Raw genomic sequence first — 55,983 nt, forward strand, 5'->3', positions numbered from 1 at the left:
AAAAGGCCATGTTTGTGGAAAAAAAGCTGTATTCGTGTTCAAAAAAAGCCGTGTTCGTGTTCAAAAAAGCCATGCTTGTGTTAAAAAAAAGCCATGTTTGTGTTTAAAAAAAGCTGTGTTCGTGTTGAAAAAAGCCATGTTTGTGTTTAAAAAAGCCGTGTTCGTGTTCAAAAAAGCCATGCTTGTGTTCAAAAAAAGCCGTGTTCGTGTTCAAAAAAGCCATGTTTGTGTTAAAATAAAGCCGTGTTTGTGTTAAAAAAAGCCATGTTTGTGTTTAAAAAAAGCCGTGTTCGTGTTCAAAAAAGCCATGTTTGTGTTAACAAAAAAGCCATGTTTGTGTTTTAAAAAAGCCGTGTTTGTGTTCAAAAAAGCCATGTTTGTGTTCAAAAAAGAAGTGTTCGTGTTCAAAAAAGCCATGTTTGTGTTAAAAAAGCCTTGTTTGTGTTAAAAAAAAAGCAGTGTTCCTGTTCAAAAAAGCCGTGTTTCTGTTTAAAAAAGCCGTGTTCGAGTTTAAAAAAAGCCATGTTTGTGTTTAAAAAAGCCGTGTTCATGCTCAAAAAAGCCATGCTTGTGTTTAAAAAAAAGCCCTGTTCTTGTTCAAAAAAGACATGTTTGTGTTAAAAGAAAGCCGTGTTTGTGTTTAAAAAAAGCCATGTTTGTGTTTAAAAAAGGCCGTGTTCGTGTTCAAAAAAGCCATGTTTGTGTTAAAAAAAAAAGCCAGATTTGTGTTCAAAAAAAGCCGTGTTCATGTTCAAAAAAGCCATATTTGTGTTAAAAAAAAAGCCGTGTTCGTGTTGAAAAAAGCCATGTTTGTGTTTAAAAAAGCCGTGTTCGTGTTCAAAAAAGCCATGCTTGTGTTCAAAAAAAGCCGTGTTCGTGTTCAAAAAAGCCATGTTTGTGTTAAAATAAAGCCGTGTTTGTGTTAAAAAAAAGCCATGTTTGTGTTTAAAAAAAGCCGTGTTCGTGTTCAAAAAAGCCATGTTTGTGTTAACAAAAAAGCCGTGTTTGTGTTTTAAAAAAGCCGTGTTTGTGTTCAAAAAAGCCATGTTTGTGTTAAAAGAAAGCCGTGTTTGTGTTTAAAAAAAAAAGCCATGTTTGTGTTAAAAAAAAGCCGTGTTCATGTTCAAAAAAGCCATGTTTGTGTTTAAAAAAAGCCATGTTTGTGTTTTAAAAAAGCCATGTTTGCGTTCAAAAAAGCCATGTTTGCGTTCAAAAAAGCCATGTTTGTGTTAAAAAAAAAGTGTTCATGTTCAAAAAGCTGTGTTTGTGTTCAACAAAGCCGTTTTCGTGTTCAACAAAGTGGTATTTGTGCTAAAAAAAAAAGCCGTGTTTGTGTTAAAAAAAAGCCGTGTTTGTGCTAAAAAAAAAAGCTGTGCTCGACCCCGTGTTCAAAAAGCCATGTTTGTTTTTTTTTAAAAAGCCATGTTCATGTTCATAAAAGCCTTGTTTGTGTTAAAAAAAAAAGACGTGTTCGTGTTCAAAAAAGCCGTGTTCGTGTTCAAAAAAGCCATGTTTGTGTTTAAAAAAGCCATGTTTGTGTTTTAAAAAAGCCATGTTTGTGTTCAAAAAAGCCATGTTTGTGTTAAAAAAGTGTTCGTGTTCAAAAAAGCCATGTTTGTGTTAAAAAAGCCATGTTTGTGTTTAAAAAAAAGACATGTTTGTGTTGAAAAAAAGCTGTGTTTGTGTTAAAAAAAGACGTGTTCGTGTTCAAAAAAGCCGTGTTCCTGTTTAAAAAAGCCGTGTTCGAGTTTAAAAAAGCCACGTTTGTGTTTAAAAAAAGCCGTGTTCATGTTCAAAAAAGCCATGCTTGTGTTTAAAAAAAGCCCTGTTCTTGTTCAAAAAAGACATGTTTGTGTTAAAAGAAAGCCGTGTTTGTGTTAAAAAAAATCATGTTCGTGTTCAAAAAAGCCATGTTAGTGTTAAAAAAAGCAGTGTTCGTGTTCAAAAAAGCCAAGTTTGTGTTAAAAGAAAGCCGTGTTCGTGTTATAAAAGCCGTGTTCGTGGTATTAAAAAAGCCGTGTTTGTGTTAAAAAAAAAAGCTATTTGTGTTTAAAAAAAGCCGTGTTCGTGTTCAAAAAAGCCATGTTTGTGTTTAAAAAAAAGCCATGTTTGTGTTTAAAAAAGGCCGTGTTCGTGTTCAAAAAAGCCATGTTTGTGTTAAAAAAAAGCCAGATTTGTGTTCAAAAAAAGCCGTGTTCATGTTGAAAAAAGCCATATTTGTGTTAAAAAAAAAAAGTCGTGTTTGTGTTCAAAAAAGCCATGTTTGTGTTAAAAGAAAGCCATGTTCGTGTTCAAAAAAGCCATGTTTGTGTTAAAAAAAGCCATGTTTGTGTTTAAAAAAAGCCGTGTTCATGTTGAAAAAAGCCATGCTTGTGTTTAAAAAAAGCCCTGTTCTTGTTCAAAAAAGACATGTTTGTGTGAAAAAGAAAGCCGTGTTTGTGTTAAAAAAAATCATGTTTGTGTTTAAAGAAAGCCATGTTCGTGTTCAAAAAAGCCATGTTAGTGTTAAAAAAGCAGTGTTTGTGTTAAAAGAAAGCCGTGTTCGTGTTATAAAAAACAGAACATTGGAAGAACATTGGAAAGATTCCTTGGTGGATTTCATTGTTGTTCTTGAGGAAATCCTGGAAGAGAGAAAAGCACAATTAGGAAGTTTAAAATCTTGAAACAGAACTGTATATTTTGAATATTTAGTGCTTTTCATGTTGCGAAAACCTCTCAAAGAGTCATTGGTCTTGAAGAAATGAGACTACGACTTGTATACCTGCAGAGCTTGTAGAACACGTTACCCCACGCAGCATTCAAGTATCTACTGTACTTCAATTAAAGTAGGATACAGTATTTACCGGTGTATAAACGGCACTTTTTATTTTCCAAAAAAGATAAGAGTTAGAGGTGCGGTTAATACACGGGTTTAAAAAAATAATTGTCTTAAAATCGATCAATGCTCAATTTCAATGATATTCCTAAAGGCCCGGTCACACCTTGACGTTTTAGCCAACGTATGCCGATTTTTGAATTTTTTTTCTAAAACGCTGGCACACGTTGAATACGTTATGGGTAAGTTTTGATAACATTGAGAGCACGCTGAAAAACACTGCCATACGTCGTTGTACGTTGGCTTTAAACGTTGTACTTTTCGGTTGTCCTCAAATTTTTTCATGCTTGAAATTTCACGACATATGCCGGCGTATGACTCACACGTTCCGCTACGCTGGCCACAAGTTGTATGCACGGTCTGCGATCGTTGACAGACGTCAACACATGCTACTTGTAAGGTAATCATAAGTGGAGACACGCCGAGGTAATGTTTAGCGTACCCGAAACTTATTTCTAACCTATGATTAACGTGTTGTTGGCACGTTACGCGATCGTTGCCACACATCGACAGACATTACTTTTAAGTTACTCATAGGCTGAAAGACGTCGGTATAATGGATCGTCCTTGCGTCAGCGTCCACGGCCACGGCCAGGACACTTATTTGCAGCATTCTTCAAACTTTTCTTCGGCATGACGAGGATGTTCACACTTCGATGTCGAGCTTGGCTATGATTCCAATTGTCCATCGGCAGAGTCTATTTAAAATAGTCGAGTTTGAGCGTTTTAACACGTTCAGAAGAAACGCTTCAAATTTCCAAACCCCAGCGTCAAAAAACAAAGGCGAGTGACAGCAATTTAAATCGTTCATTGTAAACAATGAAAATAGCTGAGTGGTACCGTTTAAAAGTCGTTGAGTGTAAAAAAATCCAATTGTTGAGCGCAAGCGTCTACTTTCAATCGTGGAGATGCAGCCATTTAAATCGTTGAGTGGCAGCCTATGAACCTACTCGTGGACACGCGGACGCAAGGACGATCCATCATAACCCACACCCTCCCCCTCACACTCACCTACTACTGCCAACATGAACAAACTACTACTAATACTAATACTAATACTGATACTGATACTGATACTGATACTGTTACTGCTGACATGGACATCGACTGAAAAAGGACTCGAAAACACTGTTGGGTTCCCCTTTTATGAGCAGCATTTTTATATACCAATTCCAAAAACCGCTGGGAACACGTCTTCATATGGCAGTTGTAAGTTTGAAACACGTTCTTTTATTTTTTTGTCGACCGGAAGACGTCATTTGAATACGTCTACATACGTCGATGTTGGTTGGGACTACGTACAGAATTGGTTCAAAGCACGTCAAACATAAGTTAGAAATAAGTTTCGCGTAAAAAAGACATTACCGCGACGTGTTTCGACTTATGAGTAGCTTATAAGTAGCGTTTGTGGACGTGTGTAAGCGTCCACATATCGTGTGTAAAACTTATCCCCATCGCATGCGGAACGTGTGTCATACGCCGAGTACGTCGTAAAATTTTTAACATGTTCAAAATTTCTTGACGTACTCTACTTACTACGACGTATGATAGCGTATTTAGCGTTCTACTCACGTATACCAAACTTACCCATACCGTATTCGACGTGCCCCAACGTTTTAGACACACTTTTTGTTACGTCAGCATACGCTGGCAAGATCGCCAAGGTGTGACCGCGATGTTGACCCTTCCATTTCTACGGCAGTTATGATTCGAATCGTTGTGCGTCAGCCTTTTAATAGGCTACGCCACGACATCGTCGGCGATGCGTGCAACGCGCTATGCCTAAGTTAGACAATCGTTGGGCATCGGTTGTGTAGGCCGACAACAGGTTCAGCATTCGTTGGTATAAGTTATCTATAACACAACGAAACGTTCTGTGTTGTTACCAATGCGTTATACATAAGACCAAGTCGCTATGAATACGTCCGAATCTTTAAAAAAAAACATCAAAACTTCAACGTAAGCCAGCGTTTTACATAAATTTTAACACGTTGCCATCGCTGGCTAAAACGTCAAGGTGTGACCGGGCCTTAAGGGAGAAAGACCTAATTACTGCCGATTTTTATGCCCAACAGTGTTGTATAAAACTAAACTGACTGTTGGTGTTGTTTAATTTTTTTGAGGGTCCGGTTTTCAATGTTATGTTCGACAACTGTCTTCATCCTGTATCTGACGTGACAGTCACAGAATCGTCCAATCCATTAAAACTGCAAACATGAGAAACTTGCCTTTTCCAACCTTGTGCAAAACGCCTCAAACTTTCCAAATATTTCCACTTCAGAGATTTCTAATGCATTCTCTCCATCCGGTTTCTGAAAACATTGAACTGCATCTTTGTAGACCTTGAAGAGATGTGTGCACACCTGTGCACGTCAACATAACTTGAATTTATACTCCAGACAAAACATGAAGCTTTTTCTCCCCAATCAAGACAAATGACATCACAGAAGTGTTTTTTTTTAAACTGTCAATAAAAAACAATACCTGCATCTTTTGGGTGAGTAATGGTACACTTTGTTCCCACACACCAATGGATCCACTGTCTGTGATATAAGCTTTGCTTGCGGTGACCATTTGGTTTGTAACCTGAAAAAAGTCTGTGATTATGAACTTACAACTTCGGCAAATATTCATATAAAATGATTCATTTGTCCTGTGCAAACAACAAAAATTATCTCACACAATGCGGATTAATTACAGGAGACTTCTTCTTTGCATAATCACTGGATAAACTGATATTTGAGAAACTTAAATACAGTACAGTAAGTCCTCGCTAACCGGAAGTTCGCATATCGTAGTTTCGATTTTTCGTAATTTAGTTTTAATGACCAATTTTTAATTATCGCAAACATTTTATGACTATCGTAATGTCATTGCAAGGAAAAACGCAAAAAAAAGTTTCAAACTGCCTGCAAAAAACAACAATCACACAGGATGCGCATAAACACACTTTCATTTTACTGCGCATGTACTGTATGCTGTACTGTACATATTCTCTTCACGCTCGCCTGCATACCTTCCTGTATGAATCCCAAGCGACCAGCAAGTCTTTTGCCGAGCACACCTCGTTTCAAGCGACAACGAAAGGCTGTCACATTGAAGGTGAAATTGGATATAATTAAAAGACATGAACGAGGTGAAGGGACAAACAAAATCGGCCGCGCGCAGCAATCGCTGCATCGACTGTACATTCGATCGTTCAAAGTTCGACAAAGACAAAGAAAATATCACAGATTGCGACCAGTTCGAGTGCAACGACACTAACGAGAATGAGAGATGGTGCCATGCACAACATGGAGCGTTTATTATGTGTGTGGATAGAAGATCAAACTAAACGTCGCATGCCTTTATCTCTTGCTGTGATACAAGAAAAAGCGAGTCGTTTGTTAGGGCATTGACCCACGATTACATGATCAATTACTTCTCCAATCATGTTGAGAAGTACTCCAAGGAGAACAACATTGACAACAAATCTTTGCTGCTTGTAGACAATGCTCCTGCCCATCCTCAGCAAATGGAAGACTGGTGTGAAAACGTGCAGGTAGTATTTTTACCACCAAATACTACCTCACTTTTACAGCCTATGGATCAGGGAGTTATTGCTGCTTTTAAAGCCTATTATGTTAAGCATATACCATGCTGCAGCTTATCAAAAAAAATGATAAGGACAAGCTATCAATCAAGGAGTTTTGGCGAACATACAACATAAAAATGGCTTTGGAAAACATTGAGGATTCATGGGCGGAGGCGAGTGCCTCCACAATGAACGCTGTGTGAAAGAAAGTGTGGCCCGAGTGTGTCCACAATTTCACGGGGTTTGCTGATGTTCCGTTGATTACAAGTCAAATTGTAGACCTGGCGCAGGAGGTTGGTTTGAAGAAGTTGACGAAGAGGACGTGGATGACTTACTGGAGTCTCATGCAGAACCCTTAAGCAATGAAGATCTTATGGAGTTGGAACAGCAGTGGGCTCTTGAGGAAGAAGAAGATGCTGTGACACCTTCATCCGAGCATCTCACCATGAAAAACCTCAGCCAAATCCTCAGCTCGTTTGAAAGTGCCACAGAATTTGTTATCGAGCAAGATCCAAATCTTGAAAGGAGCACTGATTTTAGCTGTGTTGTTTATGATGCCCTTTGTTGCTACAAGGAACGTTATGCAGCAAAGAAAAAGAAAGCCATCCAGCCCACTCTCCATGCATTTTTCAAGCCAAAAGATGCAGCACCAACTCCATCCACCATCCACCATCCAGGATGCTCCTTCAACCAGCTGCCAAGAGACCGTTCCTGCTGGTGAAGAAAGTGACAGCACAGTGTCAAGTGAAGAGGGGGACGATTCTGCCACTCCGCAAGTATGACTTGTCCACCGCAATCAACTCCGTTCCTCCAGCATCGGGGTAAGTCTCCACGACTCGAGGAGTGTGTTTTGTTTATTTGTGTATATGTCCAAAAAATTCCGAGCCAAAAACACATCCCCCCTTTAACACATTGGTTTCTATGGGAAAATATGTTTTGTTTAACACAGTTTCGCTTATCATAAGGTTTTCCAGGAACGCAACCCTTGCGAAAAGCGAGGACTTACTGTATAATGAAATAGTTTAAGAAAGCAAACATCAGAGTGAATAACATTCAAAATGAGGTGTCTTGTTTGTTTGGTTGAAATGAACAGTGTCCTCCTATTCAATGGCTTTGACTGTCTCTATTAGCTTTTTATATATATATATATATATATATATATATATATATATATATATATATATATATATATATATATATATATATATATATATATATATATATATATATATATATATATATATATATATATATATATATATATATATATATATATATATATATATATATATATATATATGAGCCTGGTGTTGGCGCAGTGGTTTGGGCAGCAGCTTGGGATCCAAGAGGTCCTGAGTTCAAGCCCCGTTGAGCCACTGAATTAATACACCAGGGGGTTGACTCAGCCTGTCATCCTTCCGAGGTCGGCGAATTGAGTACCAGTATACTGGGCCGGTGAATGCCCCGGTTAAAAAATAGGTGTACCATATCCCTGTGACGTAAGAGGCGACCAGGGTTGCGTCAGGAAGGACATCCGGTGTAAAAAACATGTGCCAAATCACTATGCGGATCATACGGATGATCCGCTGTGGCGACCCCGAACGGGAGCAGCCGAAAGAAGAAGAAGATATATATATATATATATATATATATATATATATATATATATATATATATATATATATATATATATATATATATATATATATATATATATATATATATATATATATACATACACACACACACACACACACACACACACACACACACACACACACAATGATGAGCCAAAACATTATGACCACCTGCATAATATGCTTCTGGTCCTCCTTGTGCCGCCAAAACAGTGCTGAGGCATGCTGAGTCTGAAAACATTATGACCACCTTCTTCTACTGCCGAGGCATGGACTCTACAAGACCCCTGAAGGTGTCCTGTGGTGTCTGGCACCAAAACATACGCAGCAGATTCTTCAAGTCCTGTAAGTTGCGAGGTGGAGCCGCCATGGATCGGACTTGTCAGTCCAGCACATCCCACAGATGCTCAATCGGATTGAGATCTGGAGAATTTGGAGGCCAGGGCAACACCGTGAACACCATTCCCGAACAATGTGTACAGTGTGGCAAGACGCATTATCCTGCTGAAAGAGGCCACTGCCATCAGGGATGACCATTGCCATGAAGGGTGTACCTGGTCTGCAACGATGTTTAAGTCGGTGACACGTGTCAAATTGACGTTGACATGAATGGCCGAACCCAGGGATTCCCAGCAGAACATTGCCCAGAGCATCACACTCCCTCCACCGGCTTGTCATCTTCCCACAGTGCATCCTGATGCCATCTCTTCCCCAGGTAAACGGCACACACGTACACGGCCATCCACGTGATCTAAAAGAAAACGGGACTCATCGGACCAGGCGACCTTCTTCCACTGCTCCAAGGTCCAGTTCCGACGCTCGTGTGCCCATTGTAGGAGCTTTTGACGGTGGACAGGGGTCATCATGGGCACTCTGACCGGTCTGCGGCAACACAGCCCCATACGCAGCAGGGTGCGATGTGACTTGTGCCACAGTCCACCTTCTGTCGGTTCGGACCAGACGGGATAGCCTTCATTGCCCTCGTGCATTGATGAGCCTTGGGCACCCAACACCCTGTCGCCGGTTTGTGGTTTGTCCCTCCTCGGCCCACCTGAGCACCTGACCACATGCAGAACTTTCATCTGCAGCTTTATTGAGTACTGCTCTCCCCTCTAACCTGGCTCCTGTAAAAAACATCATCCTCAGCTTGATGCCAGAAAAACTTCGACCTTCAAGATTATTGGAACGTCCTGCGATGAAGCTGAGTCGATGGGCCTATCACTTCACCCACGCAGACAGGTCGGTGGTTTGTCTTCTACCGTCTCCTTTATATTTCTTGTATGCCTTGTCAAATCTCGTATGAGAGCTAACAGACAATGCACAGGACAAGAGGGGCGTGGGAAGGACAAAACAGTGGGGAACAGAGACATGAACATCTGATGGACATCCTTTCATCTGATGAACAGAACAGAGACATCCTTTCTGGTCTTGCACCCTCTGATATTTCCATGCATTGTCCTCCCTCCCACCCCACCCCACCCCCTCCCTCCCAGGTTTCTGACAGGAACAAGGAAATTTGTCTGCAGAACAAAGGAGTATGGCTCTCCCAGGTGGGATGGCACCCTTGCTTCACATGTCTCTCCTGGATTCTGCAGTATCTCAAGCTCTGAACATTTTTGGCATCTTTCATGATGAGACAGTCGTGCAAGCCCTGTTCTGACGTCACAGACAGTTTGGTAGATTCTGGTTTCTTTTTTTCTTCATCAGAGTGAGGCCAATAATGGAAAAGTAAGATAGAACTGACATCGAGACAAACATAAAGGAAATGATCAAGCAAGAAAAGAGGAGAGTGAGGAGTGAAAGAAACACTGAAATTACCAAGTAAGATGGTTGGGTTCGGGAAGGGAAGTGGTGGAAATGAAGATGATGGGCCTGAAATGGGGATGACAACAGATGGTTCTGGTTGACCTCTGGTCTTGCTCCCGATACTCTCTCAGCCTGCCCATCCTCTGAAGTTATTCATTCCCTTGCTTGTTGGGTCTTTCCAGGTGGCCCACTGCACCTGTTGCTTCATGTCAGTTTGTTGCCTTTTCCCCCATTTTTTTTTTTTTTACAGTGATTTAGGGCTGGTGTTGGAGAGCTTGTACATAAATCACATGCTGGACAAAAACAAGAGTAAGAAACCAAGGAAACTACTGTATCTGATCATTTAAAACATCCACACAGTTTATCACATTTCAACCAGGTACCCCTGCATCCATCAGGAGCCACGCGTACAATGGGAATGTGAAACAGACCAACCAAAAGTATTCAATTAATTTGTGTCAAAAAGTTTTCATGCAAGGATATGTTGCACAGGACAATTTGAGAAAATTTTACAATCGGTGCTGTTTTGCTGTTTGAGCAAATAAAACAATGGCAACCACCGACGGCAAGAACAATGCACTTGTTTCCCCACTGTCCAACTATCAGTACATTGATGATGTTCAACCAGCAGGTGCACCTGCTGGTTGAACATCATCAACAGGGCACGGCTCTGATGCTGAGGAACAGCTTCCACCGGCAAGTTATAGCAAAGGAAGCAGACATACCTTCATTAATAAGGTGGAAATCCTTTCGGATGACTTGTAGTACCGAGAAAAGTCATGTATCGCCTTTATTTGATTGACGAGGTTCTGGATCTCTTTTGTTATGGCCACCTGCAGAAACATACAGTGAGACATTGAAGCATAATTCACATTGAATAACTTCCCTCAAGTATATCAAGGTGTTGAAAACCAGAGAGTTGGTGTCAAAGCCACCCAATGCTCACCTGTTTGTACATTTATCGTTTTTAAAAGACGAGTCCAATAATATTTTTAATAAAGCATTGCAGTGAAGTCTGATCCAAATTATTTTAAAGCAATATATGTATTTGTATGTTGTTATCAGTAAAAAATAGTGTGGTAGATAAAAACATTAGAAAGGAAATAACTTGCACCAAAAACTTTAACATTTTCATGCTCACGCTGACGCTCACGCTCACGCTCAGGCTGGGGGTATTGCTATAGCTCTCTGTTCTTCGAACAGGCGAGCTAAAAAAGTAATATGTAGTGTTTTGACTTCACAAATATTGAGTCTCTGAAAAAGGTGCACCAACAAAATTTATTTCATTTGGACTTCATTGCATCCCTCGTACACATATTAAATGAATGGCAAGCGTCTAGTATAAACAGGCGAGCATTGGGTGGCTTTGACACCATCTTAGGTTGAAATAAAAAAAAAATTCAATCATTTGTTAATTTCAACTTCACGACACCAATAGTATACCCCAAAGGAACCTCCATGCCAAATATCAGCATCCCAGTACACATATTAAATGAATGGCAAGCTTCTAAATAACTTGCACCAAAAACTTTAACATTGATGTGCTACAAAAAAGTTAAGTTCAAAACAGGTCAAAAATTTCAAACATTTGAAATTATTTTTTATTTCAACTTCACCACATCAATAATATACCCCAAAGGAACCTCCATGCCAAATATCAGCATCCTAGTACACATTAAATGAATGGCAAGCTTCTAAATAACTTGCACCAAAAACTTTAACATTTTCACACTCAAGCTGACGCTCACGCTCACGTTCATGCCGGGGGTATCGCTATAGCTCTCTGTTCTTCGAACAGGCAAGCTAAAGATTGTGATCATAATTGGATTAAAAAACTAGAAGGGCACTCGGTGGGGCCCATTCCTCCGCCACGCAATGCCTGATCCATGAGAACATCTCGGGCCCAACACATTTTTGAAATATCGTGCCGTACATCGTTTTAGCCCCAACTCTCAATGCTGAGAAAAAATGAGTTAAAAATTAAATAATTCTCGAAAAAAGATCTGGATTTGGATCTTCACAAAAATCGAATCAGTTAGTCCTTGTCACACATCCAACATGTCCACCAAGTTTCGTCCGAATCCATCCATAACGTTTTGAGATGTTGTGCTCGATATCATTTTTGGCCAAATCTCTCAATGTTGAAGAATTAGTTAAATAATTCTCGTATCCGGATCCAGATTCGGATCTTCACCAAAATTAAACCTTGCTGTCCTTGGCCGGTCAACTACACACACACAAAATTTCAGAACGATTGCTTGAAAACTGTGACCAAAAATTATGTGACAAGCAAACGCTACGAACGTCAAACGCGACAGACCAACATACTTGGGTGGAAAAAATACAAAATTCGCTGAGTTATAACAACTTCGACTGACCAATAAACTTGAAAAATCTTCGTTATTTTATGTTTGACCTCCAAATGTTATTTCACAACTGATTCAATATGCCTCAAGTGTTGTTACGAGAATGGATGCTGCGGGTTGAGGTGTGAAGTCGTTGATTCGTTGAATCACAATTTAGATGTTTCGTGTAGTTATATTTGTAAAATCCCATTTTCGATCTGCCAACGTACACTCGTGTTCAGAACCTTTGTCTGCACTCCATCCTTTGTGTTTTTCAATTTAAAATGTGATTATTCCTCATTTATTTTGTTGATTAATACCACGATCCCCTTTCTCCTGACTGGCCTCAGCACTCACGCCTCTCGAGCCAGATGGAGTATGCGTTCTCTTGAAATCGGGCCAATCAACAGTGCACTCGAGCCACGTGACCAATGAGCATTCCTGATGACGTCAAGACAGGAAAGGTTTTGAACTGGGTTTTTGGGTGAGAGTCGGTCGTCGAACCGGAAATCCCGAAAGCGAGGTCCACATCAGAGCTGTTGAGCCGGGAATCTCGAGAGCGAGGTCTGCGTTCGGGCAGTTGAGGCAGGAATCCTGAGAGTGATGTCCGTGGCAGAGCAGTTGTGCCAAGACCTTGACAGGGTCAGAAGTGTGTGAAGGTTATCTCATTCTCTTTACAGAACTCCAAAGCGGGACTCCATACCGGAGCATCGCTGGGGGTTATTTAGGCCACCCCAGCGAAAGGAGGAACCGGTCCCATGATCTTCAGGACACCAGTGGCAAGTTCTCCCAGACTGGCCGGAGATCCAGATCACAGCATAGTCTGCGTGGGGAAATAGCTGTCTGCTTTCCCCACAGTATCTCCGCAAAAGTGCACCACTTGGCTCGAGCACACCGAAACCACCCCGTTATCCCCCCACGAGGACACAACCCCCCCTCTTCCCCACATCGTCTCACCCTTTTCTCCTTCTGTGTGTCTTGACTACCTCTCAATTGAGTCCGTGTCAATTACGGTGGAGTATAAGGTCGGTGAAACCAAAATCGTTGTCGGTGATACACGTGATTTATTTTCTGATGGAGATAGCTTCTTATTGTTCTTCTTCACATTCATATTTGTTGTGACCTCTTCCACCGAAGTTGGAAGCCGGTTACGTTGCACCGCTGTTTGTCTGTCTGTCTGTCTATGAGCAGGATAACTCAAAAAGTTATGCAAGGATTCGGCCAAAACTTTTTGGACATGTTGGGTGTGTGACAACAACTAATTGTTCAATTTTTGTGAAGATCCGATCCGGCCATTCAGTGGGACACAAAGCAGTTCTCACTTCGCAAGACGGGAGAGTTAACTCCATCATCACGAGGTTCGAGTTCGGTTAGGATTGGCTGGGTGCGAGTTGCAGTATCTTACTTATAGGTATTATACAAGTGACCAGAGAATATTGATTCTTTCATGATTATAAATCATTGGCATGACAAATGATGACGAAGAAAACTTACAGGATCGCTGCTGTAAAGAGGTTGACAGACTCTTTCGAGTGTTGATAAATGTGCTACGTTGTCTTTTGCCTCATTCGCAGCATCTGTGATCTTGCCGTCCATTTCTCTCCATTTCTGGGAAATATAAAGCACATATCCTGGTTTAACAATCGATGAAATGACATCAATTAAAGAGTTAATAGCAGCGTAATCATCACTGCGCTGTTGCTGAGCAAACAACTCCATTCATCTCTCCCCGAGACAAGATATCTGTGTAATTAATCAATTAACAAAGTCGTGGCTGCATATTGTCGTGTCCGGGTGGTTTAACCTATTCGGACGGATAGCTGAACGATTTCCCTTGGAAGCTTGCAGCCCAGATTCTCAGAGATGATGGCGCACGCAGGAAGGATAGGACGGCAAGGACGGAGCAGACGGAAGCAAAGCACAATGGGGTTTATGGTGAACCCATGACAAATAGACAGACGAAAGCAATTTCAATAAATATGGGCTTTAATGAAAATAAATCAAATATTTACAATGGCAATCACATGCTGGGAGAAATTATCCTTAAACCACACCGAATTAACACAGCACCACCCCCGTGTGGTGACGCGTCACACTTCAGCTCACAGTTTCCCTACCTAATTTACATCGAGATGTCTCCTACACGTCCACAGACCAAGCAACTCTATACATTCCTAACTTTCCTTTGAAATTCCTCCATCTAACCCACAAACATAACAATATGAACATTCTGGATATTAAAAGTGGCTGGATAATCTCAGCTCATCAGCATTGATGACATTTAAGATCAATATTGGTGAGAGTTGGAAAGCTACGGCGTTGCTTACAGAGAAACAGAATAATTCTGGACAACAGAGTTGCAGAATTTCAAACACTGGTCACTTTTACAGATACCTTGATGAGCTTGGAGCGTGCTGCAAGGAGGACGTTCAAAACGGTGCGGCAATCCGTCCCTTCAACTTGCTGTATAATCGAGTTCAACTTCACCGACATGAACCTCCAATACTCCAGCTCCGTCAACGGGCCAGAGTTATCTGCTTCCTTCCGGACATGTTCGCTCTCCGTCAACACCTGTGAAGCAAGATAGAATATCTGATCTCATATTTATGAAGTTAAATAGATTTTTCCACATTATGGAAGACAACAAGCCTCATGAGTACCTTCAATGCATCATCAACATAGATAGAATCACAAAATAATGGCAAAAAGTTAATCAGGGAAAGTTTTTTTTTAACATCACCGGTGTCGATGTGTTCTATTATCATCATCGGTAATATTATCAAAATCATTGTTAAAATAGGGATTTATTTCAAAAAAAAAATCTCATCAAAGCATCTGCCTGACCTGATATATCTGTTGATGCCAAATCAACAAGATGCCTTCGAATTCAGGCAGCAACTGAGGATCATGAGCAGCAGCCGTAATATCATCGAATGATTGAAATCGGTTCAGGTCTATTGCGCTTGGCCTTTGCAATTCCGGAACACCTTCAATGCTTCGGACAGCGCCTGGAAAAGTAAATGTGGGTCGGTCAAAGCCAGAGCAGTTTCCTGGCCAAGGAATCAGGACACCGGTGCTTCGTTTTCAAAATCAAAGGAAAATACTATCAAACTTTTACAGTCATTGCGGAAGGGTGGAAATGTACAAATATAAACTCTTCAAATATGTGGTGGTTTCCAAAAGCTTCGAGGAGAGAAATCATGCCCAGCTTTCGGACTTCGCTCAGCCGGTAATGGTGGTTGAAAGTGGTTGTTGTTTCCTCTGCCACTGAAGGTGGATGGAGAGACAGACGTCTCTGTCTGTCTGTGAGCAGGATGTCTCAAAAAGTTACGGACAAATTTGTACGAAACTTGGTGGACAGGCTTTGGCATGTGCCGAGGACAAATTGATATGATTTTGGTGAAGATTACACATCCAGACAGTTGAATTTTTAAAGTGATTCTTCACAAATTGAGAGATAGGCCGCCAGAAAACTATATAAAGCACGATATTTCAAAAATTGTGGACGGGTCACGAGAAAACTTGGTGGATGAGTTAGATCGGTGAAAATAACAAGTCAATTAGATTTTGGTTAAAGTCCGGGTGCAGATTTGGCCTTTCGGTGCGACGCGAAACATAAACTGTTCAGCCTGGCGGAGAGAGAGGTACGAGCTCATTCCAGTTCAGCCATGTTTACATCTCTTTATGAGTCCACGCTTTGAATGGACCATATTGCACATTCCCAATGTTCACAGGACCCACCTGACTAACCTGCACATTTCACACCCCCAGGGCTCCCTCGGTTTCCCCCGAGACTCCACCACCACCTGTGGCATTTCGTGTGCTGGAAAAGCCTCCAGCACTCATCTGGTTGAGCCCACTGTATTGGAAGCCACTCTTCATGCTGTCAAAGCCATCAAGACATCGTCACTGTGTCAAAGTTTATCATTCACCACTGTTGCCCGATCGGTCACTTCTCCGACATGCCATCACTCCCGATGTCAACCTCCTCTCAGCACTTTTATAACATGCACAACTTGTGCACTATTAAATCCTTCCATCCCATTTGCATTTACCTCTCTCCCCCCCCCCAATCCCATTCCCCCCTTGTCATTTAGTTCCACTGCTGGCCCACAGCATAGTATCACCAATTATCAATGTGTATGTTAGGTAATGTATTGGGACAGTGTGAGGTTAATGCTTATACACCTAAAATCAGATATCGTCATGGGAATGGCTTCAAGAGTAAAATGGGAATTGTTTATAATAGTCATTTCTGAGTACAGGTATCCCCCGCTTAACTAAGGGGCAACACACCTTTGTAACCCTTTGTTTTGCGAACTTTCGTTATGTTGTTGCTCATTTTCCATTATTTGTGATTGGAAAATTACACTTCATTTCATAACCATAATGTTTCGATCTAAAATAATGTTTCACCTGACCAGGGAACAGGTAGTGCAGGTTTACATGGTACCTGGAAGCAAGTCACCGATCTGACTTTGAAACTCAAAGTAACCAATATCGCAATTCTTGGCAAACAGGGACGACCAATTGGTCTCAAATTGAAAAGGGCAGATTGTTTTTTTGAACGCAACACAATTAACCTTTTTAAAGTCCATGAAATAATTTGAATTGATCCATTAACTTCAACTTTTCCCCGTCATTGGGGAGACGGGTCCTTTTGCTAGTTATTAATAAATGTCAAAGCTGCTGAACGATCTTGTTTCTGTCATTTTCAACACTCAATGCACATCTTACCTGCTGTGGAGATCAAAATGGGAAGCAAAATCCATGCTCATCACTGGGATGGATGAACCAATTAAGTTGTCATTATCTTCCATATTATAACGCACCGTGCAAAGCATTGTAATTCTTAATTTATTATGACATCATTTGCACTCTGTTCTGTTTCTCCAAACCAAATTACAAATTTATAATTTGTTCGACGATGTATGGTGAGCACCATTGTTTGCAACACCAAACTTTCAACACCAAAACACTGTTGGTACGATGCAATTTTTCAAGTCTTACCAAATATTTGAATAAAGTGACTAAGTGTGTCCTCTCTCATGTAAGTGGGTGACAAATGCTGTCTGCCATGTTCGTTTTCTGCAAATGAATGTGGTGTTTGTGGAGAGTCTCCTCCGGTAGTGCGTCGATGAATTCGATTTCCTCCAGTTGTTCCTCCACTGAACTCCATCGTGTTCCTCCACATCTCAGAATGTGTATTATGCCATTATTAAAAATGAACCTCACTCACAAAGTTCCACAATAAGTCCACGAGCTAGGCTCAGATGAAGTTTTAACTGGAACCGCTGTTCTATGGATGCAAACCTCAAATGCAGAGCACCAGAATAAGTCTCCCATCCATCGATCCATCCATCTATCAGGACCACACTCTGTGTGGAGTGTTGGTGCTACCAAAGCAGTCTTCTCAACTATTGGACACAATCCTGGACGGGTCACCACTCCGACACAGGGTTCCAGCATGCTGGGGTACCACTCATTTTTGTCGACCTCGGAAGGATGACAGGCAGAGTCAACCCCACCTGGTATTAATTCAACAGCCGAGTGGGATTATGAACTCAGGATCCGAGGATCCCCAGACCACCACCCTATCCATTAAGCCAACACCACGCACACAAAAAGTCTACAGTCAGATGATATTCTGCTGATGTTTAAGAGGTATTAAAAAAAACATAACATACCATCCAAAAACGAAATGAAGCTCAATATGCTATCTTTGAAAGTCTTTTTCGTTTTCTCTCCAGATTTGGAGTTGTTGAGTTCACCCCATTTGTCACTGACGTCCATGGCAGGGTAGTAGATGTTTGAAATTTTCATTCTTGCTCCTCGTAACACATCTTTGGTGCAATCGATTTCACCGAAATACATTTCCTGTTGGGGTTAGGTGCATTGTTAAACTTACTGATGGTTTACCGTCACTCCCTAGCATTACACCAAACAGCACAATAAGTGTGGGAAAGTGGGGAAAGCTTTTTCACTTGGAGGTTGTGGGTTACGATGTGTTAATAAAGGTGGAAAGTCTGATTTAATGTGATTTCATTCCAGGCTATCAGGCAACAACAGGTGAAAATTTGGGAAGAGGATGTCTACTTTCCATAGGAACTGCACAACCACCAGTTTTCAACTCATGACGTCCAGCGGTTTGGAAGTGAACAGAAGACAAATAAACAAACAAACAGACACTTCTCAAATTATACAGAGTGTGATGAATTAAATTAATGATAAAGATTGTTAAGTTTTGTTCGTGGAGTGAATCTTGACCATTTTTAAATGATTACCTCACGTACATTCTTGACGGACAAAGCAATGTCATTTGTGCGTCTCATGAAATATAGGACTAGACCGGCGGTGCAGTCTTTTGCTGGGTCGGCCAAAAAGAGGCGCAACATTTTCTCTTGTTTGAAAACAACTGAGAATTGACTTGCGCTTTCTGAAAACACAAACAACAGTCAAAGCATTTCAAAGCACCCAAGCTATTGTCTGCAGGAATTTTCAGCTTGGCCTTCTCGACTCGAGTTATACCAGAGGTGCAACAATTGTACGTTTCCAGGATATGATTGCCATGATGGTCCATCTGGCACTATTGTTTCAAAACAGCAAACAGAGTAAAACAAGACAACAACAAAAAAAATTTTTTAAAGAAAAATGTAAAAATATAGAGGGATGAAATCTCAAAAAAAAAAACAATAAAAAAGATAGGAATGACACCACGTCACGATTCCACAAGTCGAGCATCACGACATCTTTGAGCATCACTTGAGTTGAGCATCATGAGCCGTCTATCTGGACATGTATTGAGCATTTTATATCGTCGGGTCCCCCACTTTGGTCTCCAAACTCTCTGTTTATGGCATTTAAGGACACCGACTCTCATGGATCACACTGACTTCCTCCACTCACACAGTCAGTGTCGCTCTTAAGGGATCCTCCCATCTCTTCCTATCAAAGCTGGAGTCCCCCAAAGGGAGTGTTTTTGGCCCAGTCTTGCTCCTCATCTTTATCAATTATATCTTTCTGATTTCATGGAAAATCCTGCACATATATCTTTGCTCATGATTGCACCCTCTGCTGTATCATCATCTCTCATCCTTCAGACAAGCAGGCATGCAGCAGCCTCTTCCCTCTCTGCAGAACTTGAGAGAATCAGGAGCTGGGCCAACACTTGGAATATGTCTTTCAACCCTGACTAATCCCGGACACTCACACTGTGTCTCCGTAAGGGCTGCCGAGCTAACCATTCCATCAACTTCCTCAATAAGGATCTTGAAGATGTTAAGTCACTCAAACTTTTTGGCCTCACCATCAGCCATGATCGTTCTTGGATAGCCCATGTTTCCAAGAGGGCCTCCAAAGGCAGGCGTCAACTGGTCATCCTCCATTGTTAAAGGTCTGTCCTTGGACAATCTGAACTTCAGACAAACTACAAGGCCTTCATTCGCAGCTTGATGGAGGACTGCTCCCACCTTTTGACTGGCAACCATGACTCACATCTTGCCCGACTTGACGTCATGGAAAGCAAGGCCCTCAAAATCATCGGGATCTCTCATGATGAAGCTGAGTGTCCAGGCCTGTTATCGTTTCATCGGAGACAGGTTGTTGGCCTCTCTGTAGTCTTCCGCCACCTTTTTGGTCTTTCACCGTCTGCCCTATCTTGGCTCTCTCCCTCCCAGGATTCTGCAGGGTGCACATGGTCTGCCAGTAACCCTCTTCTTATTAAACTCTGAATATCCAGGCTCACTCCTCACCTCCACTCATTTGTTCTTCTCTTCTCTCACCTGAACAACCAAATTCTCCAATCTATTCAATCCCATTCTTCCCTCCAGCACTTCAATACAGCCCATTCCCATGACTTCAGCTCATTCCCCCCATCCATACGAATGATCTCTTCCATCCCCAAATGACCCCGTTCCGAAGTACTCCCACTTTTCCAGGTTATTGTGATTTCGTTTTCCACCTCTCCCTCACCTATTTTTGTTTGTCAATTTGTCAGTTGGTTTGTTCCTTGTCTGTTTTCATCCCCACTTTCCCACTCCTCTTCTTGCTGTGTTTCAGCTTGAAGATGACATGATCATTCATTTGATACATTTCATATGCAGCATGTGGCTGTTTAGGGGTGGCTGGTTCATGGTTTTCGCGCCCACAGGATCATTACTGGGCTTGGTGTTCCAACTCTGGTGATGTGGCAAAGAACACTGACCATATGCTCGTTGATGGTCGTTGGAGGATGATTCAGAACTGAGGGTCTACCGGAGTGCTCAGTTCCTCAAAACCGACTGCAGGCTTGTTTTAGCAACTCTGAAGTTGCAGCTTAAATCTGGGAGAATGGTACCTCTGGTACGTGGTACCTATGAGAATGGTACGTGCATTTTTATACGTTGCCATTCCTAAGCTGGATGTTGGCAGGCTCAAGGATGAGAGGGATTTGGGGGATCTGGGTGCTTCAGGGAATCCTGAAGAGTTGTGGAGTGCCTTCAGTAACACTATCCTTGATGTTGCCAGTGGATGTCTTGGAACACACCGAAGGGTGAAGAAGAACTTTGTCTCTCAAGGGACAATGAATACCATTGACCAGAGTTGCAGGACCAGGCCTAATGGTGGAGCTGAGCTGTTGAGGGAGTTGAGGCATAAAACTGTACGTGCGCTGAGGGCGGACAAGGAGGTCTATGTGTAAGGAATCTGTGAGGGGGTAGAGCATCACCTGTGGTCAGGTGATTATCGTCCTGCTTGCAAAGGAATTCTTTCATCGCGTTCCTCCAAACCCGTCCCTCGGTGTACTGCAGTTAGAGCAGAGAGTGGTGGAGCTTGATAGAGGAGTCTGAAATGAAGGCCCGCTGGGCCGGTTACTTTGAGCAACTGCACCAGGATGATACACCAGCTGGTGAGTTGGATGCCATGGGTGTTACTGTCCTTATTGCTGACCCTACAATCAACTGTGAACCGTCTTAGGTTGTGGGAAGACAGGCTGTGGTGAACTACTTGAAAGGGGGTAAAGCTCCTGGGATCTGTGACATTCATGCTGAACTTTTCAATGCTGGTGAAAAGGCAGTACTCATGTGGTTGCACGCAGTTCTCTTTGGAGCAAAGGCATCAGCCTAACTGATGGGAAGGGGAGCCTTGTTGTCCCTCGAAGGAAAGGGAGGGGTGGTCGTCAGGCATGATCCCAACTACCGAGGGTTGACGCTGCTCTCAATGCCTTGCAACGTCTTTGCTCGGATAATTCTTGATAGTGTTCGCCACCATCTGTTTGAGCACAAGAGCCCACACCAGTCGGGCTTTACCCCAAAGAGGTCAAGAGGTTATGTTTTTGCTCTCCGGGTCTTCACCAAACGCAGACGAGAGTTTTGGCAGGGACTGCTTGAAGCCTATCTTGATCTCTGCAAAGTGTTTGATTCTGGGAATCGGGATGCCCTCTTGCGGATTCTCAGTCTTCGTGGAGTGCCACCTGAACGAAGCAATCTTATTTCTGAACTATACTCTGGTACTGAGAGTGCTGTGAGGTGTGGTGGTTCCATGTCTGACTTATTTCCAATTGTGACTGGAGTTTTTCAGGGGTGTGTATTGGCTCCCACACTTTTCAGCGCTTGCATGGACTGGATTCTGGGGAGGATGTCGGAGAGATCAAGCTGCGGTGCATCGTTTGAAAGTTTTGAGATCTCTCACCTTGATTTCTCAGATGATGCAGTCACTGGATATCCCAAAAGATTGTGGAGACATTGCATATCCTGATGGGAGTCCTCAAGGTGCGGAATGAGGAGTCGGAGTCTTTGGGATTATGGGTTTCCTGTGTCAAAACTAAGAGTCAGGCTTTCAATGGCAACTTGGATGTTGCATTCTTGTCTGTACCTGTTTGTGGTGAGGATGTTGAGGTCGTAGAGAGATTCACTTACCTTGGCAGTGACATTCGTGTCTCCGCATGTTGTGAGCGAGAGGTTTAGAGACATCTGGGGAGTCATGGATTCACTGTACCACGGGGTGTGGTGCTGTCGGGACCGATGCAGGATGACAAAAGTCCGAGTCTGAGGTCCTTGGTACTTCCAGTCTTACTCTACGGATGTGAAACTTGAATTCTGACCAGGGATCTGAGATGTAGAGTGAAGTCCTTCGGTACCAGATCTCTTCGGAGAATCCAATGCTCTCACTGGTCAGACTTTGTATCCGATGAGAGGTTGCTAAGAGAGACTCAGATGAGATTTGTTTCCTGTATAGTCCATGTGCAACTGTGGCTGTCTGGACATGTGTCTCGTTTTCCTGACGCTGATCCTGCTCACCAGATTCTCTCAGCGAGGGAGCCTCGTGAGTGGAGGAGGCCGATGGGCCGACCACGATCCTCATGGTTTCAGCAGGTTGGTCGGCATCTCAAGGAGATGGGGATGGGCCAGGCATCTGCCTGGAAGGATGGCCAGACGGAGGCCGCTGGAGTACCGGCGAAAGTGGACGCAGCGACATGCTACTTCTGTGCATGTTCCCATACCTGACCTGATGTCTCTGCAGTTTGCATCACTGCTGCGAGCGCAGTTATGGGGTGCCCTCTGGTGGATGGAGCAGGACTTCAAGGAATTTGGCCAGGGTACCGAGCGATAGCTTCCCAACTCTTCACGAAGAATACCCGTCAGATCTTTAAAGTTCACCAACTCATACGAGCAGATGGAACACCTCGTTTAACATCCATCCAAGGGATATCACACACATTGATGACTCGCCCTGCCTACGAGACACCAGGATGACAGTTTATCACTCTGCCTAGATTCAAATCTGGACGAGCCGGCTCAGAGGTGAAAGACTTCAAAAAATACAATGAAACACCGACACTGCATCACATAGAAACTACACAGAATTTACTTATTCCTTTGAGATTGTACGTGGCTGCAAGCCACAATAATAGGATATGGAAAATGTGAATAAAGCAACAAGATAAATCTGTGTAATTGGATTCAATGTATACGAGCTAACCCCCTCCCCACCGCAAAGCTCACCTGCCCCATTCACCTTTCCCAGGCACGCACAATAAATTGATGACTATTTTCAAAAAAATTGTCGGAAAAATTATTTTGTTTTGATGACACAGCTTGTCCAAACACGGCAATTGCCAAAGGATTTCAAGCAAAAACTTCACCGTTTAAACTAACCAACGGATAAACTCACCAATCCCCGGAGGTTGTGCTTATTGGTAAAAGAAGATCACAACTCTTCGACCTTCCTTTGCGCAGAAATTGATGAGAGGTTGAATCTAAACAATATCTTAAAAAAAAAAAAAAACTTTTTAAATACATGAAACTTGGAAATGAAATGGACATCAAAAATGTAGCAGCACAATGAAATACAAAATGTTTATCTTTCAATCAAACTTACTTTTTTTATAAAGCAAAACAAATAATATTGTTTTGACATTGCTTAAAAAAAGAGAAACAACACAATCTGGGAAACAACAAGACTTACTGACAGCGAATCCAAAATGAACTCCTCAACAGCAGTCTGCTCGATTCCCAATCTTTTTGATAGAACCTCAAAAAGATATTTCATAGCCGGTTCAACTTGAAGCTTTCTTTGCTCTCTTTGTGCTTTGTATCGAGCCTGCAAGAAATAATAAATAAATACTGATATATATATATATATATATATATATATATATATATATATATATATATATATATATATATATATATATATATATATATATCACCATTTCTTTCATACCATGAAGGCAATTCACACTCAGAGAGGGTGGAGTCATAAGCAAAGAGATAAAGAGGATTTTCCAGAGAGTCGGAGAGATCATTGATGAAAACCAGAAAAAGAACAGGGCCCAGAACACTGAATTGAGGAACTCCAGTCTGGACAGGAAGAGGGGATGAAAGAACTCCATTTAGAGCCACACGTTGGCTGCGACAGGAGAGGAAGTCTGCGAGCCATGAGTGGAGATGGCCTTGGATACCATGGGAAGAGAGTTTGGTGAGCAGAGCAGGGTGCCAGAAAATGTCAAAAGCATGCAATATGTCTCGGGATATGGCTCTGAGTTCATGTCTGGCATTGAGGACCTCCATCCATTGTTGGGAAAGCAGAAGCAGCATATCCAGGGTAGAATGACCTGGTCTGAAACCAAATTGATGATCGGAAATCAGACCATTGGAGAAGAGGAAGGATTTAATGTCTGAAGCGATGATGGATTTCATAGCCTAACTGATGATTTGGAGAAGGCTGATTGGTCTGTAGTTTCAGGGATCTGTTTTCGCACCTTTTTTATGCAGGGCAGTAATGTTTGCTGATTTCCAAGCAGATGGAAGATGACCTTGAGCAAATGAGAGGGTGAATAGAACAGAGAGAGGGTGAGCAACAGCAGAGCAGCAGGTTTTAAAGACACGTGGGCTGATGCCGTCTGGGCCAGTTGCAGAATCTATGTCGAGGTGTGACAGCAATCTCTCCACTTTGTCAGACGAAAAGGACACAAAGTCCAGGGACAGTTGGGTGCGACTGTGTAAGGTGGGTAGAGAAAGCGATGGGTTTCAGACAAGATTTTGATGCAAACACCGGGTTTAGGCATTCAGCCTTTTCACGTGTGGTATCAGCAGTGCGGCCATTTGAGGTAAGGGAGGGGATGGAGAGGGAACATCCACCACAAACAGATTTGATTAGATGCCACCAGGATTTGGAGGAGGGAGAGGTTTGAGAGTTCAGACTTTTGCTTGGAAAGATGGTGTTTTCTGGCTCTCCTGAGGGTAGATACACACTTGTAACGAGCTTTATGGATGGAGCTGAGATTACCCTCAGTTGGGTTTGCTTTCCACGAGGCATAAGCAAGTTGTTTCAGGACAACAGCCTGGCCACAAGCTTCAATGAACCATGGGCGGGAGGAAGGGTCGGACAACTGAAGACGAGAGGAGATAAATCTGTACATGAGGGAGAGCAAGTTTCTTTGAAAGAATTCCCAGGATGAGTTGATGTCGGAGAAAGTAGCGATGGGAGACCAGTGTAGAAATTTGATGGCTGCTCGGAGACCCTGCCAGTTGGCTTGAGTGAAATGCCAGACTGGACGGTGCTGAGGTGGTTCTCTGATAACACCCAGAGAGAAGTCATTAAACCAGTTTCATTCCTCCAGGGGTTATCAATTAAACTGAATCAGTTGATGTGGGAAAGAGTGTCAAGAACTCGCTCACACAGCATAAGGAATACACGAATATTTATTGCAGGACAGGACAATGAAAATGGAAGAACCTGGACAGTAAATAAAAAATATATATATTTATTACTAATAAAAAAATTAAAATCTCATATTCTAGTTATCTCGACCCACCGAAGGTGTGAATGAAACACTGGGATTTTTTTTACGTGATCCTTCACCATTGAGAGATCGGACTAAAAAACGAAATACAGCATGATATCTCAAAAAGTTGTGGACGGATTCAGACAAAATTTGGTGGACACATTGGATGTGTGACGAGGAAGAATTGATTCAATTTTGGTGAAGATCCGAATATAAATCAGCATACAAATAATTTAATTTTTTAATTGATTGTTCACCATTGAGAGATCTGGCAAAATTGATGAATATCACAATATCTCAAAAAGTTGTGGATAGATTCGGACGAAACTTGGACACATTAGGTGACAAGGACGAATTGATTCAATTTTGGTGAAGATCCGAATAAGAATCCGCATACAATAATTATTTATTTTTTAATTGATTGTTCACCATTGAGAGATCTGGCGAAATTGATGAATATCACAATATCTCAAAAAGTTGTGGATAGATTCGGACGAAACTTGGACACATTGGGTGACAAGGACGAATTGATTCAATTTTGGTGAAGATCCGAATCCGAATCCGAATACAAGATTTATTTAATTTTTGAAGTATTTCTTCACCATTGATCGGGCCAAAAATGATATCTCGCCTGATGTTTCAAAAATGTATTGGTCCCGATATGTTTTCATGGATTAGACATTACGTAGCACAGGTATGCGCTCTACCGAGTGCCCTTCTACGTCGTTTTTAATGTTTTAATCTCGCATCAAGAACCTGACTGATATCATGTTGCATCAGTGGGGAAAAAATTATCAAAATGTCGAGCAATTTGGAGGTGAAAAGCAGAAATCTGCCAAATGGTATCAGTCTAAGATATCGATTATACAATTTGTTGACAAACTTACTGGTCCGGTTGTCCTGACAAGACGGTGCAGCGTACTCACCTTTAAGTTGTCTCGACCTGGGTTCAATTCCTGACCAGATTATAAACTGTCGGATTGATGCTTCACAAGCAGAATCAATTTCATCGCAAAGCAAGCCGGCCCTCAGATATACCATAAGGTGGGAACACATCTGCTAAGATAAGTTGGTGGACGTTGAGGTCCCATGGTATTTTGACGAAGATGGGATAAGTCATCACCAACACTTTGCCAAATTATTGCCATAATCTGCTTGGGGCACTGCATCAGCAGTTTCATTACTCTTCCAGAAAAGATTCTCCCTGCGTGGCCGAACTCATAATTTATTCCCATCCGATGATGCATACTAGATCAGGGATGGGTGGCAGAGGTGGTGGTGGTCACGTCAATTTTGTTGTCCTTTGCGGTTCTGAGATCTAACAACAGGCTGCTTTGTGCTCAAATTCAAAAATTCAAAGCAAAAGTGTCATAACCTGCTTCTCTTTGTTGGTTTCTTGGCTAATAACTCCGTAGCTGCGAGTTGTCCTGCATTCTTCACCTTGTTTGAAACCATCTTGAGTTGATTCCATTTTATACCTGCAGACAGCAATGGTTCCATCACAATGTGATTTTTCAGTGTGTAAATTATTCTTTCAAGACAAAGTGAAGATCAAAACGTACATTTCCCCATATATCCCAAACACCAACTAAATAGGGCAGGCTGGAATTTACTTAAACACGTTTAGGTTCATTCAAAGTACACCGTCACCGCTGTAACATTCATCCAAATCTGTAACTTTTTGAAAAGTAGGCAATTAATCGAAAAATGAATAAAAATTAATCGATTAATTGATTAATCGATAAATCAAAAATTCCGTTTAAATCGCCAAATAGCATGTTCATTGTGGGCTCCAAATATCAGTTTCCGAGCCCAAAAGGTCCCCGAGATATTTCCCCGATGAGAACGAAAATAAATAATTAATAAATCGATGTAAGCCTGGTGTTGGCTTCGTGGTTCGGGTGGCAGCCGCTGGCTTGGGGTCTTAGGGTCCTGAGTTTCAGCCATATTTGCTGCTGAATTAACGCCAGGTGGGGTTGACTCAGCCCGTCAGCCTTCTGAGGTCGGCGAAATGAGTACTAATTGTACTGGCTGAGGGGCACTGCATCAGTGGCAAAGTCGTGCCCCAACTAAATGATAGTGACCCGGCAACCGAGCTGTCACACGTCTGGTGTTGGCTTCGCGGTTCGGGTGGTGGTTTGGGATCCTCGGGTCCTGAATTCAAGACATGTTTTTCCGCTGAATTAACACCAGGTGGGGTTGACTCAGCCTGTCATCCTTCAGAGGTCGGTGAAATGAGCCCCAGTGTATTGTTAATAGTGTGCTGACCTTTCCCAGGTTGTGATTTTTTTTAACCCCCTTCTCCCTCTCTTATTTTTGTTCGTCAGTTGGTTTGTTCTTTTTTACGTTTTCCCCCACTTTCCCCCTTCCTCTTGTTGTCATGTTTGACCTTGTTCTCCCCACGCGTCCTTCTCACTCTCACTGTTGTTGGTGTTTCCCCCCATTCCACTGTGCTCCAGCTCTTCCATGAGCCTCGACCATGTATACGACATGCAGAGATGCCAACTTTTGGAAATCAGAATTAGGGAGGATTTGCAACCGACACCAAATAATGTGCGTGAAGCGCACATCTCGAGCGCGGAGCGCTCGACCCTTGCGGCGGGGTCCAGGGCCTGCCTTAGGGCCCTGGAAGCTCTGGGGTTCTAGACGCTCTCTCGTGCCCTCTGAGCCCTATTTTGGAGCATTTAACATGTTAAGAATTCCCACTTTTTGAACAAAAAAAGGGGAAAATTGTGCACTTTTTAATGTTACATGTATGTTAATATTAGTAAGTTAGGGGACAATCAAAGATTAACAAAAAGCACAAAAGAAGCAATATTTTTCTTACCTTACTGGCTGGTACTACTGCTGCTTGCTTTTTCCATGGCAGCTTTGCTGAGTGACAGCTGTGTGGCTCTTTTAGCCCTTCTGATTATGTCTTTGCTGTATTCTCTCTGGTAGCAAGGGGTGCTATGAGCTAGTTTTTCAATTAAGAGAGCTTCCAGGGTTTTGACACTCAAATTGGGACGAAATTCAGTATGATTCTTCCGTACAAGACTGAGTGCCCGCTCACATGATGCGTTCGAATGAGGAATGACCAAGATTCCCTTCATCACTTTGCTCAAATTAGGATACTTCTTGGCACCAGTGCAGGGATCTGTGAGCTGTGAAATCCGATGCCACTGCTCATCCACTCTCACTGTCTCAGTAGCAATTGTAGCTATGGAGGCGTCTGCCTGGTAGTGAGCGAATTCACTCTCAAGACTGTCTATGTCACTATCACCGCCACTGAACAGACAGGGAATTTCTTGATGAAAAACTCCACACAGTCAAACCCCACTTCTTGGTGTAGCTTAACATCCAGCACCTGAGCATGCTTGGCTAATTCATCATCTAGCGGCCAGGTTTTGAAGATGTAATTGCAGGCTTTCACATAATATGAGCGAACTGCACTGAAGAAACCTTGGATGTCTGACTCACTCAGAGTGAAGGTGGATTTCTTGAGACTCCTTTGTTCCCTTATATACAGTTTGGCATCGTTCCCAATCATGAGGTCCTCATCATTCTTCTGATGATTTCTGTCAGAGAAGGGTACATTTACCAGAGCAACCGATGACACCGATGGTTTCAAAAACCGTACGAAGATATCTTTCAGAAGACCATTCAATTCTCCGTGCAGGAGATGAATACAGGGTTCGTCTCTTTGGAGCAGAAGATTCCCCTTCTCAAAAAGCTTGTTAGCATATCGAAGGAAGAAACAATAGAGTTTTGTTTGTGGAGACAAGAACATCCTGTTGACACGTTTTTCTCTAGATTCCTGCACAGTGTTTGAGGAAGATGCGCTTTTAGTTGTAGAACTCGTAGTACACTTAGCCGCAGGGCGATCACACTTGCGTTTACTGCCAGCAGAAGAGGTCAGACTCGTAGTACCAGATCCAATTTTACGTTTGAGGAGAGAGCTTGAGGTAGGTGCAGCCAAGGAAGAAGACCTCTGATTCGAAGGTTTTGCTGAGCTTCTATCAAGTGATTTGGCAAAAGCAGAACTTAACTTGGGTCCTTCTTTGCCTGTAGATGGGACTATCACAGTCTTTCTCGACTCTGAAGGGATCTGCTTTGTAGATGAACGTGATGAAGGGCCGGTGATGCTACCTGCTCTCAGCATTGGTTTTGGTGCTGTCCCTGCTGTCTTCTTCGCAGCAGATACTGCAGTGGTAGTGGTGAATGCTGCTCCACTAGTGCTTGATCCTGCAGTGCCAGTACTGGCAGTAGATACAGTGCCGTCCTTCTTGCTCGTTGTTAGAGTCTTGGCTACAGTTGGTTGCATTTTTCTTCGTACTTCTTCTTTGAAGAAGAGGCGAAGTGGCTCCCACTGTTCAATCAGCCTGTCTAGGCACTGACCAAGGGACAGCCACCTTGTTGCGACATGCTTCAGAATCTTGTGTGTCGGGGCATCACAGAGTTCTTGCAGTGCTTTCACTCCTTTGACGCGTTTACTACTTTTGTCCAAGTAGTAGTAAATATCGATGAGAAAGTCATCTAATTCAATGGGTAAGGCCTGAGCCGCCTTCTTGGCCGTATTGTGCATCATATGGCAAGGGCATCCCATGATGTAGCACTCTGGATTTTGTTTGTGGATATAAGCAGCGACTCCTTTGTGCTTGCCCACCATGACAGAGGCATTATCAGCACAAAAGGAAACACAATTTCCCCACGGAACTTTCCTGTCACTGAACTCATGATCAAGCAGTTTGAAAATGTTTTCTCCAGTGGAATCTTGTTTGCACGCAGGCAAACTTAGCAAACCTTGCTTCACAATCCCAGCACTGTTGTCATAGTACGAAATCAGGACAGGATATAGCTGGGCCTCACCACTGTCATTGCTACCGTCTGTAGCTAGGCTAAATGGAGCTAGTCTAGCAATATCGGCAATAGATGAAGCAGTAACATTTGACAACTCACCAATTATTGCTGAAGTTTTTGTTCTTGCACATCCATACTTTGAAGCAACTTTTGAATCTGGAAACATCTTTTGAAATCGAGGTCCAGCATGATCTGAGACTGATATGGGCAAGTTATGTTCCACAATAAATCCACTAAAGAGAAGTTCCGCTCGGGTAACATCCTCTTCCTCGCTTGTCCCTTGTTTGGTGAAATAATTCAGAAGTGTACCGGTACTCGTGCTCGAAGATCTCTCCTTTGCAATGTCCGTGTGCCGTTTGCTTCCAACGTGCTTCCGAATATCATCGCGACCTCCGTGCTCAACTGAAATATCAACGCTGCATACTGTACAATACGCATGATGAATTCCTCTTTCAGACTTTCGAATACACGGGTATTGGAGACTGTATTCGGTCTTGTACTTCTGAGACCATTTCTTGGTCTTCGTAGCTTCTTTTCTGCCATTTCGTAATCAACATCGAGGGCTTGAAGCATCAGTAACTTCGAAGTCGATGTTCCACAGCTGCAGCGCGACTCGTAGAACTCTAGCGGCTGTTAAACACCGCACGGTGGTCGCGACCGCCGGGCTGGTACGGGGCCCAGCTGCATGCAGTGAGCGTATCGCATGCATATACACTGTGCATACATACCGCATGCACTGTATTGCACACATACCGCATGCACTAAATCTCAGTGCATGATCGCATAAGCGAGATCCAGACCCAATGTTTCGCTGCTCCTCATTTGAATTTGCAATTTTTTACGTACAATTTGGTAGCAGCGAACGTTATGGAGTTACCACATGCTATACGTAGCAGACGATGCTTTTCATTCAATTCTCATACTAGTACATTCTGATTAGTGAACAGTGCAAAAATATCAAAATTTCGGGAGGATAAGGATAGTGATCGTAAGGGCGGGAGTTTGGGTGAATTTTCGGAAGCCTCCCGATGAAATCGGGAGGGTTGGCATCTGTGTATATATATGTATATATTCTTTTCTTTCCTGGAATAGTGCAGGCCTCAACTGTTTGATGTGTGAGGTTGGAGTGTGTGAGCGAGGTGGCGTCGAGGTGTATCGGGGTAAAACGTTGGTGCCAGGTGCGATACAAGTGAGACCTGAGAATTTCAGAAAGGTGAGATACTCACAGTGAAGTTCCACGTGAATCGAAGCTTCAGCAGTGGAGCCATTTGCTGTCTTCGCCACACACCTGTAGATGCCGGCATCTTTTAATTTTGCCTCGTGTATCACGAGCATCGCCTCTTTCTCCTGGGAAGAGGCCTCGACACGGTACTGCAATCCCACTGGTTTCCCACTTGGAGAAAACCACCAAACGTCAGCATCCTCGTCCGCTGGGAAAGGAAACAAAAGGGGGTTGGTGAGGTCTCGGATGGAGGGTTAGTTGGGTGAAAGGGGTGAAGAAAGACAATGTTACAAGAACTAAATGGAGAAGGTACAAGGCTGCATGAAAAAAACAATTCAATAATTACTGTCCACTCGCAACTACAACCTGTCACTGAAGCCATGGGAATATTGAGGGGAGGGGGGGGAGAAAGAGGGAGGGGGAAACGAGAAGGGGTTGGGGAGTGAGGAGGGGGGAGCATCGAGGGGTGAGGAAGAACGGAGCAAGGAAAGGGGGAAGATTGAGGAAGGGGGGATGTGGAGAGAGAGACACCTCATCAAAGGTCGCTATACACTCTGGAAGGAGGGGTGGGAGTGAGGAGGATAGGCAAGAGAGGAGGGATGGAGGGGGAAGTTGGAAAGGGGGGTGGGGTTAAGGGGAGGTAATCGTGAGGGGAGGGGGTTCTGGAGTTGCGTTTCGAAGGGATGCTTAGCTTCGACAGCTGAGGGGGAAAGGGGGTGAGGTGATCTCGACTTACGTTTGGTTGTGGGACTTGTGCAAAAATGGGGAGGGGGAGGGTACTGCAGGATTAAACAAAATGGGGTACGTTAAAACACCATGTCAACACTGTTACGAATTTGGAAACCGATCACACACAACATCCAGGTTCCTATAGCTCGGTTATATCAGTAAGTCTGTGTTTTATAGACAGCTTCCTTCCCTTGTCTTGTGGGTGAATCAATGTAAATGCGCTGTGATTTATTTTAATAATTAGTTTTATCGGGATTCTGCAGAGAAGAACAACGACCCTCCCGCCCCGAGATTCCTGCAGTGTAAACAAGAATGATGGTTAGAAGGATGCTGCAAGCTGAGGACGATCATCCCCCGCCCCGAGATTTTCCGGGCGCGCTGGGGAGGGGGAGAGTTGAGCACGCCGGAGCCCATAAAAGCGAGCCAGCAGCGGGCAGCGAGCAAGCAGTAAGCAGCGGGCCAGCCAGCCGGCAAGGAGAAGCGAAAGGAGCGAGAAGCGAAAGGAGCGAGGAGAAGCGTAAGGAGAGAGGGCTCGTGTTGCTCATCGCGTTGGAGCGCTCGTGTTGCGGGAGCGCTCGTCTCCGGAGGCCTGGAATGGTCTTGCCACTGCCGTCTGGAACGTCTGCTTCCTCCTCCTCCTCCTGAGGATTGAGCTTGAGAGGGACCATCCGCCGCCGGAGTCGGAAGGGTCGCGTGTCATCACCAGAGAGAACGGAGTCGACGTTTTGGTTGCCGGGACGGGCACCGAACCGAGTCATCCTGAAGACCTCAAGAGGAGGACAGGTCCAAGGTAGACCCTGCCCCTCGGCTCCACTATCCTCCGAGCTGAAGACCGAAATAAAGGCGTCAGCCACCATTTCTTTTGGGTGTGTGTGTGTGTGTGTGTGTGTGTGTGTGTGTGTGTGTGTGTGTGTGTGTGTGTGTGTGTGTGTGTGTGTGTGTGTGTGTGTGTGTGTGTTTATGTGTCCGTGAGCCCGTCCTCGAAGTAGTGAATTGTATATTATATTTTCGCCTGTATATTATTTGCCTTGCTTGATATTCGGTTTAACCCTGCCTCTTGCGTGCTCCCCTAATTCCCCCCCCCCATTATTGTTGAACAAATACCCTGATTGTTAAATGTATCAGCTCGTTTTGTGTTTCTTTCATTGGTTCGACATGACGCGTGATTGAGAATAAGTAAAAGCTGTTACGACACGAAGGGGACATTTGGACCGACGGTTCTTGACGATTAAACCGCTCGGAATCGCACACGGAACGAGCGCACTAAGCGGCTCGTTTTCGTACGAGTTCCGTCGAGGGTGAATTTCCCTGGTAGTTGGACCACGTGGGTATTTAGGTGAATTGAAAATGGCAATCGACCCTACCCCACGTGGTCTATCTATTGGCGAACCTCGGTCCGATAGAGGACCCGTCGGCTCCGAACTTATCCGGGGCGACGACCTATACATTTCGGGTGATCGGTCGGACCAACTTGCAGCTCCATCTAGCGGTCGTGCTAACGGCCAATACCCGGCCCCGCAACAATACAACATGTGGAGACCTCCTGTAGATGTCCATGAAGGGTGGAGAGAGAGGAGGTTTGGGGGGAAGTAAGTATGGGAGAGGGGGAGGGACGACAGGGTCAGGGGAAGGGAGATAAAATGCACCCAAACAACAACATTTTCATTTTTAAGTGCTGGGTTCGACAAAAAACTAGGTGGGAGCATTTAAAACCCACACGAGACAACAGGCAAAGGCCTGAGCCTCGTCCTGGGGAGGAGTTGCTCTCTTCATCAAAGACTCCATTCCTCACTCTCCATGCACTGCCCTCACTCCCCCAACACACCCAGGGATACCTCTGGCTATGGCTTCCCCTCAACTCCCACCTCATGTTTATATGTGTACTGTACCGTCCACCAAACAGTGATGACTCCATCTCCACCTCACTATTCGAAAACATGGACCAACTTGTATCCTTTCATCCGAACTCTCTCTTCCTCATATGTGGTGACTTCAATTGTCATCAGGCCAGTTGGCTCGGTGTGGGTACCTCTCTCACCTGTCATGGCACTTCAGCAAAAGCTTTCTGCGACTCATTGGGACTGACTCAATCGGTCAATTTTCCGACCCGGATCTCAACCAATGGTACTCTAGCTCTTCTGGATGTGATTTTGACAAATTTCCCTGAAAATATCTGCCGCTCTTCCTCCGCTCCTCCTCCGCTCCAAGCGGTTCTTCTGACCACATCCTTGTCAAAGTGGACATCTCTCTGGCTGTTATCAGAGAACCACCTCACCGCCGTCGAGTCTGGCAATTCACTTAAGCTGACTGGCAGGGTCTCCAAGCAGCCATCAAACTCATAGACTGATCTCCTATCGCTACTTTCTCCAACATCAACTCATCCTGGAAATTCTTTCAAAGAAACTTGCTCTCCCTCATGAACAGATTTATCCCCTGTCGTCTTCAGTTGTCCTACCCTTCCTCCCGCCCATGGAACACTGAAGTTTGTGGTGAGGCAGTTGTCCTGAAACAACTTGCCTTTGCCTCTCAGTTCCTTCCATAAAGCTCGGAACAAGTGTGTATCGACCCTCAGGAGAGCCAGAAAACATCATCTTTCGAAGCTCAAGTCTGAACTTTCAAACCTCTCTCCTACTCCAAATTCTGGTGGCATTTAATCAAATCTGCTTCTGGTGTATGTTCGCCCTCCATCCCCTCCCTTAACTCAAATGTCCGCACTGCTGATACCGCATGTGAAAGGCTGAATGCCAAAACTCCATGTTTGCTTCTTCGTCTTGTGTCTGAAACCCATCGCTTTCTGGACCCACCTTACCCAGTCGCACCTTGCTGCTCCTGGACTCTGTGTCCTTTTCTCCTGACAAGGTGGCGAGTTTGTTGTCAAACCTCGACTCAGATTCTGCAACAGGTCCAGACGGCATCAGCCCACGTGTCCGACAAACCTGCTCTGCTGCTGTTGCTCACCCTCTCATTTGCTCAAGGTCATCTGCCATCTGCTTGGAAATCAGCAAACATTACCACCCTGCATAAAAAGGTGCAAAAACAGATCCCTGCAACTACAGACCAATCAGCCTTCTCCCAATCATCAGCAAGGTTATAGAATCCATCATCGCTTCAGACATTAAATCCTACCTCTTCTCCAATGGCTTAATTTCCGATCATCAATTTGGTTTCAGACCAGGTCACTCGACCCTGGCTATGCTGCTGCAGCTATCCCAACAATGGATGGAGGTCCTCAATGCCGGACATGAAATCAGAGCCATATCCCTGGACATATCGCGTGCTTTTGACACGGTCTGGCACCCTGCCCTGCTCACCAAACTCTCTTCCTTTGGTATTCAAGGCCATCTCCACTCATGGCTCACAGACTTCCTCTCCTGTCGCAGCCAACGTGTGGCCCTCAATGGAGTTCTTTCATCCCCTCTTCCTGTCCAGGCTGGAGTTCCTCAGGGTGGCGTTCTGGGCCCTGTTCTTTTTCTGATTTTCATCAATGATCTATCCGACTCTCTTCGGCCGTGGGCATTTCCTATGAAAAGGCCCTAAAAACACTTTTCGTTCCGAGGAAGGGGTGCGAGGTGAACTTTGGGCTGCTTGTAGACACGTGTATGGTAGACATTAGGACAAAAGTTCTCCACGAGATTTTAGCCCAATAAGGCACAGTGAGCTGTCGAAGTTGGTCGCCAGGGTGTGAAAAGTGACATTTTGGCTTTTCCCCTTTTTGCCGATCGTATATCTCGGCGAATATACATCTCCCAAGCCTCAACTCTACGGGGGCGTCAGACACAACAACATAGCTCACGAATCAGAAGTATCGACCATGTAAACACTTTATTGTCAAGATAATGAAAACTGCAACAAGGTGCATCATTCAGAAAAAAGCGATTTTTGAGGAATTCCTTCATTTTTACGAGCCTGTATCTACCTCCAATACCGACCGAGATGTCTGAAATGACTGAAGACCACAGAACGTTCTACTGTCTTCCTCTTTTGGAAATATCGTGGTCCTGGGGTGGCCAATGTGGAAAATATAAACAATGCAAATCGTTACTTTAGCCTGAGCACGATCAAATCTTTTTATTATCACTAATTATCTCGATATTGAGAAGGCTTCATCTTCCACATCGACTGACCTAGAGATTTGAAACTGCGCGTACAGATACAACCACCTGCTTACTTAACATTAATGGATTATCGCCATCATACTCTGACAGTAATTAGGCACTTCGTCATTAAAAGACGGATAACATTCTCATCTTATACACTTTCTGTGCAAACAGAAATGGAAATGTGAACAGCGAAGCTGTTAACTAACCTACACCACATTCTGCTAAGGGAAGACGACACAGAATCATCTTCACAAAATTACTAATTAATTCTTAATTATCTTCCTATGACTGATTAAGCCATGTATCACAATCTGTCAATCTCACTGAAACACGAATGGAAATTCACACATCGGTGGGAAACAAAATCAAAAATTATCAATATCTCGCAATGGCAAGGTGGAACCTTATTGGTCCTCGGGATTTGTTTACTGAGCCTTAAGTGAATGGATAATGAACCTTATAAAATGAACCTTATTTGTCATAGAGACAATAGCTGCTACATCAAGGAAATGCGTTACTGAAAAGCCATGCCACGACTAGATCATTACTGGAAGGACTAGGAAGATGGATGTCGACGAAAAGCTGTGGTTATGTGACATTAGTTATACTGAATCCGCGCATTAGTTATTTTCATCTAACCGTCATCAGCATCATCATCGGCGTCGTCGTCCTGTTCATTCCCCCCTTCGAATAATTCTTCGGTCGGTGTTTTCAAACTATTCTCACAATTCCGACACTTGCAGGACAAGGTAGAGGAGTGACACGAACACTGTCCTGTTTTGCAGTTTGACATTTTACAGGCGCAGTTGACAACCTGCAATATCATTTCTGGGGCAGGGTCCTGTGTCATCCACAGAATTGACAATTCGTCCCCTGTCATTCGCCAGCCATGGCCAAATGGAGTAGGAGCATTGATCAAGGGGGATAGCGCCCGTCGATATATGGTGGCTTGATAGTGAGCACGCAGAATATGTTGGTGCAGGGCGTCATTTGTAGGTTGCATAGACTGTTCTCCTGGTGACGAAGCCAAACAAAATACTCTGTATCTTGTGTCATTCACATCCGCTGCCGACTCTTGACCGTAAATAGCACAAACGAACCTCACCAATGAAGTCACGGTTTCTGCTGCTATATCGAAATCGGACCCCAGCCTCGCACGAAAGTCTCGTTTTTGGAGATGGCTGAAAAGGTCTTCTTTTTTTCCTTTACCATAAAAACAACTTGTCGAGTCGCATCCGGTCAGGATGTGAAATCCAACGAGAGCCTGAGACAATTCCTCCCCCAAGTTACTTCTGATGCGTCCGATGTCGATCACACGGGCGCGAGTTTTCACGCCAGTTGAAAAAAAACAAATTCGCCTGTATTTGCGCACCGAGTGCAACAGCGATCACTGCGACGTCAGTATCGGGACTGTGAATGACAATATCACGGTAGCTGGAACCGGCGTGCTTTGCATGGAGCATGAGGCGGGTGTCCGCTTCCTCGTGATCGCACTGCAACTCATCCACTAACTGTACACATATCTCACCTGATGTCGCTTTCAGCACGTGACACTGGTCAGAATGTGTCACATAAATGCTGTAATCGCACCCTAGGTTAGGCAGACTGGTTGACCGCCAAGTGGTGAAGAGAAAACCAATCAGTGCTTCTTTATTCTTACCACTGGCGAGAAACTTCTTCCACTGACTTGGGACTTTTTGATCGGGGCCGTACAACAATCTGGTTACACTTAAGTACCTTGGGTACTTCGTCGAGAATGCTCAGCATTTTTGATTGAGATGTCAGGGTATCGATCACACACAAAATCTATCCTAGAGCTGCCAAAACTCACCATTATTTTAATGAGGGCAGCTTGGATATTTTGAGCCAGGTTGAGAAATGTCTCCGGTATACGGACAAGTCCCTGAATCACAGCCATGCCATCGACTATAACAGCAGGGTCGTGAGGCATTGAAAGAGCAAGGACATTGTCTACCCTACGCTCCATCAAATCCATCAACGCGGATTTATTGGTTTTTGCAAGACCACCATCCGCACTGGGAAGGGGAAGCGAGACAGGACTTAGCGAATATGAAAGTCCCTCTCGCATGTCGAGTTGCCGCGTCTGACCAATGATCAGCAGTCGTCCGAACAAATTACGATCAGCTTTCAGGGTCATTTCTTCCTGAGATGTTACCCTCGAAGTACTTTTCACTTGTGCAGTGAAAGTTTTGAGCTTCTGAGCCTTGAGGATGGAGTAGAAATCGACAGTGTTCGTCAACAAGCGGGATTCCATAAAACCGCAGAGTAAATGTTCACCGGTTTCATAGGCATTGAGGAGATCATGCTTCACAGTGGGGCTTGCAATGATCCCAGAACTAATGCTTACCAAATCAGCTTTCGGATCGAAAGGATCCATCATTGAGGTGGTGGTAGACATGAGGTTCTGTATGTGTCTCTCATCCCTTATTGTACGAGCTGTATCCAAATCCTTCCGACGACGTGATTCAGAATGACTACCCGCTAGGTTCTGACATTGTCGGGTTATAGCCGCACGTTCATTCTGTGAAAGGATCCAGCGGTGAACGGCTGCTCCATCAAGGCTGAAGTTGGTGATTCCTGTTGATGTTTTCGAATCACGGTTGACAGTCTGCTCGATAGCCTGGTCGCAAGCTATAGAGGCAAAAACCATGGTGGTCTTGTCGTTGGACTGTCCACTGACCACGTTCACGAAGTTCGGCATAGCACTGAGGACGGGTCTCCGGAAGGCCAATCATTTCAACCCAATAAGCCGTCAAATATCGGGAATAATGTACTCGATCGTACGAAAAAAACCATGGCAACATAGATCTGGTTGCAGGGAGATGGAGCTCCCAGTTGGATTCCCGAGGGGCTCGAATGAAAAGGAGCAATATAGTCACCATCTCCAAGTATGACGTCCAGAAATCGAAGGTGGGATGAAACTTCCTTTGCTCTTCAACAAACTTGTCGTACACAGACAGAATGGCAAATCAAAATGATCAAATTTGATTTAGCTCATAACAAATAGCTCGGTAACGTACCTGCTGTGGAGTGTTTCAGCTTTAACTAGTTTATCACGCTTTGGCCCGTGGACTCGGTTAAGATAACGTGACTCTTTCTTGCAAACGATGCAAATACGTGGGAGGATGTGGCCTTGTGAAGAGATTGGCAATGCCGATGTTGATCGCAGACTCTTCTTTGGTGATGACAGCACACCAGGCTTTTGAACAGAAGCATCCACTGCAGATACTTCAGTAGCTCCCTCAAAAACATGCAAGCATCGTTTCTTACTCGCAAGCCGTCTCTTTTTATCGGTGAACCGTCTGTAGCACGTCGGATGGTAACCAGCACTCGGTGGAATATTGGTGAAGCCAATGCCAGCATGGCTGTGATAACGCGACCGGGCGATGTCACCCCTTGCCCCGGGTAAATGTAGCCATTTTCCCAAGCACTCGCGATATTTACCCCTTCTAACCTCAGGAAATGGACATACATTCTGTTCTTGTACCGATGACAGATGCAAAACGCACCATGAAGGCGACTGACTTCTCCTGGGATTTTGCTCGGGACATCACTAAGTTAAGGCCGACGTGGAAGCTGCCACGACAGTACAAGTAGTACCCGTGTTTACAAAAATACGGCTGCTGATTGGTTGCAGCTGATATTGCTACGCCAGCTGGCCGACTTCTCGGCCAACGTACGCAGTTAATCGCCGATTACACTTTGAAAAATAGTGCGTGTAACTTCTAATTAATGCTCAGACTTGGTCGTTGTTTACACGTTACAGCAAATATAATTTAGACCATATTGTGAGTGAAAATAAGTCGCACCCTTTTCACGGAACGAAACGGAACGATAGCAGCGGACAGCCCACGGCCTATCTGGAAAATCCTCTTTATCTCTTTGCTCATGACTCCACCCTCTGCTGTACCATCTGTTATCCCTCAGACCGGCAAGCAGCAGCTTCTTCACTCACTGCAGATCTGGATAAAATCACAAACTGGTCCAACTCGTGGAACATGTCTTTCAATCCGGACAAATCTCACACTCTCACAACGTCTCTCCGAAAGGACCGTTGAGAACCACCCACCCCATCCACTCTCTCAACAATCCTCTGGAAGAAGTCCTTTCATTCAAGCTTCTGGTATTCACGATCTGCCATGATCTTTCCTGGAAAAGCCATATTTCAAACCTGGCCTCCAAAGCCAGTCATCGACTGGGAATCCTCCGTCGTGCAAAGTCCTTCCTCGGCCCACCTGACAGCTCCTGACCACTTACAAAGCTTTCGTCCGCAGCCTGATGGAGTACTGCGCTCCCCTCTGGGCTGGTGCTCCTGCCTCCCACCTTTCTCGGCTTCACGCTGTGGAAACCAAGGCATTTCGGATCATTGGTATCTCCCGCAATGAGGCTGAGTCTTTGGGCCTCTCACTCTCTCACCGCAGGCAGGTCGGTGGTCTTTCTGTCTTCTACTGTCTCCTCTCCCGTCTCGCCCCCCCCCACCCCTGATCTCTGCGATTTGTCCCCACCACTGTCTCGTAAAACTACCAAAATCACAAATCACTGCTCACCTTCACTCTTTCATTCCTCTTTTTTCCCACCTTTGGAATAAACTCCCTCACTCTATTCAATCCCATTCTTCCCTCCAGGCCTTCAAAACAGCTGTTCACCACCTCTTGTCATCCCCCATTCAAATCCTCGATATTTTCTACCCCCGTTAATCCACCCCAAGCCCACCTCCTTCAAATTCCCTGCTTTCCTTCCTGAAAGTACCTGTGATGTCCATCTTGTATTCCCCATGTTCCTCGCCCCCATCCCTCTCCCTTCCACAGATCTCCTAATGTCTCTGTTCCCCACTGTTTTGTCCTTCCCACTCCCGCCCCTCTTGTCTCATGCCCCCTTGCTGTGTGTTCTGTGTTGGCTCTCATAAGAGCCTCGACAAGGTATGCAAAAGAAAAAGAAAAAAGGCCTGCCTGCAAGCATGCATGCTAGCTCATGCAGCGACCTTTGCACTCATCCGGTTGGCTCACTCTGAATCTGATTTGTACAGGCTACACTCAGGGGAAGCCGTTTTAAATTCAAAATTAAGCTGTCAGTCCTCAACAGTTCCCTTAACATAGTGAGACGGGTGGAGGAGGGAGAGGGTGGGGTGGAAGAAAGAGGAAGGGGAGGGAGAGGGCGGGAGGTTGGAGAGAGAGGAAAGAGGGGGAGATTAAAGGGGGGAGAGGGGAGGGTGGGAGAGGGAGAGGGGAGATAAGGGAGAGGGATGAGTGGAGAAGAGTGGAGAGGGGAAGAGAGAGGAGAGGGGAGGGAGAGGAAAGGGGAGAAGAGGAGGGGTCAGAGAAGGAGAGGGAGAGGGGTGGGCGAGAAAATCAGAGGGGTGGGAGATGGCGGAGAGGGGAGAGTGGAGGGGGAGAGGGAAGGGGATATGGGGGATTCCGGTAGACGTGAGGGCCAATTTAACATCCATCCGAGAGACAGCGCACACATTGATGAATAACCATGCCTGTGAAACACCAAAATGACTCCTTATAGCTGAGTTGGAATTCAAACCCAGGCTATACAGCTTAGAGCAAGCATGCGAAAGTTACCTTTGGGCTCACCTGCCGTGATGTGTCGATTCACTGCTTTGTAACAACTGAAAACATTTTTTTACTCATATTAATTATCTAATTTCTTTTGCTTTCCTAAACTCCAGAAATGTCACGGTATCGCCAAGAAAGCTTGTAGAGAACGAAGCTTGAAGAGATTGAAGCTTAAAGAGCACACGCCAAGTTGCTTCAGCACTCAAGCAAGCACTTCAACGAAACATTTGATAAGGAACGGCTGGCTTGGCAAGCGCTAGCTAGCTGCTTGAAAACTGAACACAACCCTGGACATCTCAACAGCAAACAGTAGATCGAAAACATCGACAAAAGGACATTTTTTTTTTAAATTAAAGACTTCAAATATGAATAAGCTAATTAAATAAGGCTGGCTAGCTTGGCAAGCGATTATCGATCGGTCATATAAACACCATGCACCCAGAGATACCTGTAATGTCAAGCAATGTCTGAGTTGAACAAATGAACACTTTCTTTTTTAGCAGTCGGAACTGCTGTTGAGATCAACCAAGAACTTTAAATTTTGAAATTCTGCAAAGATCAAGACATTTCAGAGGTTATGGCATGTGCGGAAATGAAATAAAGCCACGAATGCCGGCGTATCCAGGCGTTTATAAGAATTGCAATGTCTCCAGCGATTCGTGGAAATGATATTCAGACATTCGATGATGTGAATGAAGAAAGTGAAAAAGAACTTTTTCATTAATAAACCGTTACGGCCTCTTCCAAGTGAAGGCATTGCTGAGCAGGCCCCCAAAAAATTGCAAATTAAGACCCCAGCGAGGGACAGCGAGGTGACCAAGGATGAGCCTTAATAATGGATAATTAAATAAGGCCGTTCATTTATCTTTAAAGGGGATGTTTAAATCCACCCAAACACACAAATTTCACTCATGCACGACCTTGGAGTTCCCTTATTATGCACGCAAAGTTTGGGGCCGCTCGGTTTCATAGTTTTGGAGTTATGGTGGACTGACGAACAGACGGACAGATTGACTCACGGACGGACTGGCTGAATGACAGACACACACTGACATTTATTAGTACAGATTATCAGCCCCTTTTGGACTTTGTCTGAAACGGGGACTTACGGATTTGGTCTCCATTTTCGTGTCCGTGCGTGCGTGTGTGCGTCCTCAGCCATACCTCAGATATGTACACAGTAAACACCGATTTGATTCGTACTTGGCACAAAGACGACGCATGATGGGATACATATGCACGTCGTTTCTTTTCGGCATTCCACCCAAGATGGCCGACTGGCGGCCATTTTAGTTGTCAAACAAAACCCGATCTTCAACACGTCCTCAACCGTGTCTCGGACAAGCATTCACCGACGTTGTTCAAACTTGGCACCCGGATAACGAACGATGGCTTGCATATGCACCTCGTTTATCTTCGAGAATAGATCCAAGATGGGCGACTGGGGGCCATTTTGTTACGGAAATGTGTCCCCAACCATTTCTCAGACATGCATGGTCCTTAGTTTGTTCAAACTTGGTCCAAGCATGGAACATGATGGCGTACACGTGCACCTCGCTTTATTTTGGATCTGATCAAAGATGGCTAACTGGTGGACTGGCAGCCATTTTAGTTGTACATAAATATGGGCTATCCCTTTAACTCCACACAGCGAAATTACGACAACAGTGGGGGCGATGACATCTTACGTCTTTATTACTTGTTGAATTGGTTTTTTTCGTGCAGTCTTGGGCCTTCTCAGATCGCCAGAGCTTAATCGTCTTAGTTTTGTCATCCTGTCTCGGAGGGATTCCAAGGTGTAGTTTAGTGACAAAGAGGCAGAATGTTCAGTCAGCATCCAGTAATAAAGGGTCCACTGGGCACCTGCTGCACCTGCAGTGCAGTGAGAGAGGCTGCCTCGCCCGATTCGTATACCCAGATCACCCACACTTCCACCTCTGAGCAAACCTTTTACTTTTGAAGAATGCAGATTGGAACTTACTGACCTTGGCATAGGAAGATTTTCGTATCACCAACACCAATCTCTCCTCGAGATGGAGATACTTTCACCTGGAGCGTGAGGCCTGTGGAATGTCAGGAGCGACTGATTAGTGGGAGTAAAGATGTGAAGGAGAACGAAAATCGTGACACAATGGACAAAGGGGATTGAATGCGATGACTTGAGGGAACAACCTTCCAAGCTTTAGTCGTGAAATTGAGGAGTGTCCTTGAGATATAATTCATCATGAAGCTTGTAGTTACAGAACAAACCAAAACTACACTTGGTAGAGTGAATACCTCCTCCAGGATGAACAGTTTACGTGTTGTATTCCACTGATAGGTTGGATCTGAATCCGGACCTGAACCAAGATCGAATCGGTTGTTGTTGTTACCGACCCAACTCATCCACCAAGTTTGGCCTGAATCCATCCATAACCTTGTGAGATGTTGTACTATGTATCATTTTAGCCCCGATCTCTCAATGGTGAAGAATCACTTGAAAAATTCTCATCTGCAGATCCTGATCTTCATCAAAATTGAATGGATTTGTCCTTGTCCCACACACATAACGTATCCACCAAGTTTGGTCAGAATCCATCCAGAACCTTGTGAGATTTTGTGCGATTATATATTGTTTTTGGCCCCGTCTCTCATTGGTGAAGAATCATATGAAAAATTCTCGGATCTGAATGCGAATTTGGATCTTCACCAAAATCGAATAAATTCGTCCTTGTGACACACCCAATCTGTCCTCCAAATTTCGTCCGAATCCGTCCCCAACTTTTTGAAATATCCTGCTCACAGACAGACAGACAGACAGACAGGAGTGAAAACTTCACCTCCGTCAACCTTAGGTGGTGATGGTAATAGTTCATGAAAGATTTCCTCCACCAAGTCTTTGTGAACTCGTACGTGAGTTGAGATGAAAGAGAGGGTGATCCACCTCACACACCCCCGCCGGATCTCTCACTCTTCCGTCTCACACACCCCCCTCCAGACCACTCACTCTTCCATCTCACTCACCCCCATCCAGATCACCCACTCTTCCATCCCACACACCCCCATCCAGATCAGCCACTCTTCCATCTCACTCAGCCCGGTCCAGATCCCCCACTCTTCCATTTCACACCCCCTCCAGATCACCCACTCTTCCATCTCACACACCCTCCAGATCACCCACTCTTCTATCTCACACACCCCTCCAGATCACCCACTCTTCCATCTCACTCACCCCCCGCCCCAGATCACCCACTCTTCCATCTCACACACCCCCAGATCACCCACTCTTCATCTCACTCACCCTCCCAGATCACTCACTCTTCCATCTCATGTACCCCCCCACCAACATCAACACTTCCATCTCACCCCCCCAGATCACCCACACTTCCATCTCACCCCCGCTCCAGATCACCCACTCTTCAATCTCACTCACCACCAGATCACAGACTCTTCTATCTCATTCACCCCCCAGATCTCCCACTCTTCCATCTCACTCACCCCCTCCAGATCACCCACTCTTCCATCTCACTCACCCCCTCCCTCACCCCCCAGATCACCCACTCTTCCATCTCACACACCCCTCCCCCGCCCTCCAGAGCACCGACTCTTCCATCTCACACACCCCTCCAGATCACCCACTCTTCCATCTCACTCACCCCCACCCTCCAGATCACCCACTCTTCCATCTCACTCACCCCCCGCCCTCCAGATCACCCACTCTTCCATCTCACCCCCACCCCCAGATCACCCACTCTTTCATCTCACCACCCCACCCCAGATCACCTACTCTTCCATCTCACACCCCCCCCCAGATCACCCACACTTCCATCTCACCCCCCCCCGATCACCCACTCTTCCATCTCACCCCACCCCCAGATCACCCACTCTTTCATCTCATTCACCCCCCCCACCGCCCAGATCACCCACTCTTTCATCTCACTCACCCCCCCCCCCACCGCCCAGATCACCCACTCTTCCATCCCGTACATCTGTCTCTCCTCGATCTCATGTGTTCCTCGGATCACCCAAAGTACAAAGATTCAGTTCGCTCCATGTACACGAGGGTACACGTGGAATTGGGAGACAGGACGAGCTCATTTGACCCATGGAGCACGTGGTACCCGGGTGGTGAGTGCAGTGGACAGGTGGGCATGAGTGCAGTGGACAGGGGGTGGGTGAGTGCAGTGGACAGGGGGTGGGTGAGTGCAGTGGACAGGGGGTGGGTGAGTGCAGTGGACAGGGGGTGGGTGAGTGCAGTGGACAGGGGGCGGGTCACTGCAGTGGACAGGAGGTGTGTGAGCGCAGTGGACAGGCGGCGAGCATGAATGCAGTGGGCAGGGGGTGGGCATCAGTGCAGTGGGCAGCGGGTGGGTGAGTGCAGTGGACAGGAGGTGGATGAGTGCAGTGGACAGGGGGTGGGCATGAGTGCAGTGGACAGGGGGTGTGTGAGTTCAGTGGGCAGGGGGTGGGTGAGTGCAGTGGACAGGGGTGGGTGAGTGCAGTGGACAGGGGGTGGGTGAGTGCAGTGGACAGGGGGTGGGTGAGTGCAGTGGACAGGGGTGGGTGAGTGCAGTGGACAGGGGGTGGGTGAGTGCAGTGGACAGGGGGTGGGTGAGTGCAGTGGACAGGGGGTGGGCATGAGTGCAGTGGACAGGGGTGGGCATGAGTGCAGTGGACAGGGGGTGGGTGAGTGCAGTGGACAGGGGGTGGGCATGAGTGCAGTGGACAGGGGTGGGTGAGTGCAGTGGACAGGGGGTGGGCATGAGTGCAGTGGACAGGGGGTGGGTGAGTGCAGTGGACAAGGCGGTGGGTGAGTTCAGTGGACAGGGGGTGGGTGAGTGCAGTGGGACAGGGGGTGGGTGAGTGCAGTGGACAGGGGTGGGTGAGTGCAGTGGACAGGGGTGGGTGAGTGCAGTGGACAGGGGGTGGGTGAGTGCAGTGGACAGGGGGTGGGTGAGTGCAGTGGACAGGAGGTGGGTGAGTGCAGTGGACAGGGGTGGGCATGAGTGCATTGGACAGGGGGTGGGCATCAGTGCAGTGGGCAGGGGTGGGTGAGTGCAGTGGACAGGGGGTGGGCATGAGTGCATTGGACAGGGGTGGGCATGAGTGCAGTGGGCAGGGGTGGGTGAGTGCAGTGGACAGGCGGTGGGTGAGTGCAGTGGACAGGGGTGGGTGAGTGCAGTGGACAGGGGTGGGTGGTGCAGTGGACAGGGGTGGGTGAGTGCAGTGGACAGGGGGTGGGTGAGTGCAGTGGACAGGGGTGGGTGAGTGCAGTGGACAGGGGGTGGGTGAGTGCAGTGGACAGGGGGTGGGCATGAGTGCAGTGGACAGGGGGTGGGTGAGTGCAGTGGACAGGGGGTGGGCATGAGTGCAGTGGACAGGGGTGGGTGAGTGCAGTGGACAGGGGTGGGCATGAGTGCAGTGGACAGGGGGTGGGCATGAGTGCAGTGGACAGGGGTGGGTGAGTGCAGTGGACAGGGGGTGGGCATGAGTGCAGTGGACAGGGGGTGGGCATGAGTGCAGTGGACAGGGGGTGGGTGAGTGCAGTGGACAGGGGTGGGTGAGTGCAGTGGACAGGGGGTGGGTGAGTGCAGTGGACAGGGGTGGGCATGAGTGCAGTGGACAGGGGGTGGGCATGAGTGCAGTGGACAGGGGTGGAGAGGGGGTGGGTGAGTGCAGTGGACAGGGGGTGGGCATGTGTGCAGTGGACAGGGGGTGGGTGAGTGCAGTGGACAGGGGGTGGGTGAGTGCAGTGGACAGGGGTGGGTGAGTGCAGTGGACAGGGGTGGGTGAGTGCAGTGGACAGGGGGCAGGTGAGGTGCAGTGGACAGGGGTGGGTGAGTGCAGTGGACAGGGGGTGGGCATGAGTGCAGTGGACAGGGGGTGGGTGAGTGCAGTGGACAGGGGTGGGCATGGAGTGCAGTGGACAGGGGGTGGGTGAGTGCAGTGGATCAGGGGGTGGTGAGTGCAGTGGACAGGGGGTGGGTGAGTGCAGTGGACAGGGGGTGGGTGAGTGCAGTGGACAGGGGTGGGTGAGTGCAGTGGAGAGGGGTGGGCATGTGTGCAGTGGACAGGGGTGGGTGAGTGCAGTGGACAGGGGGTGGGTGAGTGCAGTGGACAGGGGGTGGGTGAGTGCAGTGGAGAGGGGTGGGTGAATGCAGTGGACAGGGGGTGGGTGAGTGCAGTGGACAGGAGGTGAGTGAGTGCAGTGGACAGGGGTGGGCATGAGTGCATTGGACAGGGGTGGGCATCAGTGCAGTGGGCAGGGGGTGGGTGAGTGCAGTGGGCAGGGGTGGGTGAGTGCAGTGGACAGGGGGTGGGCATGAGTGCATTGGACAGGGGTGGGCATGAGTGCAGTGGGCAGGGGGTAGGTGAGTGCAGTGGACAAGGCGGTGGGTGAGTTCAGTGGACAAGGCGGTGGGTGAGTTCAGTGGACAGGGGGTGGGTGAGTGCAGTGGACAGGGGGTGGGTGAGTGCAGTGGACAGAGGGTGGGTGAGTGCAGTGGAGGGGGGGGGGGGGAGTGCAGGGGACGGGGGGTGGGTGAGTGCAGTGGACAGGAGGTGAGTGAGTGCAGTGGACAGGGGGTGGGCATGAGTGCATTGGACAGGGGTGGGCATCAGTGCAGTGGGCAGGGGTGGGTGAGTGCAGTGGACAGGGGGTGGGCATGAGTGCATTGGACAGGGGTGGGCATGAGTGCAGTGGGCAGGGGGTGGGTGAGTGCATTGGACAGGGGTGGGCATGAGTGCATTGGACAGGGGTGGGCATGAGTGCAGTGGGCAGTGGGCAGGGGTGGGTGAGTGCAGTGGACAAGGCGGTGGGTGAGTTCAGTGGACAGGGGTGGGTGAGTGCAGTGGACAGGGGTGGGTGAGTGCAGTGGACAGGGGTGGGAGTGCAGTGGACAGGGGGTGGGTGAGTGCAGTGGACAGGGGGTGGGTGAGTGCAGTGGAGAGGGGGGTGGGTGAGTGCAGTGGACAGGGGGTGGGCATGTGTGCAGTGGACAGGGGTGGGTGAGTGCAGTGGACAGGGGGTGGGTGAGTGCAGTGGAGAGGGGGTGGGTGAGTGCAGTGGACAGGGGTGGGTGAGTGCAGTGGACAGGAGGTGAGTGAGTGCAGTGGACAGGGGTGGGCATGAGTGCATTGGACAGGGGGTGGGCATCAGTGCAGTGGGCAGGGGGTGGGTGAGTGCAGTGGACAGGGGGTGGGCATGAGTGCATTGGACAGGGGTGGGCATGAGTGCAGTGGGCAGGGGGTAGGTGAGTGCAGTGGACAGGCGGTGGCTGAGTGCAGTGGACAAGGCGGTGGGTGAGTTCAGTGGACAGGGGGTGGGTGAGTGCAGTGGACAGGGGGTGGGCATGAGTGCATTGGACAGGGGTGGGCATCAGTGCAGTGGGCAGGGGGTGGGTGAGTGCAGTGGACAGGGGGTGGGCATGAGTGCATTGGACAGGGGTGGGTGAGTGCAGTGGACAGGAGGTGAGTGAGTGCAGTGGACAGGGGGTGGGCATGAGTGCATTGGACAGGGGTGGGCATCAGTGCAGTGGGCAGGGGTGGGTGAGTGCAGTGGACAGGGGGTGGGCATGAGTGCATTGGACAGGGGGTGGGCATGAGTGCAGTGGGCAGGGGTGGGTGAGTGCATTGGACAGGGGGTGGGCATGAGTGCATTGGACAGGGGGTGGGCATGAGTGCAGTGGGCAGGGGGTGTGTGAGTTCAGTGGGCAGGGGGTGGGTGAGTGCAGTGGACAGGGGTGGGTGAGTGCAGTGGACAGAGGGGTGGGTGAGTGCAGTGGAGAGGGGGTGGGTGAGTGCAGTGGACAGGGGGTGGGTGAGTGCAGTGGACAGGGGGTGGGTGAGTGCAGTGGACAGGGGTGGGTGAGTGCAGTGGATAGGAGGTGAGTGGGTGCAGTGGACAGGGGTGGGCATGAGTGCATTGGACAGGGGTGGGCATCAGTGCAGTGGGCAGGGGTGGGTGAGTGCAGTGGACAGGGGTGGGCATGAGTGCATTGGACAGGGGTGGGCATGAGTACATTGGACAGGGGGTGGGCAGGAGTGCAGTGGGCAGGGGTGTGTGAGTTCAGTGGGCAGGGGGTGGGTGAGTGCAGTGGACAGGGGTGGGTGAGTGCAGTGGACAGGGGGTGGGTGGAGTGCAGTGGACAGGGGGTGGGTGAGTTCAGTGGACAGGGGTGGGTGAGTTCAGTGGACAGGGGGTGGGCATGAGTGCAGTGGATAGGGGGTGGGTGAGTGCAGTGGACAAGGCGGTGGGTGAGTTCAGTGGACAGGGGTGGGTGAGTGCAGTGGACAGGGGTGGGTGAGTGCAGTGGACAGGGGTGGGTGGTGAGTGCAGTGGACAGGGGGTGGGTGAGTGCAGTGGACAGGGGTGGGTGAGTGCAGTGGACAGGGGTGGGTGAGTGCAGTGGAGAGGGGGTGGGTGAGTGCAGTGGACAGGGGTGGGCATGTGTGCAGTGGACAGGGGTGGGCATGTGTGCAGTGGACAGGGGGTGGGTGAGTGCAGTGGACAGGGGGTGGGTGAGTGCAGTGGACAGGGGTGGGTGAGTGCAGTGGACAGGGGGTGGGTGAGTGCAGTGGAGAGGGGGTGGGTGAGTGCAGTGGACAGGGGTGGGTGAGTGCAGTGGACAGGAGGTGAGTGAGTGCAGTGGACAGGGGTGGGCATGAGTGCATTGGACAGGGGGTGGCATTAGTGCAGTGGGCAGGGGTGGGTGAGTGCAGTGGACAGGGGTGGGCATGAGTGCATTGGACAGGGGTGGGCATGAGTGCAGTGGGCAGGGGGTGGGTGAGTGCAGTGGACAGAGGGTGGGTGAGTGCAGTGGAGAGGGGGTGGGTGAGTGCAGTGGACAGGGGTGGGTGAGTGCAGTGTGGACAGGGGGTGGGTGAGTGCAGTGGATAGGAGGTGAGTGGGTGCAGTGGACAGGGGGTGGGCATGAGTGCATTGGACAGGGGCTGGGCATCAGTGCAGTGGGCAGGGGGTGGGTGAGTGCAGTGGACAGGGGGTGGGCATGAGTGCATTGGACAGGGGGTGGGCATGAGTACATTGGACAGGGGGTGGGCAGGAGTGCAGTGGGCAGGGAGTGTGTGAGTTCAGTGGGCAGGGGTGGGTGAGTGCAGTGGAGGGGTGGGTGAGTGCAGTGGACAGGGGGTGGGCATGTGTGCAGTGGACAGGGGTGGGCATGTGTGCAGTGGACAGGGGTGGGTGAGTGCAGTGGACAGGGGGTGGGTGAGTGCAGTGGACAGGGGTGGGTGAGTGCAGTGGACAAGGCGGTGGGTGAGTTCAGTGGACAGGGGTGGGTGAGTGCAGTGGACAGGGGGTGGGTGAGTGCAGTGGACAGAGGGTGGGTGGAGTGCAGTGGAGAGGGGGTGGGTGAGTGCAGTGGACAGGGGTGGGTGAGTGCAGTGGACAGGGGTGGGTGAGTGCAGTGGAGAGGGGTGGGTGAGTGCAGTGGACAGGGGGTGGGTGAGTGCAGTGGACAGGAGGTGAGTGAGTGCAGTGGACAGGGGTGGGCATGAGTGCATTGGACAGGGGGTGGGCATCAGTGCAGTGGGCAGGGGGTGGGTGAGTGCAGTGGACAGGGGGTGGGCATGAGTGCATTGGACAGGGGTGGGCATGAGTGCAGTGGACAGGGGGTGGGTGAGTGCAGTGGACAGGGGTGGGTGAGTGCAGTGGACAGGGGTGGGCATGTGTGCAGTGGACAGGGGTGGGTGAGTGCAGTGGACAGGGGGTGGGTGAGTGCAGTGGACAGGTGGGTGGGTGAGTGCAGTGGACAGGGGGTGGGTGAGTGCAGTGGACAGGGGGTGGGTGAGTGCAGTGGACAGGAGGTGAGTGAGTGCAGTGGACAGGGGTGGGCATGAGTGCATTGGACAGGGGGTGGGCATCAGTGCAGTGGGCATGGGGTGGGTGAGTGCAGTGGACAGGGGGTGGGCATGAGTGCATTGGACAGGGGGTGGGCATGAGTGCATTGGACAGGGGTGGGCATGAGTGCAGTGGGCAGGGGATGTGTGAGTTCAGTGGGCAGGGGGTGGGTGAGTGCAGTGGACAGGGGGGTGGGTGAGAGTGCAGTGGACAGGGGGTGGGTGAGTGCAGTGGAGAGGGGGTGGGCATGTGTGCAGTGGACAGGGGTGGGTGGAGTGCAGTGGACAGGGGTGGGTGAGTGCAGTGTGGAGAGGGGGTGGGTGAGTGCAGTGGAGAGGGGTGGGTGAGTGCAGTGGACAGGGGTGGGTGAGTGCAGTGGACAGGAGGTGAGTGAGGTGCAGTGGACAGGGGGTGGGCATGAGTGCATTGGACAGGGGGTGGGCATCAGTGCAGTGGGCAGGGGTGGGTGAGTGCAGTGGGCAGGGGTGGGTGAGTGCAGTGGACAGGGGGTGGGCATGAGTGCATTGGACAGGGGTGGGCATGAGTGCAGTGGGCAGGGGGTAGGTGAGTGCAGTGGACAGGCGGTGGCTGAGTGCAGTGGACAAGGCGGTGGGTGAGTTCAGTGGACAGGGTGGGTGAGTGCAGTGGACAGGGGGTGGGTGAGTGCAGTGCTGGACAGGGGTGGGCATCAGTGACAGATGAGGCATTGGTGTGGGTCCATGCTGCAGTGCAGTGAGTTCAGTCAGGGGATTGGTATGGACAGGTTGTTAGGTGCAGGATAACAGGGCGGTGGGTGAGTAAACCAGTGGCATGAGGCAGTGGACAGGGTGTCCATGTGGGCACATGCTGCTCTACATCGTGTCATTGGACACGTGTTTATGGACAACGAGTGGGTATAAACCAGTACGATACTGTGTCCATGCTCTCTCTACTCTGTATGGGATTTTTATGGGATAACAAGTGGGTATAAATAGTACAGTGCTGTGCCAATAGTAACTCTCTACTCCATTATGGGATTTTTATGGGATAACGAGTGGGTATAAACCAGTACGATGCTGTGTGCATGTCTCAACTCTACTCTGTATGGGATTTTTTCATGGGATAACGAGTGGGTATAATGGGAGGCCAGTATGATGGCACCTGTGTCCATACTCACTCTACTCTGTATGTGGATTTTTTATGGGATAACAGTGGTGTTATAAGCCAGTCGTGCTGTGTCATCTCCTCCCTCAACCCTGTATGGGATTTTATGGGATAACGAGTGGGTATAAACCAAATTACGATGCCTGCAATGTCCATACTCTGGCTCTACTCTGTACTGGGGTTTTATGGGATAACTTGAGTGGGTATAAACCAGTACGATGCTGTCCCCATGCTGGCTCCTCCTCTCTGTATGGGATTTTTATGGGATAACGAGAGTGGGTATAAACCAGTACGATGCTGTGTCCCATGCTCTCTCTACTCTGCATGGGATTTTTATGGGATAACGAGTGGGTATAAACCAGTACGATGCTGTGTCCATGCTCTCTCTCTACTCTGTATGGGATTTTTATGGGATAACGAGTGGGTACAAACCGAGTACGATGCTGTGTGCATGCTAAGCAAGCTCTCCTCTGTCTTGGACTTTTTATGGGATAACGTAGTGGGTATAAACCAGTGTGATGCTGTGTCCATAGTCGCTCTACCCTGTATGGGATTTTTATGGGATAACGAGTGGGTATAAACCAGTACGATGCTGTGTCCATACTCTCTCTACTCTGTATGGGATTTTTATGGGATAACGAGAGTGGGTATAAACCAGTATGATGCTGTGTCCATGCTATCTCTCGTCTGTATGGGATTTTTTATGGGATACACGAGTGGGTATAAACCAATGATGCTGTGTCCGTACTCCCTCTACTCTATATACAGGATTTTTGTGGGAAAAAGAATGGTACAAACCCAGAACGATGCTGTGTCCATGCTCTCTCTCACTCTGTATGGGATTTTGTATGGGATACTAACAGAAATTTGGGTACACCAATGAGTGTAACGATGATATAAACCAGTACGATGCTGTGTCCATGCTCTCGCTATCTCTGTATAGGATTTTTATGGGATAACGAGTGGGTATAAACCAGTACGATACTGTGTCCATGCTCTCTCTACTCTGTATGGAACTTTTATGGGATAACGAGTGGGTATAAACCAGTATGATGCTGTGTCCATGCTCTCTCTACTCTGTATGGGATATTTTACTGGGATAACGAGTGGGTATAAACCAGTACGATGCTGTGTCTTTATACTCTCTCCTCCTCTGTCTGGGATTTTTATGGGATAAACGAGTGGGTATAAACCAAGAGTGGCCAGTCGCACGATGCTGTGTCCATAGTCGCTCTCCTTTGTATGGGATTTTTATGCAGGATAACGCTTGGTGGGTATAAACCAGTACGATGCTGTGTCCCATGCTCTCTCTACTCTGTACTCTGTATGGGATTTTATGGGATAACGAGTGGGTATAAACCAGTACGATGCTGTGTCCATGCTCTCTCTACTCTGTATGGGATTTTATGGGATAACGAGTGGGTATAAACCAGTACGATGCTGTGTCCGTACTCCCTCTACTCTGTATGGGATTTTTGTGGGAATAACTAATGGGTACTAAACCAGTGTGATGCGTGTCCATAGTCGCTCTACCCTGTATGGAATTTTTATGGGATAACGAGTGGGTATAAACCAGTACGATGCTGTGTCCATGCTCTCTCTCGTCTGTATGGGATTTTTTATGGGATAACGAGTTGATATAAACCAGTACGATGCTGTGTCCGTACTCCCTCCACTCTATATGGGATTTTTTATGGGATAACGAGTGGGTATAAAGCAGTACGATGCTGTGTCCATCCTCCCTCGACCCTGTATGGGATTTTTATGGGATAACAAGTGGGTATAAACCAGTACGATGCTGTGTCCATGCTCTCTCTACTCTGTATGGGATTTTTATGGGATAACGAGTGGGTATAAACCAGTACGATGCTGTGTCCATGTTCTCTCTACTCTGTATGGGATTTTTATGGGATAACAAGTGTGAAAAACCAGTACGATGCTGTGTCCATGCTCTCTTTATTCTGTATAGGATTTTTGTGGAATAACGAGTGGGTATAAACCAGTACGATGCTGTGTCCATGCTCTCTCTACTCTGCATGGGATTTTTATGGGATAACGAGTGGGTACAAACCAGTACGATGCTGTGTCCATGCTCTCTCTACTCTGTATGGGATTTTTGTGGGATAACGAGTGGGTATAAACCAGTACGATGCTGTGTGCATCCTCTCTCTACCCTGTATGGGATTTTTATGGGATAACGAGTGGGTATAAACCAGTGTGATGCTGTGTCCACAGTCGCTCTACCCTGTGTGGGATTTTTATGGGATAACGAGTGGGTATAAACCAGTGCGATACTGTGTCTATGCTCTCTCTACTCTATGGGATTTTTATGGGATACCAAGTGGGTATAAACCAGTACGATGGTGTGTCCATGTTCTCTATCGTCTGTATGGGATTTTTTATGGGATAACGAGTGGGTATAAACCAGTACGATGCTGCGTCCATGCTCTCTCTACTCTGTATGGGATTTTTATGGGAGAACGAGTTGGTACAAACCAGTACGATGCTGTGTCCATAGTCGCTCTACCCTGTATGGGATTTTTATGGGATAACGAGTGGGTATAAACCAGTGCGATACTGTGTCCATACTCCCTCTCCTCTGTATTGGATTTTATGGGATAACGAGTGGGTATAAACCAGTGCGATACTGTGTCCATGCTCTCTCTACTCTATGGGATTTTTGTGGGATAACGAGTGGGTATAAACCAGTACGATGCTGTGTCCATGCTCTCTCCACCCTGTGTGGGATTTTTTATGGGATAACGAGTGGGTATAAACCAGTGTGATGCTGTGTCCATGCTCTCTCTACTCCGTATGGGATTTTTATGGGATAACGAGTGGGTACAAACAAGTACGATGCTGTGTGCATACTCGCTCGACCCTGTATGGGATTTTTGTGGGATAACGAGTGGGTATAAACCAGTACGATGCTGTGTCCATGCTCTCTCGACTCTGCATGGGAGTTTTATGGGATAACGAGTGGGTATAAACCAGTGTGATGCTGTGTCCATGCTCTCTCTACTCTGTAT

The 55,983-nt window shown here is 46.8% G+C and overlaps 1 protein-coding gene across 12 annotated transcripts; it reads right to left on the bottom strand.

Annotated features, from left to right (window-relative positions):
- Positions 1–2,114: 2,114 nt before the first annotated feature.
- On the bottom strand, positions 2,115–44,892 carry LOC147007356 (dynein axonemal heavy chain 8-like). Of its 12 annotated transcripts, none has more exons than XM_085867279.1 (13): positions 43,959–44,358; positions 31,567–31,770; positions 26,877–26,979; positions 23,680–23,814; positions 23,386–23,470; positions 18,522–18,673; positions 17,925–18,114; positions 15,082–15,245; positions 14,632–14,808; positions 13,732–13,845; positions 10,618–10,725; positions 5,360–5,461; positions 2,115–5,238 (listed from the first exon to the last, which is right to left on the bottom strand). In XM_085867279.1, the coding sequence occupies exons 6-13, from the start codon at positions 18,630–18,632 to the stop codon at positions 5,077–5,079; spliced, it is 1,128 nt and encodes a 375-aa protein (XP_085723405.1). In that variant the 5' UTR covers positions 18,633–18,673; positions 23,386–23,470; positions 23,680–23,814; positions 26,877–26,979; positions 31,567–31,770; positions 43,959–44,358; the 3' UTR covers positions 2,115–5,076. The 12 variants fall into 12 exon arrangements, with proteins under 12 accessions (XP_085723405.1, XP_085723406.1, XP_085723401.1 ...); XM_085867280.1 differs by having other exon boundaries at positions 23,386–23,481; XM_085867275.1 differs by lacking the exons at positions 18,522–18,673; positions 23,386–23,470 and adding exons at positions 36,208–36,289; positions 42,422–42,522 and having other exon boundaries at positions 43,959–44,053.
- Positions 44,893–55,983: the final 11,091 nt, after the last annotated feature.

Source organism: Eptatretus burgeri, unplaced genomic scaffold (assembly GCF_056783735.1).
Source record: "Eptatretus burgeri isolate ZD-2024b unplaced genomic scaffold, Ebu_testis_v1 Ebu_testis_scaffold_269, whole genome shotgun sequence".
Taxonomy (NCBI): Eukaryota; Metazoa; Chordata; class Myxini; order Myxiniformes; family Myxinidae; genus Eptatretus; species Eptatretus burgeri.

What these genes read in the sequence shown, in the direction of transcription:
- LOC147007356 (XM_085867272.1), bottom strand. An exon ending in GGCATCAACAGATATATCAG is followed by an intron (nt 14,809 to 15,081) that starts GTCAGGCAGATG and finishes CTTGCTTCACAG; the next exon opens with GTGTTGACGGAGAGCGAACA. An exon ending in CACGCTCCAAGCTCATCAAG is followed by an intron (nt 13,846 to 14,631) that starts GTATCTGTAAAA and finishes TATATTTCCCAG; the next exon opens with AAATGGAGAGAAATGGACGG.